This window comes from Triticum urartu, chromosome 4A (assembly GCF_056163025.1).
Source record: "Triticum urartu cultivar PI428250 chromosome 4A, HENAU_Tu73, whole genome shotgun sequence".
Lineage (NCBI taxonomy): Eukaryota > Viridiplantae > Streptophyta > Magnoliopsida > Poales > Poaceae > Triticum > Triticum urartu.
Window position 1 is genome coordinate 481127468 of NC_141876.1, and position 71887 is coordinate 481199354.

The window sequence follows — 71887 nt, forward strand, 5'->3', positions numbered from 1 at the left end:
TCTATGAACAATATTTGAATATTCTCTGAATTCTTTTCTGTATGATTGGTTATCTTTGTAAGTCTCTTCGAATTATCAGTTTGGTTTGGCCTACTAGATTGATCTTTCTTGCAATGGGAGAAGTGCTTAGCTTTGGGTTCAATCTTGCGGTGCTCGATCCCAGTGACAGTAGGGGAAACGACACGTATTGTATTGTTGCCATCGAGGATAAAAAGATGGGGTTTATATCATATTGCATGAGTTTATCCCTCTACATCAGGTCATCTTGCTTAAAGAGTTACTCCGTTCTTATGAACTTAATACTCTAGATGCATGCTGGATAGCAGTCGATGTGTGGAGTAATAGTAGTAGATGCAGACAGGAGTCGGTCTACTTGTCACGGACATGATGCCTATATACATGATCATACCTAGATATTCTCATAACTATGCTCAATTCTATCAATTGCTCGACAGTAATTTGTTCACCCACCGTAATACTTATGCTATCTTGAGAGAAGCCACTAGTGAAACCTACGGCCCCCGGGTCTATTTTCCATCATACAAGTTTCCAATCTATTTTATTGTGCAATCTTTACTTTCAATTTATATCATAAAAATACCAAAAATATTTATCTTATTATTATTATCTCTATCAGATCTCACTCTTGCAAGTGGACGTGAAGGGATTAACAACCCCTTTATCGCATTGGTTGCGAGGTTCTTATTTGTTTGTGTAGGTACAAGGTGACTCGCGCGTGGCCTCCTACTGGATTGATACGTTGGTTCTAAAAACTGAGGGAAATACTTACGCTGCTTTGTTGCATCACCCTTTCCTCTTCAAGGGAAAACCAACACATGCTCAAGAGGTAGCAGATGTCGTTGTTCTTTTTCGTTTGATTACATCCGTGGTCGGATCCCGCTCTTCTGTATGATGATTGCTATGTATGGATGAACTGGGTTATTCATGTTGTATCTTGTGGCGAGTGTAAGCCTTTACCTTGTATTCTCATCTGTTCAGTACATGGTATGTTGTAATAATATTAACCTTGCTATGCGCTCGAAATGCGATTGTGTCCCGATCATGAATTCATCACGCGATTGGGATAGAATCACATCTTGGGCACTACAAGTTGGTATCAGAGCCTTGCCAACCTTAGGAGCCCCCTTGATTGATCGAACCGGTGCCGTTATTGAGTCTAGAAAAAACTATTTTGATTCTTAGCTATTTATATATCGGAGAGTAGGAATTCTTTTTACTCCATATCCCCTTTGTCGCTCTGGTGAGGACCCCTGATGTAGATGTTTTGACTTCACTCTCCTCTTTTTCACTCAAATTTTTTTAGGATCACGCGGGTATCTTGGAATCGTTCCGATATCATTGTGACGGGAATAATTTCTTGGTGCCTCCTGACATTTAGGGGTTGTGGCAGTGTCCCGGGGAGTTGAGATCCAAGGTGTTTTTGTCACAGTGCTTATCATTTTAGTTCCAGAATACCAGAGGTCGCCGACATCAAAAACGCTTCTATACTCTTTGTGGTGAGAGTAGTTTGACTACACCTAGTACTGGGGAGAGCGATCAGATGTATTGCCATATCTAGTATATCGGATGTTTTTGAAGATCTGAGGTACACAATTTCCGAGGTTTTCTTGGTTATGTGTTGACAGATGGATACAGTTGGAGTGTAGGATTTGTTAGTTGTGTGAGATATTTGTGCCTCCCTGTATCCCCAACACCAGATTGCATAACCAGAAAGTTTCGGGAGTTTTTAGGTGGGAATTCAAGTAGTTACCTAGGATATCTTCCCGACAGATGCATGATATGAGATTGGGGTTCGACGTCTAGTGGTCCGCCTGTCCACGGTTGGTTTTACAGTGGTCTCGTTGTGTCTTAAAGAGTCCTTGGCTATGCTGCCTCAGGGACACTCCGTATGTCATGTGCACCGCCTTATACATGATGGTGTTGTACGATCGAGCCCGTGTGGGCCCCACCACAAAATTTCGGATGAAATCTCTATCATATGTTTGTTTCCAGCTTATTCTGTGAGCCAATCCTTTGTTTTCTTTTATTTGTGGTATTCGAGTTGCTTCAAAGTCTAGTGTTGATTCCATACCTTTCCCAAGCGGTGTTCTCATATTTCTATGGGAGTGCTAATCCTTCGTGATCATCGAGATTGTCATGCCAATTCTTTTCTAACCCGTGTGTTTCTCTTCAAGATGATTCTATCCTTTCAATTTTTGCTAGATCAATTATTAGTTCTTCGCAACAGTGCTTGTTTCATCCATCCCAAGTTGCCTTTGTTTTCCCGCCCTCCCACCCTTTTCTTCAAGGACTCAGATTTCTTAATCAAGTATCCATTCTATTCATGTGAAATTTCTTCATTCTTTCCATCAATGTTCATATCCGGTGATTTCTTGTGAAGATGCTAAGTAAGCTTTAAGTTTGTCATTCTTCATTCTCATATTATTTTCCGATGGATTCAATTCAAGCTCTGATGTTGATCATACCCCTTTCCCCGTTTCAAATGTTTTCCCATGCCGGTGCACCTCTTAATCTCTCACCTCTCTCTATTCATATCCAAAGTGCCGAAGATATCTCAGAAGATTTGTGTCTCCATTATCAATCCGTTCAAGCTATTTCGAGGTTGTTATCTCATTCGAGCCCTTTAATTCAACCGGTGTAATCTCTCTTTTCAAGCAATTGTTCAACGGTGTTTTCTTTTGAGTGGGCTCTAACCCACAAGTCTTTTCCCAGGATCTTACCTGACTCTTCTATTTTTTCCGGAGTTATTCTCAAATTCTTTTCAAAGTGTGACATAAGAATGGATTTTCATCAGTCATATACCTTCTCCAAGATCGTTTTCAAATTCTTTTCATCTTTGGCTCAATATTTATATTCTTCATTGTTCCGGAGTGTCTCAATAATTTTGGTGGTGTTCCTCGTCATCATTCTTAGCGTTGAAGACCGAAGAAGAATTTCTCCTAAATCTTGGTCCGTTCTCTTGAAGACATATGGTTCAAGCTTGATGCCATCCTCACAATTGTTTCGATCGTGAGAAATTCTTTTCATACACATCCGATGCATTTCAGGAGTTGCTTTCCTTTCTCGATCATCCAAAGGCCATCATTTCAAAAGATTTCTTCATTCCCATCTTTCAACTTCATTTCCGTAATTCTTCTTAATTCATGCCTCTTCGTTCGTCTCCATATTCTTCTGGTACTTTGCTCAAGTATTCTCTAGTCAGCTCGTGATCTCTTCGTTATCATATATCTAAGTTCCCTCAAGTATCTTCGTTCATTTTTTCTAATTCTTCCTAGTGATTCGTTCCCTTTTCTTCGTTTGTTTTCAATTCTTATGGTGGTTCATTCAACGTTCCAATTCCTTTATTATCATATCATTTCATTCGTTTTTTCCAATCATACCGGTGGTTCGTTGAAGATTTTCCCAAGTTTGCGCTATATCTCTCCTTAATCATTCTCAATGAGAATAAGTAGTATGCCAAATCCGTTCCTTGTCATCAATTTAAGTTGATGAAGGATAAACACACAGTAAATCTTATTCTTGTTTCCTCGAGGTGATTCGATTCTTTTCTTCCGGAGTTCGTTCATGATATCAATTTCTCGGGTCTAAGTTGTTCATCTTTTCTTTCCGGAGTTCCAAGTTCTCTCGGTTATCTCGTCGTGAAGCTCCATCTAAATCATCGCAAGGCTTCACCTTGTGTTTCAACTTGTATTTCTTTCCATCATCCTTTTATTACCGGAGTTCTTCATGGAGGCTCTATATGGTGGTTCATCAAATATTTCATTCATTCTTCAAGTGTTCTTCAAGATTCTTTTTGGACGTGCTCAAGTATTCTTCATCTTGCATAGCAAAGTGCAATTCCTTCTACCTTATCTTTTGAGGTGATGTTATGTCATTCTTAACAATTTCCCTTCGTGTTTCATGATTCACAAGTTGTCAAGAATGAGATATTTTAAAATCATCATTTTCTCCTCGTTCAGGAGATATTTGCAATCCATCAATCTCTTAGTTGGAGTTATCTTGGTATAGATTACACATAAATCCTTCCATTGGGAATGTTGCTAATTGTGGTGCTTATCTATGATCCAAGTTTTCGCCTTCTCACCTCGGTGGAAGAATCTTTCTCTCTTTTGTGGCTCTCAATGAAACCAATTGTTTCTGTTAGTGGCCGGTTGTCACCTCATAGTTTTGAGATGTTTTCCATAAGCCCACAACAAGCTTGTGCTTTTCATTGTTGATAATCCAACAACTCCGTTCCAGCATTTCTTGTAAGCGTGCTCTTTCAAGTTCTTGGTGGTACACTATGTTGTTATTTTCTCCGTTCATTCCATTCCATTCTTTCATTTCTTCCGGGAGCATTGTGATGTTGCTCTCTTCGTTCCATCATCTCGTTTAGCAAGAACATGTGCTTTTCCTTTCTTATCCATTTAACCGGAGTGTTGTGTCCTCTATTCAAGTTCTTTTCATCTTATCAAGTCTTGCCTCTCCTTTCAATCGGAGTGTTGTTCGAATTCTTTCGTTCTTACTATTTTTCTATCTCGATTTTAACCAGAGTGGCTTCAAAATCTATCCTGTCCCCTAAGCTATTGGTTCTCATCATATTCCTTGTTCCTCTTGTAAAATGGAGTGTTCGAAATCTCGTTCAACTCCATTGTATTCTCTCTTTCAATTTGTTCAACCTCTCAAGGTTCGTGGTTTCACTCGTTTGTCAAAGAAGCAACTTAGTTTTACCTCTTCCTTCTTTTGTTTCTCTCCGGTGCCATCCCTAGATCTCGGGACGAGATCTCTTGTAAATGGAGGAGTGTTGTGACGACCCAAGACCGATGCTCCAGAAGCATTCCATGTTCTTTGTTGCCATCATGTGTTTTATTGTTGTTGTTGTTACATTTCATCATGCATATTGCATCTGCATGTTTTCATAAAACTCGTAGTCGTTCATAGTGTCGCTTCTCTTTGTCTTTGTCGACCTCTCTCAAACCCCCCTCGCGTGCGCGTCCGAAAGCTATCCCGAACCCGACCCGGGCAGTTGTGACCGATGGGTCCGGATCATCCCCAAACATCCCTAAAATATCTTCGATTTCCTCTTTGAACTCTCCTTGCCTATTTTCTCGACCGTTCAATTTTAATCGGAGGGTCCGATTAGCCCTTAACCAAAACCCTCATGCTATATATACAGATGAAACCCTAGGCCTAGCATGTCCCATCCACCAAATCCCCTCACCCGCCGCCGCCACTCTCTTCATCGGGGTCCGACCCGCAGCCAGCCTCTCCCTCTCCTCGTTTCTTCCACCAGTCCAACCGCATCCACCCAAATCAAATCTTGTCTTGATTTCTGTGCCAACCCAATCACCCATAGCCTCGCTCGACCCAGATCGAGGGAATCGGCCCCTAGCACCCGATGGCTCCGACCATCTCCCTCGATTTGCGCTGCCGCCCAACCGCTTCCTCCAACCAGCACCTACCTCCCCGTCCCCGTGCCCGTAGCAGCAGAGCAGGAGCCCTCGCGCCCAAGCCTCCCCTCATCTAGGAGCCCGAGCTCCCTCCTCTAGGCGCCTTCCTCCTCCTCCCGTGCACCTCGTCGGACCAACCGCCGCCGGCAGCAACCGAACCAGCAGCAATGTCGTCGCTCCTCCTCTGCAACCCCGAGCACCCCTCGCGAGCCCCTGCTTCCTCGCGCTCTGTCGCCGCCCCGCTTGTCCCAACGGGGCCCTGCCCTCCCCGCACCTGTCACGTGCGTCCGGCGCGACGCCGGCAAGCAGCAGCAGCAACCAGGCCACTGCACCTCGCCTCGGTCCCCTCCTTCCTCTCGATTTCTCCCATCTCTCTCTCTCACCCGGCTTCCTTCCCCTTTGTGTGCCTACAGGAACTTCACCCGCGCTTCCGCCAAGGACTGGATCCTGCCCGAAGCTGCTCATCCGCCTCACCTCCCGCCCATGCTACCGACGAACGCGGCGACCGGCGCCCTCCTTGGCGCGTGGCACCATGCCAAACGCCGCCCGCTCCGCCGCCGCGCCAAGTTTCGCCGTCCCCGTTGCCAAGTCCGGCCGCGTCCATTGCCCCCTGCATCCTCTGCTTCGAGCAGGAGGACGTGCGCTCGCCCGCGTGTGTTAACCGTGCCCCTGCGTCACCAGGCCACCAAGCCAGCCTGCCGGGCCGTTGCTCCAACTGGGCTTGGCCCATGGGTGAGCTCCCCATAGCCCCTCCTCTCTATTCATCCCAGTAGTGCACCAGATTTGGCCCGCCTAATGTTTTTCCCGTCTGGACGAATTTAGCTATTATCCAGAGTTTTCAGTTTTGCAGAATAACCCCTCATGTTCATGCATTTAATAACTAATTAACCATGCATCGGAACTAAACAAATTATATATGTAAAATGCTCAGTTTTTCATGTACTTTCATATTCTGCCACTTTCATCTATGTTTAAAATGTTTAAATGGATGTTTGTATTAAACTTGCTAAATGATTTGCTAAAATGGTGTATTTCATAACTAAATAACCGTAGCTTCGAATTAAATAAATTATATATGTAACTTGCTTAGAAAAGGCATAGTTTAACATGGTGGCATTACTTTGCATGTTTAACAACTCTAAAATATGATCTAGGGCAGAACAGTACCAAATTCAAAATATGCGCATGAGGATTTTCCGGAATTGTTGTTTGTTATTTCCGGCATCATTTAAACTTGCTTAAATAGTTAGTTTACTTATGCTTCACCTCTTGCCATGTCTAACAACATTTAATATTGTTGGGTACATAAACGAGAGCGAACTAAATAATTCGAATGTGGTGTTTCGTCAATATGCAACTCGTTGCATATTGGGCTCCACTTAATTTGTAGTATTATTTGTTGCACTTTGCCATGCCATGCTCATTAACTTGGACATACATCATACTTGATTGTGCATCATGCCATGTTTATGTGATGGTTGTTTACCATGATGTTTGCTTCTTTCCGGATGCGCTTCTCCTTGATAGTTCTGGTTACGTCATGATTGTGAGGATCCGTTCGACTACGTTGGTTCGTCTTCTTCATGGATTCAGTCTTCTTCCTAGCGGGATTTCAGGCGAGATGACCATTACCCTCGATACCACTACTATCTTTGCTATGCTAGTTGTCTCGATGCTATCGATATGTCGTGCTACCTACCACTTGTTTCGCAAGCCTCACAAATTACCATGATAGCCTCTAACCTTTTCCACCATCCTAACAGACCGTTGTTTGGCTATGTTACCGCTTTGCTCAGCCCCTCTTATAGTGTTGCTAGTTGCAGGTTGTTCCATGTTGGGACATGGATTACATGGATATCTTAGGATATCACAACATCTCTTATTTAATAAATGCACATATATACTTGGTAGAGGGTGGAAGGCTCGATCTTTTGCCTGGTGTTTTGTTCCACTCTTGCCGCCCTAGTTTTCATCATATCGGTGTTATGTTCCTTGATTTTGCATTCCTAACATGATGAGGGTTTATGGGCCCCTCTTGACAGTTCGCTTTGAATAAAACTCTTCCAGCAAGGCCCAACATTAGTTTTACCATTTGCCTAATAACAACTAAAATTTGCATAGGGACCTGCCAGCCCCCGAGGTCCCTTAATCAACCCCCGGGACAGTGCTCCTGTAGCGACCAGACCTCAAACAGTCTGATCTCTGTGCTCCGGTGTCATCCCTGGATCAGTAATGCTGACACCACACAGTACTCGGAGGATTTATAGCAGAGTAGCAATCACACACTTATTACATCGAGTGTCTCAAACGATAACTTATTACAATAAATATGGCTTAAGGCCATCTAATAACTATAACAGCGGAAGGCTTGGAAGATAAGTGAGTCCATCAACTCCAACGGCATCACTGAGTATAGAACCACGACCTAAAAACTCCTTAATCATCGTCTGAAAAGTCTGCAACATTAACGTTGCAGCCCGAAACGGGTCAGCACATGGAATATGCTGGCAAGGTAACACATAGAGAGTAATGGAATAAAACAGCTATACTATATGCATATTTGGCTGGTGGAAAGCTCTATGGTTACAGTTTTGCGTAAAGCCAATTTTTCCCTACTTCAAAGGAATAAAATTTAATTACTATCATGGGAGTTGTTAAACATTGAGAATGGTTGACAGCATTCTCAATCCCAATTAAACATCATCATTAAACATAACCCAACAAAATTAATTTAGAGTAACATGTTGAGATTATGATAATCCAAGTACTAGATACTCAAGATGTCCATAACCGGGGACACGGCTAATCATGATTAGTTTATTACACTCTGCAGAGGTTTGCGCACTTTTCCCCACAAGACTCGATCGCCTCCGTTTGGTTTCTCACACTACATGGTGTTTGAGAAGACGGATGACCGAGACATAGTCTTTCAGAAGCGCTAGCACCTTACGATCGGGTAGACCGTACCACCTACAGCCCCTACATCTGCTAGTCTACCACTGTAAGAGTTCGCACAACTTAGTCAACTATGCTAGAGCCCATAATAGCTTGTGGCTGCACACGGAAGTTTCTAGCATGAATAGTCTCATGATCCCTTTGAGCCTGGGTGGCGCTCCAAAAGAAAACAGGCAAGTCCTGGAATACCCAGGTGCCTCAATCCACCCAGATGTGTGTTTAAGTTGCCACCTTAAGTAAACCATTAATTAACAATCTCACATCTGTCATGAATACTCTCAAAACCCAATCCACGTCTACGAGCATAGCATGGCACTATAAGCATAACGTAATAGTAACTCCCAAGGTTTGATAATAAACAGGTAATAGGTAGTACCTCAACTACTTCCCAATACCCACAATTTAATTAGATCCTAATCATGCAATGTTTGAGGTTTGATCTAATGCAATAAAAACTGGGTATGAAAAGGTATGATCAAAGTGTTACTTGCCTTGCTGATGATCCGCGAAACCTAACGATTCGAAGTAACAGGCGGCGCACTCCAGGTATTCTATCGCAGATAAACAAACAAGCATACAATAAGTACTCATCTAATGCACAGGTAAAACTCAAATAAGAGATCTAACCAGAAGGTTCAACTTAAGAACTCCGGTTGGAAAAAAGAATCAAATCGAACGAAACAACGAAAGTCAAACGGCGAAAGAAAACAACTTCGTTCTAGTAATCTGGATCTAGGGCAAATTTTATAGTAGCAAAATCTTGTTTAAGTTGATTAAACGGATAGAGGGTTTGAAGTCGAATCTCTAGGCGCTTGAATCGCCTGATTCCGATAAACGAGCGAAAAGTTATACTAAAACGAAAATCGGATCAGGAATCGCGATCAGAAAAATCGCGGATTTAATCCGAGAAAAAGAAAAACGACGAACGCTCACTAGAACGAACGAACGGACGAACGCTCACTATTTAAATAAACCAGAAAACCGATCTATTTAAAAAACCGAAACTAAAAAAACCGACGAAAACCAATCTAATTTTTTTTAAACGTTGGCACGGAAGTCGAGGCGGCGGCGAACCTCGCCGGCGGGCGGCGACGGCGCGTGGCGGCGGCGCGGGGCTCGAGGGCGGGCGGGGCTGGCGGCTAGGGTTTCTCCCGGGGGGCTGGGACGGCTTATATTGCCTAGTCGGGCCAGAGTCCTAGTCGGACACGGCCCGTTAGGTCGGTTCGTTTTTTTTTTAATTATTCCGCTCGGAAGAAAAATAAAAAGAAATATTAAACGGACTCCAAAAATTCCGAAATAAATTTTCACGGTCTTCTAAAATCAAGCCGCACAAGGTGAACATTTATTTGGGACCTAACTGCAATTTTGAAAAACGCACATTTTTAATAAAACACCGAAAAACTCCGAAATAAAACTTATTTGATTTTATTATTAAATCCTCAATATTTCTTTATTTTGGGAAATTCATTTTATTCCCTCTCTCATATTTTTGTAATAGAAATAATTGATGATAAAATAAATAATATCAAATGATCCTATTCTCAAAATTTGAGAAAACTCAAATTTGAAAATAACGAAATCCCCAACTCTCTCCGTGGGTCATTGAGTTGCGTGAAATTTCTAGGATCAACCAAAATGCAAAATAAAATATGATATGCAATGATGATCTAATGTATAACATTCCAAATTGAAAATTTAGGATGTTACAAACCTACCCCCCCTTAAGATGAATCTCGCCCTCGAGATTCGGGTTGGCTAGAAAATAGGTGAGGGTGGTCTTTGAGCAAGTCTTCCTCTCGCTCCCAGGTGGCTTCATCCTCCGTGTGGTGGCTCCACTAAACTTTGCAAAACTTGATAACCTTGTTGCGCGTAACTCGGCTGGCAAACTCGAGGATCTTAATTGGTTTCTCCTCGTACGTCAAATCGTTATCCAACTAATCGTTTCCAAAGGCACTGCGTCTCTCAACGGTATATCAGCCATCTCCGCATGACATTTCTTTAACTGAGAAACGTGGAACATATCATGAACTCCTAACAATCCTTCGGGCAATTCCAACTTGTAGGCCACTTCTCCCATACGCTCCAGAACTCGATATGGTCCTACAAATCGTGGCGCTAACTTCCCTTTAACTCCAAAACGCTTTGTTCCCCGAAGTGGAGATACTCGGAGATAAGCTCTATCTCCAACTTCGTAAACTATCTCCTTGCGTTTAGAATCTGCATAACTTTTCTGTCTGGACTGGGCTACCTTGAGCCTATCGCGAATCAACTTCACCTTCTGTTCAGACTCTTTAATCATGTCAGGACCAAACAACTGGCGGTCTCCAACTTCATCCCACGACAACGGTGTCCTGCACCTCCTTCCGTACAAAGCTTCGAAAGGGGCCATCTTCAAACTGGTTTGATAACTGTTGTTGTAAGAGAACTCTGCATATGGCAAATTATCGTCCCAACTAGATCCGTAATCTAGCGCACAAGCTCTCAGCATATCCTCCAAAATCTGATTGACTCTCTCGGTCTGTCCATCTGTCTGTGGATGAAAAGTTGTACTGAATTCTAGCCTTGTACCCAAAGTTTCGTGCAACTGTTTCCAGAACTTTGAGGTAAACTGGGTTCCTCTATCTGATATGATACTCCTCGGAACTCCATGCAGACATACGATCTTGGTCATGTATATCTTTGCCAACTTAGCACTGGTGTAAGTGGTCTTTACTGGGATGAAATGAGCTACTTTTGTCAATCGATCAACTACAACCCAAATCGAGTCATAGCCTGAACGAGTCCTGGGCAATCCCGTGATAAAATCCATGCCTAGCTTATCCCACTTCCATTCGGGTATCGGCAATGATTGTAACAATCCTGCTGGCTTCTGATGCTCTGCCTTTACTCTCTGACATACATCACAAAGTGCTACATACTCCACAATATCCTTCTTCATTCCGGTCCACCAGAAAATATCCTTCAAATCCAAATACATCTTGGTATTTCCTGGGTGAATCGAATATGGTGAATCGTGTGCCTCTTGCAATATCAACTTCCTGATCTCCGGGTCATTGGGCACGTAAATGCGGTCTTCAAACCATAGGGTGTCGTGCTCATCCTCACGAAATCCTTTAGCTTTTCCTTTCCTCAGTTTCTCCTTTATAGCGGCAATCTCTTTGTCAATTTTCTGAGCTTCTCTGATTCTATCCATCAAAGTTGACTGAATCTCCAATGCTGCTACATAGCCTCTCGGAACTATTTCCACACATAGTTCACGAAGATTATCCGCTAACTCCTTGGGTATTTCTCCCGTTATTAATGTATTGACATGGCTCTTACGGCTTAATGCGTCAGCTACTACATTAGCCTTTCCAGGGTGATAATGCAATTTCATATCATAATCCTTGATAAGCTCCAACCATCTCCTTTGTCTGAGGTTTAACTCCTTCTGTGTGAAAATGTACTTCAAACTCTTATGATCCGTGTACACCTCACAATGATTTCCAATGAGGAAATGTCTCCATGTTTTCAAAGCATGCACTACAGCTGCTAACTCCAAATCATGCGTGGCATAATTTAACTCATGAGGTTTCAGTTGTCTTGAGGCATATGAAACAACTCTCCCTTCCTGCATAAGCACTGCTCCAAGTCCTCGACGTGAAGCGTCACAATACACCTCATAATCTTTAGTCTGGTCTAGCAAAATCAACACTGGTGAGGTAACCAAACGTTTCTTCTACTCCTGGAAACTAGCCTCACATTCCTCTGTCCATATGAACTTGGTACCCTTCTTTAACAACTCCGTCATAGGCTTCGCAATCTTTGAGAAATTCTCAATAAATCTCCGGTAGTATCCTGCGAGTCCAAGAAAACTCCGGATCTCTCCAACTGTTGTTGGGGCTTCCCACTTGGTCATGGTTTCAACTTTAGCGGGATCTACTGCTATACCTTCTCCAGATATAACATGTCCGAGGAATCCTACTTCCTTCAACCAAAACTCACATTTGCTGAACTTGGCATATAATTGATGTTCTCTGAGCTTTCCAAGTACCAAACGCAAATGCTCCTTATGCTCCTCTTCATTCTTCGAATAAACCAGGATATCATCAATGAACACTACGACGAACTTATCCAAGAACTCCATAAACACTTTGTTCATCATGTTCATAAAATAGGCAGGTGCGTTAGTCAGACCAAATGACATAACGGTATACTCATACAGCCCATACCTGGTGGTAAAAGCTGTCTTAGGAATATCCTGTTCTCGAATCTTCAACTGGTGGTATCCTGATCATAGATCGATCTTGGAGAATACCTTAGCTCCTTGCAATCGATCAAACAGATCATTGATCATTGGTACTGGGTACTTGTTCTTGATCGTTACTTCATTCAATCCTCGATAATCAACAACCATCCTTAACGATCCATCCTTCTTCTCCACTAGTAGTACTGGCGATCCCCAAGGTGAAGAACTTGGGCGAATATATCCCTTATCCAGTAACTCCTTAATCTGCTTCTTAATTTCCACCAAATCCTTTGCTGGCATCCTATATGGTCTCTTTGATATTGGCCCTGTGCCTGGCAATAGCTCAATCAAAACTCAATATCTTTATCCGGTGGCATGCCTGGAAACTCTTCTGGAAATACATCGGGAAAATCCCTTACCACTGGTACTTCCTCTTGCACAACTCCTGTTAAGAAATTTACTTGAGTCCTCTTTGGCACATGTCGGGATACATACTTGATCCTTCTCCCTTCTGGGGTGGTAAGAAAAATTGACTTACTAGCACATTTAATATTCCCTTCATACTTTGATAGCCAATCCATGCCTAATATCACATCCAATCCTTGAGATTCCAATACTATTAGGTCTGAGGGAAAAACATAGTTACCAATCCTTAATGGTAACCGATCACACCATAGACTAGCCACATACTCTGCTCTGGGCGAAGTTACTAACATGGGTGACCTAAGGGCTTGGGTTGGTAGGTTATACTTATCCACAAATCCCCGTGAGATGTATGAATGCGATGCACCAGTATCAAAAAGAATGAATGCAGTAAATGACTTAACCAAAAACTTACCTATTACTGCATCGGGCTGAGCTTCAACCTCCTCCACGCTAATGTGGTTCACCTGTCCCCTGTTAAAAGGGTTCGGCTTCTTCCCAGAACCTCCATTACCATTTTGGCCTTCAGGACATTCATTGGCATAATGTCCGGTCTTCTGACACTTAAAACAAGTGACCTGGCTTAGGTCCTTGGCTGGGGTTGATGGGTTGGTGCGGTTCTGGCCGTTGCTTCCTTCGTTGCCATTTCCATTCTTGGTGCCATTGTGATTGTGCGAGCTACCTCCTCCATGGGTATGCTAAAAATGTCCTCCTGGTCTAGGGGTAAAACGTGGCTTCCGCTGAGCTCCTGAATTGTACTTTCCTTGTCCATACTAACTCTTGCGATTCTCAATCTGCTGTTGCTTCCCTTCAATCATAAGAGCATGATCTACCAACTCCTGGTAGTTGTTGAAGGTGGCTACCATCAACTGCATGCTCAACTCATCATTCAGTCCTTCCAGAAACTTCTCCTGCTTAGCTGCATCCGTAGCGACGTCATCTGGGGCATAACGTGCTAACTTACTAAATTCCTCCACATACTGGCCAACTGTCTGTCCTCCTTGGCGCAAGTTGTGAAACTCACGCTTCTTCATGGCCATAGCTCCTGCTGAAACATGGGCAGTACGAAAAGCCTGCTGAAATTGGTCCCATGTGACAGTGTCAACTGGAAAAGTGGCGGTGAAATTCTCCCACCATGATGTTGCGGGTCCTTCTAGCTGATGTGCGGCAAACTTCACCTTCTCCGCATCTGTGCATCCTGCTGTGGTCAACTCCCTAGCTGTCTTCGGAGCCAATCATCTGCTACTATCGGCTCGGTGCTGCTGGAAAACACCGGCGGATTCAGCCTAAGAAAACGGGCTAAGTGGTCAACAGGTGGTGGTGGTGGTGGTGGGTTGTTGTTGTTGTTCCCCTGATTCTGATTCTGGACTAGCAACTGCATCAATGTGTTTTGTTGTTGGATCAACTGGGTGAGCTCCGGTGGAAAGGCAAATCTGGGGTCATGTCTCGGAGGCATCTGAGGGTTTAGAAAAGATGAGATATAAGAATAGAGGGGGTCTAAAGAGAAAACACTACCCATATGCACATGAGGCAAAACAAACAATTCACTTCAATCAATCAAACAAAGGCATACAATCGATCTAACTATCGCAAAAGTGCTCGGACTACTATATTTACATGGTGGACTACTACTACTAATGAGGTGGTCTACTAGAAATATTCTTCGGTTGTTGACTCCATGATATCTGCTCCAGCTTCATCAACATAATCATCATCGCTACTATCTGGTTCCGAGTCGGTTCCGTCGATGATGATGTAGTCTTCCGGGCTAATCTCCTGGGGTTCTTCGTCTTCATCTACTGGCGTAGGGCCTCCCATAAATATTCCAATCTTCTTGATCAGGTCGTCATTCTTCTCCACCAATACTTCAATTTCCTCTTCATAATCTTCACGTGTAGCCTTGAGTTATTCCTCCAGTTCCTTGATTCTAGTCTTAGCCTTCTTCAGGTCTATCATGTCGGTGCACATCTGGTTCTCCTGTCGTCGAATGTGCTGGTTTAACTCCTGGATAAAAGCTGCGATTGATCTATCCTTCCTGGTGCTGATCATCTCCCGGTGTTCATCTCGGCGCCCACAAATCTGGTAGATAGTATCCTTGAGATCCTTGCGGTAGACTTCTCCAATGCGTCCCATGGCGATGTGAGCTGCCATGCTCTATCCTAGACCCCAAGTTGGTGCATCAAAAGAAAACTCCATAGGCTCAGTGACTGGCATGAACGTCCTTCCAGGAACTTGAACTTGAATCATCCAGCGCTCTTCTTCAAGTAAAGTGGCGTTGTAGGTTCCCGTGAAGCTTGGTACTCCTATGTTCAGGTATCTAGTGACTTCCTTCAAGTGTCGTCCAAAGGGTGTATCTTCATCCGGTTGCGTGAACTTGTTCCTTGCATCCGCCATCCTAAAGAGTAGAAAATATGAGAAGTCAGAAGAGAAGAGAGTGAAAAGTGATCTAGGTCTATTAGCTTAGTGGTCGTGTCCTACAGTCAGCGTGTGCTCTGATACCATCTCTGTAGCGACCAGACCTCAAACAGTCTGATCTCTGTGCTCTGGTGTCATCCCTGGATCAGTAATGCTGACACCACACAATACTCGGAGGATTTATAGCAGAGTAGCAATCACACACTTATTACATCGAGTGTCTCAAATGAGAACTTATTACAATAAATATGGCTTAAGGCCATCTAATAACTATAACAGCGGAAGGCTTGGAAGATAAGTGAGTCCATCAACTCCAACGGCATCACTGAGTATAGAACCACGACCTAAAAACTCCTTAATCATCGTTTGAAAAGTCTGCAACATTAACGTTGCAGCCCGAAACGGGTCAGCACATGGAATATGCTGGCAAGGTAACACATAGAGAGTAATGGAATAAAACAGCTATACTATATGCATATTTGGCTGGTGGAAAGCTCTATGGTTACAGTTTTGCGTAAAGCCAATTTTTCCCTACTTCAAAGGAATAAAATTTAATTACTATCATGGGAGTTGTTAAACATTGAGAATGGTTGACAGCATTCTCAATCCCAATTAAACATCATCATTAAACATAACCCAACAAAATTAATTTAGAGTAACATGTTGAGATTATGATAATCCAAGTACTAGATACTCAAGATGTCCATAACCGGGGACACGGCTAATCATGATTAGTTTATTACACTCTGCAGAGGTTTGCGCACTTTTCCCCACAAGACTCGATCGCCTCCGTTTGGTTTCTCACACTACATGGTGTTTGAGAAGACGGATGACCGAGACATAGTCTTTCAGAAGCGCTAGCACCTTACGATCGGGTAGACCGTACCACCTACATCCCCTACATCTGCTAGTCTACCACTGTAAGAGTTCGCACAACTTAGTCAACTATGCTAGAGCCCATAATAGCTTGTGGCTGCACACGGAAGTTTCTAGCATGAATAGTCTCATGATCCCTTTGAGCCTGGGTGGCGCTCCAAAAGAAAACAGGCAAGTCCTGGAATACCCAGGTGCCTCAATCCACCCAGATGTGTGTTTAAGTTGCCACCTTAAGTAAACCATTAATTAACAATCTCACATCTGTCATGAATACTCTCAAAACCCAATCCACGTCTACGAGCATAGCATGGCACTATAAGCATAACGTAATAGTAACTCCCAAGGTTTGATAATAAACAGGTAATAGGTAGTACCTCAACTACTTCCCAATACCCACAATTTAATTAGATCCTAATCATGCAATGTTTGAGGTTTGATCTAATGCAATAAAAATTGGGTATGAAAAGGTATGATCAAAGTGTTACTTGCCTTGCTGATGATCCGCGAAACCTAACGATTCGAAGTAACAGGCGGTGCACTCCGGGTATTCTATCGTAGATAAACAAACAAGCATACAATAAGTACTCATCTAATGCACAGGTAAAACTCAAATAAGAGATCTAACCAGAAGGTTCAACTTAAGAACTCCGGTTGGCAAAAAGAATCAAATCGAACGAAACAACGAAAGTCAAACGGCGAAAGAAAACAACTTCATTCTAGTAATCTGGATCTAGGGCAAATTTTACAGTAGCAAAATCTTGTTTAAGTTGATTAAACGGATAGAGGGTTTCGAGTCGAATCTCTAGGCGCTTGAATCGCCTGATTCCGATAAACGAGCGAAAAGTTATACTAAAACGAAAATCGGATCAGGAATCGTGATCAGAAAAATCGCGGATTTAGTCCGAGAAAAAGAAAAATGACGAACGCTCGCTAGAACGAACGAACGGACGAACGCTCACTATTTAAATAAACCGGAAAAACGATCTATTTAAAAAACCCGAAACTAAAAAAACCTGACGAAAACCGATCTAATTTTTAAAAAAAACGTTGGCACGGAAGTCGAGGCGGCGGTGAACCTCGGTGGCGGCGGCGGCGGCGGCGGGCAGCGGCGGTGGCGCGGGGCTCGAGGGCGGGCGGGGCTGGCGGCTAGGGTTTCTCCCGGGGGGCTGGGCCGGCTTATATTGCCTAGTCGGGCCAGAGTCCTAGTCGGACACGGCCCGTTAGGTCGGTTCGTTTTTTTAAATTATTCTGCTCGGAAGAAAAATAAAAAGAAATACTAAACAGACTCCAAAAATTCCAAAATAAATTTTCACGGGCTTCTAGAATCAAGCCGCACAAGGTGAACATTTATTTGGGACCTAAATGCAATTTTGAAAAACGCACATTTTTCCTAAATTCAAATAAAACACCGAAAAACTCCGAAATAAAACTTATTTGATTTTATTATTAAATCCTCAATATTTATTTATTTTGGGAAAGTCATTTTATTCCCTCTCTCATATTTTTGTAATAGAATAACTGATGATAAAATAAATAAAATCAAATGATCCTATTCTCAAAATTTGAGAAAACTCAAATATGAAAATAACGAAATCCCCAACTCTCTCCGTGGGTCATTGAGTTGCGTGAAATTTCTAGGATCAACCAAAATGCAAAATAAAATATGATATGCAATGATGATCTAATGTATAACATTCCAAATTGAAAATTTGGGATGTTACAGCTCCACATGAGTGTTGGTCCACCTACCTAGCAGTCGGCGGTGCCACCTCGGGGCAACTCAAGGTATTTGGCTATCGTCCACTTTGCATAGACGGTGTTGTCCTGAGAACGAGATACGCGTGGCTCCTATCGGGGTATCGACACACCGGGTGGTCTTGCTGGTTTTGTTTAACCATTGTCGAAATGTCTTGTGCACCGGGATTCCGAGTCTGATCGGAGGGTCCCGAGATGGAGGATTATCTCCACGGATCGTGAGCTTGTCATGGGCTAAGTTGGGACACCCCTGCAGGGTTTAAACTTTCGAGAGTCGTGCCCGCGGTTATGTGGCAGATGGGAATTTGTTAATATCTGGTTGTAGTGGACTTGAACTAAACTCAACTAAAATACACCAACCACGTGTGTAACCGTGACGGTCTCTTTTCGACGAGGTTCGGGAAGAGAACATGATTTGGGTTATGTTTGAACGTAAGTAGTTCAGGATCACTTCTTGATCATTACTAGTTTGCGACCGTTTGCGTAGTTTCTCATCTTACTCTTGTACTCTAAAGTTAGCCACCATATATTGCTTAGTCGCTTGTTGCAACCTCACCACTTATCCTTTCCATACCCATTCAGCTTTGCTAGTCTTGTTACCCATGGTAATGGGATTGCTGAGTCCTCGTGGCTCACATATTACTACAACAGCAGTTGCAGGTACAGGTTATGTGATGATCTGACGCGAGGGCGATGCTTGCTTGTTTTGGAGTTCTCCTGCTTCTTCTTCTTCTTCGATCAAGGGATAGGTTCCGGGTCGGGGAACCTGGGATTAGCAGGGTGGATGTCGTTCTTCTTTTTCGTTTGATTTCATTCGTAGTCAGATCCTGCTCTTCTATATGATGATTGCTATGTATGGATGGACTATTGTATTCATGTTGTATCTTGTGGCGAGTGTAAGCATTTACCTTGTATTCTCATCTATTCAGTACATGGTATGTCGTAATGATATCCACTTCGCTATGTGCTCGAAATGAGATTGTACCCCGATCATGAATTCATCACGTGATTGGGATAGAATCGCATCTTGGGCGCTACACCCGGTGCACTGAGTTGAGGAGGAGGAGGTCGTACGTTCATGGATGCATTTTTCTTCTTGCCTCCTGTAACCACCACTGCGATCGCATCATCATGGACTTAATTCTTATTGTGCTATTGTATTCTCGTTCTAGTCAATACAGACATGTGTGATCCCTTTGCTTAATTATATGCATCACTGTAACTAGTACTTCATCCGTCAATTTATAAGTTGTGTTGCCAGTGTTTGGGGCCGGCGCACGATCACGCACGTTCATGTGCATGCGGTTGCGCCGGGCGCGGCGCGATGATGCAGTTACCCGCTGCAAAAACTGCCATGCGGGGGACGTGGCATTGACCATTGGGCGGCAACAGTCAGTAATCCGGGTGCCCAATAAAGGATGCAAAGAGGGATCCTACAGCAGCAAGGACCAACTTCCCTACCGATAGCTCATCTAACAGAACTCCCGTTACTTTACAACATGTTTCCAAAACATGGACCTCGAGGTTAATTCAACTAATAGGACGGAGCATTATATACATTCAACTCAATTAAATGTTTTCCAAAAAAAGTGATATGATTTCTGTGAAACTTACAAGTCATGTATGCCAAATTAACCTTTGTGTACTTGTTCTCGAATTAACCTCCAGGCCTTTTTGCTGCGTATCACACATATCTTGTTAAGTTGAACCATTTATGTTCTCTTCCCTAATCGAAAACAGTTCATTCAACTGAAGCGTATGCCGTATATCACACACACCTTGATCTGGCTCGCCGTTTCTGTTGCTTTCCCTAATAGCAAACAGTTCATCGGAGCGAACCGTATGTCGTATATCATACACGCATTAATATGGCTGCCCATTTCTGTTGTTCTGTCTAATCACAAACAGTTCATCTGGATCAACCGTATGCCCTGCTTCGCACACGCAACTAAAATCTGAACCGTGTTTGATGCATCCGTCATCGCAAACACTTTGCACCTTTTTTGACGAGTTTTTTACACCACCATTTGCAATTATGGCATCGCACACAGTTTCATCGAAGGGTCTCTAATCGTAGTGTCGCGTCAGCAGCATCCTGCAGTAGTGGACTAGGCGGCGTTCATTATCTAGGTAGACAGGAACAACACCCCCGGAACTAGGGATGAAAATGGAGTGGAAACGGACGGAACTGGGTGTTACCATATTTGTTTTCATATTTTTTTGCAGAAGCGGAAATGAATATAGAAACCCCGGAAATGAATACGGAAACAAATGCTACCAGAAACACACATGGAGCGAATACAGAGCGGACACGAAAACAGAACGGTGTGTTGACCGGAACTTAAAACCCCCTTGAATCATAGAGAAATACACACAAAAAATGAAGAAATTTAAGAAATTTTTAACATGGCTACATGATAATATGGTTGTGTTGGTGACATAGGGCAGTATTGTAATAGTACATGGCAATTCCGTACTGTGTCTACTTGAGAATGTGTGTGGAAGTAAAAGTTGGTCCTCAAATGATCTAGTCTGCTCATTGTGTCATTGTGTGTTGTTTGGTAATTGGGCTACAAAGAAGCCATGGGCCTATAGTAGAAACGGAAATTCCATATTCACGAAAACGGAAAGTTCCGTTTCCGCGTCTGTTCCACCGGAAAACATCGTTCCATTTTTGTTTCCGTTTCCGCATAAAAAATTCCACTTCCATTTTCATTTTGCAAATTTCCGTTTCCGTTTTCATATTTCCTCTCTGTTTCCATTTTTCCTCTGGAAAAATGGAAACTTTCCACTCCATTTTCATCCCTACCCGGAACATGCCCGTTTGGGGATGCCCGCCGATGACACCCAACCATTGGGTACACATGTCGAGATACAACAGAGGAGTAGACAGGAACAACTACCTAGACCCTACGATGCCCAATAGAGAAACATGGTCGATCAACATCGTTCAGTAGCTCGGTAGACACGAAATGCATGGCCCTAGGAGCACGCACATTCGAGGACACGACGCATGCAACCGTCGGGTAGACCCGCCAGGATCCAACAAAGGAGTAGGCATAAAGGGGGGCCAATCACGACGTTCGACGACCGGTTAGACCCGGTGGGATCCAACAAGCGGGTAGACAACAAGGGAGCCGATCAAGAGGCACTCAACAACCAGGCACAAACCGGTCCCCACTCCTGAACGAGACACAAACGATGATTAAGCCTGACATTGCCCCACCAGCGCAAGACATTTTTAGTGAATTTCATAAACTTTCCTCAATTTCACCATTCTTTTTTCAAATTTTATGAACTTTTCCAAATTCATGATTATCTTTTCAAATTTCATGACATTTTTCATTTTTTATGATTTTCTTATAAATTTGGTGAGGTTTTTTCAAATTTGTGTTTTTTTCATATTCAAATTTTTGTTTTGTATAATTTATGTCTTTTTTATTTTTGATGGTCAATAGTCAACTGAAAAAATACAAACGAGGTAACAATAGATAGCCCTGCCCAGGACGGGGGCGGGTGAGCACCAGATCAGGGAACCGACGCTATAAGCGCTGTATAGGCGCGGCCGCAGATCCTATTCAGCGCTTATAGCGCCCGTTAAGGCCTTGTTTGTTTCGCGTGGATTGGGGGGGTTTCGAGTGGGTATTCCTCGCGTGGCCCAGAATCCTCGCAAATACCCGTTGGCCCATTTGGTACCCGGGGTTTCGACGGCCCAACCCTCTCGATTCCTCGTCGATCCATCAGTTTCCACGCGCTTCAGAACCCTCGAGGCCCCCCTCGAGGATTTGCTCGCCCGACTCGCATCGCCGCCCGATCCGAGACGTCGCCGCCAACTCCTCCCAAGACGTCACCGCCGACTCCTCCCCAAGACGCCGCGCCGCCTCGATGCTGGTGATCTCCTCCGGCATACTGGACTTCTCCCCGGTGGTTAGTAACCGCAGCCCCTCCCCTCCCCTCCCCTCCCCATCCTCTCATGGCTGCCACCTCCCGCACGCCCTCCGCCTGCCTCGTCCTCATCGGCAAGCACGCCAAGAACGACGTCTCCTACCCAGCTAGCTTGCCAAGAACGCCGTCCTCTTCTAGCTCCTCTTCTAGCCTAACCCTAGAGGTCGAGATTTGTCTCAATCTATCGGGGTTTGAGTCGCAGGGCTCGGAGCGATTGCCGTTGTGCTGCTGTTGCTGCTGCGACGAGTGCTGGTGAGACTGGCCGTGGACGCCGTGCTGCTGGCCCTTGTCGTGCGGCGGGTGCTTGTGGACCTGCCTCATCTCCAGGTTGTGGATCTCCTCCATCATTGGCTTCCACAGCCTCACCCTCGCATTGATGAACCAGTTCGACACCTGCACCGCCATTATTAACCCAATATGTCAACCAAGCTCCAGAAACAACATGACATGGTAGCGGCAACAATGACCAGCTTTGTTGCTTACCTGATTCCTTGTTAGGCCCGTCTGCTTGGCCAGCATTTGCTTGTCGCCATCAGTAGGATACCTGCAAAGTTTCAACCCGAATATCAGACCAATGTAGTAGTTCTCTTGATTGCAACACGTTCAAAAGGGAGATGTGTATCTGTTTTTCCTGTTTCCAATCTTTACTCTCAACTCTTGCAATTGTTAGTAAACGATTCTTACTCTCAGATGTACCATGATAACAACTACACTAGTACAAAATGGGATGCAGATAGACAAAAGATGGTTTACAGTATTTGTTCTTATGAAGAAAGAAAGAGTTGCTATAGAAAAGTACATGATCGCAGTCACCACTTAGTAGTGTGAAGTCATCTGCAATTAGAACTCACTGGCTAGTGCACTACTTTTACAAGATTGCAATTTCTTCTCATATTTGATTTTAATCTACTTCGAGACTTTGGAGGTGTCTATACCATTGAAGCCCATGTAATCTTGGTGTGTTGTAGCAACAAACTGCTCAACCCATGTAATCAAAGCCTAGGAATGGAATGAGCGGTGCGGCCCATAAAAGAACTAGCATTCAGTTTAGGCTACAAATGTTTGCAGCAAACATTCAGTTCCATATAGGACGTGTCTCTTTTGTTCCTAGCATTGTTGTATCTTAATATTTCTTTCATTTACTACATCCTTGTAATCTAGGGAACCATATCTGCAAGCTAGAGTTTGGGCTATATATTTTTGCAGAGTTTGTAAATCTATGTAGAATAATTAGGATTCAACAAGCGTAAACCTGTTACTTCCCTTGCCAGTGAATTGACCTGATGAAATGAATGTAGTTTATACCTGATTGTTGTTGTTTATTCAAGGGAAAAGTCTCTTTGATTTTGGTCTTGATTCTAGTTGTCCATCTTCTGCATGTATTCGAACAAACCATCCTACGATGTTTCTATTCAAATGTGTGTGTCGTCAGATTAGAAATAATGATGAAATTCTGGTACTTATAATACTTATGATGAAATGTGTTTGACTCTTATTTTCACAGCCTGCCGCTTGGATCCTTGTTGGGATGGACGAGTTACCTCCTTCTTGGGAACCTGTTGCCACGCCAAACTTCGGTAAGCTACATAAGCTTCTTGGCCTCTTGAGCTTGTTTATTTGCCGAAGTAGTATATCATACTTGATAGCTCTTGGTCATTGCACATCTTGGCACACTGATGATATAATATTCTAGATTATTATGTATGTATTATGAATATAGTTCTTATTTGTTGCTTGTTTACTCTAGTTTTAGTGCCAAGATGAACTCCGAGATTATCGATCGAATTAGGAAGAGGAGAAGTGAGGATGATGAAGATATGATGTCCTTTATTCTGCCTGTATTGCATCGAATGCGTAATAGAGGACCAGTCGAGAGAAAACAACGACATAGCTCTATCCTATATGGAAAGAATCATGTTGACGATATCCTTAGAGGGAATGTTAAGAATTGCCTTGTAGCTTATAGGATGGAGCCACGTATCTTTTAGGCTTTGGCATCTTATCTTAGAAGAGAAAAACTGATATCCGATACAAGAATTAAGGTGGAGGAGAAGTTAGCCTTTTTCCTGTACATGGTGTCTCACAACGCGTCTTATGAAGATCTCCAGCTAGAATTTCAGCATAGTGGACAAACATTTCATGAGTACATCAGAGTTCTTCAACATCGTCCCTGTCTTAGCTAGTCGATTTCTGAAGCCTCTGAACATTGATGAGCCACATCCAAAAATCTCCACCGACACAAGATTTTATCCTTACTTTCAGGTTTCCATTTTTAACGCTTCCACAATTCCTTTTATTATCTAACTTAATAGTTCTTTATTGACCTGCAATCTTTGCTTCCAGAACTGTTTAGGAGCCATTGATGGGTCACATGTTCCTATAACCGCAACACCTGGGATTGCTGCTCCATTTCGGAATAGGAAGGGTACCTTGAGTCATAATATTATGGTTGCATGCGACTTCGATTTAAAAATCACTTTCATATCATGTGGCTAGGAGGGTTCAGCTACGGATGCGAGGGTTCTTCATTGTGCAAACACTCAGTCATTTCTTGCACCTTATCGGGGTGTCCGGTATCATTTGAAAGAATTTGGTCATGGACATCCTCGGCCACAAAACCACAAGGAATTGTTCAATCATCGGCATGCTGTTCTACGAAACCATGTGGAAAGGTCCCTAGGAATTCTTAAAAAGTGCTTCCCAATTCTTCATGTCGGCACACTGCATTCAATCGAGAACCAAGTGAAACTTCCCGCAGCTGCCGCAGTTCTTCACAATATCATCAAAATGGAGAATGGTGACGAGACTTGGCTTGACAACCAGCCCGATAACATAGCGCCAAATGCTTTTGTTGATCTCCCGAATGGCGACGAGAATAACTATGGGAACAAGGACTTAGGGAACACTCTAAGGGATGAAATCGCAATGCAAATGTGGGAAGCATACCATCCTGAATAGCCAACATGATGGTGTGTGTTTTATGATATATATACGTATACTAATTAATTAACTTCTCTTGTCTTCATCATCTAATAATGTAGTGTGTGTTGAAATGCAGATATGTATCCAAAGGGGTCCCCTAACTACAATCTCATGAAAGCAAGTGGGAAAAAGCTTCACACGGTGCCAAGAAGCCATCACCCAAAATTAAAAATACACCTCCAAGAGGTATTTGGTCTACTTAATCTCCATTTCTCAGATCTTGCCAATTAAGTTCTGTGCTTGCTGTTATGTTTGGTGAATGATATCTTTCAATACTACATGTAGTGGTGCATTATAGCAGAAACAAGTCTATAACAGGAGTATATAGACTACTAGAGTATTATTTAGCTGACAGTTTTCCCAAAAGAAGTACTGCTCACTTATTATGTTTCGTCAATGGTATGACATAATCACTAGTAGAGTATAAGTTAGAGAATAAAGTAGCAGATGTAGGTCACACAACTCACTCTACTATAGATAATGAATAACTCACTCTTATCATGTTGTTGGAAGTTTTCACTAGTCCTCCTAAAGTTTATCACTATTTGTTTTCAAATTGAATGATAGTAACTCCTCTTATCATGTTGAGCATTAAGTTTGAATAATGTAAATTTGTGTTGGTGTAGTTAAAAAGCCAAGAACTCAATGGAACCCAGCTTTGGAAAAGGGTTTGGTTGAGATACTTCAGGAGCACAACACTCCGTACCATAGGGGACATAATGGTTGGTCAACTGAAGCGTGGGATAGGATGGCTGGTTTATCTCATGAAAGATATGGCCACACTAATTTTATAACGATACAGATTCAGGAAAAGCAGAAAGACTTGAAAGCTCAATACCGACTTATTAAGGATGCTCGCAAACAGAGCGGTGTCAGCTGGAACTATCATACACACATGATAGATGCTGACGCGCATCTTTGGCAAAACTTGATGACTATGAGTTCTAGTGTAGTGCATTTTGTCTTTGCAAAACTTGATGACTTGTATTCCATTATTTTGTAATCAATCTTGTTTTCGAGCAATCTAAGTTTGATAAATCATTTCTTTTATATATACAGACGTGGCCAGAAATAGCTAAGTTCCAGAATAAGCCCTTTCCCCTCTATGATAAGCTTGGTGATCTGTATGATGGTGAGTTACTGAGTAGAATGGATTTTCATTTCCTCTCTTTTTGTTGACCTTTATAACGAATTTTCATTGTTGTGTGTCCTTTAATGATAACTTGGGTGTTTGTGCAAGGCATGTAGCAGAAGGTAACTTCAATTTCACATCAACTGAGGTTACACAAGTGAGTGATGGTGATCTCGAAGTTGAAAGAGAGAAGATTGCCTTCTCTTTTAACCTGAATCAATACGATGATGATTTACACATGTATGATGATCCAAGAGATGCCGCCCCAAGTGATGGTCCAAGAGATGCTGCCCCAAGTGATGGTCCTAGAGATGCTGCCCCAAGTGATGGTCCAAGAGGTGCTGCCCCAAGTGATGGTTCAAGAGATGCTACACAAAGAGGTGGTGTTGCTGCTTCAAATAACAAGCATGTGAAGGAATCAAAGAAGGGTAAGAAGCGTGATGATCCTATGGTGGAAGTGATGGCACAATATGTGGAGATCAAACCGAAGCAAGCGGAGGAGGAGTCTGCTCTATTGGCCGGGGCAAAAAATGCCCAAGAATTCTCCATCAGCAAGTGCATTGCTGTTTTGCACAAGATGGAAAGTATCCACCGTGATGAAAGAGCCACTGCCTACAAAGTGTTCAAAAGTGTTGAGAACCGTGACATCTTTCTTAATTCTGCCGCGGAAGATGAAGAGAGTGTTGCGGTGCTTCTTCGGAGCGAAATGGCAGAGTTGACTCAACGTATCTAAGGTAACAATCTTCTGCATCCCCTTCTTCTTTGTGCTACCTGTCAAGAACTCAAGATTTAGAGCATGCTGCTGTTATGGGGGGATCAAGATTCAGAGCTGTGTGACAATTCATAGCTACTTTTAATTGTTGTTGGCTGGCTCGTCGTCGAGTACTTATTAGATTGTGCTAGTAGTTACATGATGGAGTCAAGTCAAGTGGCGCTGCATTTTGAACCATTTGTTTTTACCATGGAAATCGTTAGGTTTGTTAGTTCATCTTGGTTCGATTTGTTATGCAACCTTTGCTCTGAATTGTGAATGCGGTCATATGCAAATCACTGCAGCCAATGACACTGAACTTGTTTGGCAATAAAGAAACAGCGATGATGTTTCTAGCAAGTTTCCTTGTTTATCTATAATAGTACTAGAAATCGTCTGTTCATCCATCCAGCCACTAGAAATCGTCTGATTATAAATACAGAGATCTTGTGGTATCTCACCAGCCACCAGGTGACCTGACTGGTCCATCCATCTTCGGCCCATCAAGTTGCATCTTGCGTGCCACATCAGATTCTTCTTGCTTTTGTGTTTATTACAATTTGATTTAATCTAAAAGTAGTTCTGTACCTCTTGATGTAGCTCTAACAAGGCCATGAAATAATTCATACTATTTCTTCATTATAATTTTCCCTTTGCAAAACAGTCTACAGCCTCTGAAGTTGAACAAATCTTGCCTTTGTTCTCTTTTTAATTTTGTATTTTGTGCTCTTAATATTCCTTGAAATATACTTGATCATTGTTGTTTATGCAAGGGAAAAGTCTCTTTGTTTGCTGAGACGAATTTTGGTATCCTCCAGGTCCTACCGAACTAGATTGAGAAGTGGAACAAGCAGAGGGAGGAGACGTTTGCAAGGTCCCTCGAAATCGTCTATTTGAGAGTCTCCTCGGTTGCTTTTGTGTCTGCGCTACTGCTGACTTATAGTTGGAATTTATGCTCCTGTCATGTACTCTCTTCCAACAACCGTTGCGGAACATCAAGTGATGCTTTTCTCTATGTTGCATAAATAGATCAGCATGCTTATGTATTCTCAGCATGTACGCATGTCTTGCCTGGGTCTTGTGAATGCAGAGAACCTATGAGACATTTTTGGTTCTAAGTCATGCTGATGTGAGAGAATATGCTGCTGTTATGTGTATGTGATGATATATTGATTCCAAGTCAATAGAATTATGTTGTTCATGTGAAGAAGTGTTGCAAGATTAGATTTTTAACTGTTTTACACTATTTTAATTCAATATGGCAATCCCTTCCTATCAAACGTTGTTTTTTACATAGTGGGATTTGAAGGATGTGTGGCTAGAGGGTGATTTGAGGTTTCAAGGGGATTGTGTCGAAGAGGGGGATTCACCAAATCCCCTGAAATCCTCTCCTCCCAAAACCTCCGCAATCGCTTGCTGTCAAATAAGGCCTAAAGGGTAAATGGTATGAGACGCACACCCCACGAGTTAACTGGGCTGGCCCATAAATGTTCAACTATCGTTCCTGGTTTGTGTATACTTCTCGGTCGGTCTCAGACTCTTTTCTTTTCTTTTTACACTCTTTTTTTCAATTTAACTTATCTCAATTTCTTTGTCCAAATTTGTGAACACGTTTGAAAATTCATGAACATATTTCGTATTGAAAAACATTGAACATTTCTGAAATTATTGAACATTTTTAAAATTAGCGAAGTTTTTTTATATTTGCAAACATTTTTTGAAAGTTCTTGAACTTTTTTCATATTCGCAAACTTTTTTGAATTTCGTTATCATTTTTTTGAATTCATCAACTTCTTTAATCCATGAACTCTTTTTCAACAATTACGATCCTTTTTCCAATCCAAGATTTGGTTTTCAAAATCATGAACTTTTTTTAGATACGTGAATTTTAAAATATGTGAACTTTTTCAAATGTACGTTTCTTTAATTCGTGAATATTTTTGAAGTTCACAATTTTTTTCATATTCATGAACTTATCCTTTAAAATCCGTGAACTTTTTTTGTATTCATGAACTTTTTTCAAAATTTGTGAATTTTGTTTTTATTTTCTACTTTTTTAGATTCGTGGACCTTTTTCAAATTTGTGGACTTTATGTAAATTCATGGGCATTATTTTCCAAATTTGCAAACTTTTCCTTTCAAATTAGTGAACTTTAGTATATCCGTGAACTATTTAATTAGTGTTTTTTCGTTGTTCATGAACTTTTCTCTAATCCTAGACATTTTTATTTGCATTTTTAGTTCATCATTTTTGGTATTTTGCCAAAAAGAATCAAAATCTTATTTATTTATTTTGTTTATTTTCAAAACGTCAATGGTCAAGGGTCACTAGCAGAATGACCAACCGAGCCAACAAAGAATCGAGCTAGCGAGTGAACCTGCCAGTCGACGGAGGGCTCGAGTGAGTGTTCATGTTAATGGGTCGGCCCAACTCACCAAGCGCCTGAGCGCAAACGGGACAAGTGACGCTTAAGGCGCTATATAAGAGATCTAGGCATGCGCTCCCAGAAATGCACGCTCAAGGACGAGGCAAAAGACGCCAGACCATGGGAAGGGGGGAGGGTAACGCGAATGCGGCCCACTGACCATGGACCAACAGATCCGACACGGTGGTGAGGAATGGACTAACAGGATTGGACGACGCGAAGGCCATCTGGCAGGCGGATAGGGACGACGTGAATCGATCGGATGATGCATGGGTGCGCGAGGCCGTGGATGGCCTCGGGTCGCGGGTACTCCACCATCCTTTAAAGCCCTTTAAAGGGGTAATGAGCATCGATGAGTGCTTGACACATTACGAGAAAAAAATACAAATGAAATTGCTAAATCTCAGTCGACCAAGATTTAACCAAGTATCTGTCGATGCTATATATGTCGGGTCTTACATGGTGATCGGTGCAAAAAAATCTTCAGATTTTCCCTTTTCTTTATTACTACATCCGTTTTTAAATATAAGTTTTTTTAAGGATTTCAATACAAACTACATACAGATGTATGTAGACATAATTTAGAGTGTAGATTCATTCATTTTGCTCCGTATGTAGTCCTTTATTGAAATCTCTAAAATGACTTACATTTAGAAACAGTGGAAGTATAGATTATGTCACTTGACTAATACCTAATTAAGTCTTATTCAATTGAGACCTAGCCACACCAAATACAAATAGATTTAGGTGGATATTTATTTCCCTCTAAACTGTAGTGCAAGAAATCCTCGAAAACGATCATAAAAATGAACTCATAAGAATTCAAATCCTCTCCCTGCAAAAAATAATAATTCAAATCCTCAAAGCATGCCATAAAACGGGCAAGGAAGACATGGATTCGTGCACACAAACTACTAGCTCACAACAAAAAGAGCGTGAGCCGGAAAAACGTGGCGAAGGCTAGACAAACAAACTAGTCACACCGTTGTTGAGGACATGAATCGTTTTCACATGTTAAGAAATGAACTAACTTCTAGAGACAAATCAGTGGCAGGTAGACTACAACTACTAAAAACTTGTCAAAACTCCAAATGGACGTTCATGAAAAAAAGGGAAATCTAGTGTAAAAAAAGAGACAAAAACAACGTTTGACACTATTCATATTTGAAATTATCTTTTTTGTTTCTCAATATACATTCGAGTTTGGACCTGAAATTTTTAGAGGTTGAAGTCTCATTCCTTGTGAACATTTTTTCAGAATTTTGAAACTTTTAAATCAATATTTTAAAATTAAGCATGAAGAGAACCATAAGGATGGGAGCACGTGATATTTCCCCGCATGTATGCATTTGGACATAAGTTCGTTTTTTCTTTTAGGGGAACATAGGTTCGCGTACAAGCCAAGGAGGGGTGGCAAAAGCGGAACAAACCATCAGCCCAAACATTCTTTGGAGAGGTGTCAGGAGGCACGAGGCCTCCCATCAATTCAAGACTGATCCTAAAAAAAATCAATTCAAGACTGGAGTCTTAATTAGTCCAGGAGGAGCCCTAGTTAAATCACAAATACTCGTACGACCGGACACTTAAATAAACAAAAGACAACGAAATTCTAGGGTGAGCAGAGGCAGAAGCAGAGACAGAGACGTCAGAGTCCAGAGATCCCACACCCCGCCCGCCGTCGTCCCTCACGCGCATCGTCCTGCTGCCCTCCTGCCTTGCTCGTGCCCGCCTCCTCCCACCTGCACCGCGGCTGCGCGAGCAGCAGCAGTAGAAATACAGAGGGAAGGAGCAGTGCGTGCCCGTCCGTCCGTCCGCCTGGGCCTCTCGCTCCCCCCTCAACCGCCTGCTCCCTAACCCAGTCCACCCCCTTCACATTATCCGCGTGCGCGGACTGCCCGGCCGGGGGCGCCGCCGTGCGGTGCTGCTGCTACCTGCTGCCGCTGTTGCTGGTGGTGGCGCCGTCGAGGCCGGCGATGGCGATCCGCGGCCCGGACGCCGCGTCCGTCCTCCCCATGACGCTGCTCTTCTCCCTCGGCTTCTTCTGCGCCCGCTTCGTCCTCGACCGCCTACTGTACAAGGTACGGAACCAGCTCCTCCGCCGCCGCCCCTTCCCGCCAGATTCGCGCTGGGTTCCGCGAGATCTCTCGCCCCACGTCTGCACTTCGTGCTGCCGCTCAATGCTCGCTGGTGTTGCTGCCGAATTCGTAACCGATCAATGTGATCCGGCTAATCTGACTAACCGTCCGTGCGCATGTGATGCAACGCCCCGCCGACTGTGCCCCGAGTGGAAACTGCTCATTAACTGCCTTACTGATGGATGCTGTCTAGGACTCCTGTGTCTGTACTACTACTGCAGTTATTAAGCTGAGCTTGCTTGTCTGTTCTCATGCCTTCTGGTGTTCCATGTACTCTGTACTGTAGTGAGCATTATCATGTCGTGTACCAACAATTCCTACATGATACACCACTGCACTTGATTATTATCTTCGATTTCGAAGCCACTGTAAAATCCATATACAGTCTGAAATTATTTACATGATGCTTCAGATTACTGAATAATATAATTGTTCTATTTGTTCTATAAATCTGTCTCAGTAGGCCCCTAGGTTACCTCTGCTTTAATTATGTACAGTATATGTTCATTCGCTTCTGTCCAAATTTTCTGAAATTTTACCATGAACTATATTTTACATCACTGAATATTCGTCAGTTTAACCTGCACATCTGATGTTTGGCTGTTCGTATATGTCATTTCAGCCGTTGGCAGTTTACCTTTTCACTAGCAAGGCTTCTAAGTTGATGAATGATGAGGCCAGGCAAGCAAAGATTGTCAAGTTCTCAGAGTCTACTTGGAAGCTGACATACTATGCTTCTGTTCAGGCATGGGTCCTATTGATAATAAAGCAGGAACCATGGTCGTTGGATACATTGCAATACTTCGATGGCTGGCCAAATCAACCCATCCCGTGAGTGCCAAGTATACTTCTATAATTTTCTTAAATATAGGGTATACTGGTGTTGCATGAGCTTTCTGCCCTGATACATGGTCTCTTCAATTTCTTTAAAGTTGAAGAGAGAGAGCTTATTGTTATTGCAATACATTAACCTCTAAATGTACTCAAAAGTATGAATTTCAGAATATTTCAGATCATTTAAGATCATGAAATATTTAATTATCTCGTAATTTGATATATGTAAAAAAATCATAAACTCGCTTACCTTGCTATTAAGCTAACATGATAAGGTTGCCTATGTTCAAAACATTTTTATGTATCCTCTCCTTCACGAGTATTAACACACTGTTTCGTACACCCTTCAGGGTGTTGCTACTGTACCATTATCTTGTACTGGCACTTAGAGGAAATATTTATGCACATTTCTTACTTTATATACATTGACATTATTTATTTATTGTTGAAGAAAGTTAGGTAGATTCGCACACCATTTGTTGCATATGGTCTCTTACTGTCTTATAGAGAGTCCCTAAACTCTATCTGCAATAACTTTAAATAACTGACGTTTGGAGGCATGCATAGAAGTTGCAAAGATCTATTATCCAGCGACCACATACTTTACTGTACCCATTTTCACTTTAAACTTTTACATGTGATCTTGTAATAGCTTTATTACCTTGATAAAGGAATCCTGCTTCATTTAACCTTTACCAACTATAACCATGGTAAATTATTGTTCTCCCATCCTTCTACTTAGTCTTAGCTTTTCTAGGAAATGTGAGGGGTAAGGTTTACCTCGCATGACCTTCCATTTAGAAGGGAAGATGCATACTCATGATGCCGTTCTTTGTTTGATGTTTGATGACATGATGCTCAGAACACCTTGCCGTGCTCATTATCACACAAAACAAATGGCTCAGGTTTTATAGATTTTAGATATGTTAATAGGAACTTTGAAACACTCCCGGGCATATTTGTTTGGAACCATTTAACCTATTCTTTGAGTGAAGTGATATTTTGTTCTTTTCTCTAATATATATGTTGACCTCTGTATCTCAGGTCCTCATTGAGACTTTTCTACATGTGCCAGTGTGGATTTTATATCTACAGCATTTTTGCTCTCATTGCCTGGGAAACCCGCAGAAAAGATTTTGCTGTGATGATGTCTCATCATGTAGTAACATCTGTTCTTATTGGATATTCATTTCTGACTGGGTAAATATTTCTTGAGCCTCTTTAATTGTGTATTTTCTGGATTGCAAATTGTATGGGAACGGACTTCTGTTATATTCTGATGTGTCCTATTTATGGTCAGTTGGTCATTATGCATCAAAAAACCATCAATTACCAATCACTTACGCTGGAATCCAATGACTTTGCAGTGTGCACTGAAGCTTGGCAATTCTCTAGATCTTTCTAGTTACCTACTGGTTTGATTTGATAAACAAATATTATCATGTACTCCCTCCGTCCGGAAATACTTGCCATCAAAATGGATAAAAGGGGATGTATCTAGACGTATTTTAGTTCTAGATACATCTTTTTTTATCCATTTTGATGACAAGTATTTTCGGACGGAGGGAGTATGAAAATCTATAAATTGGAAAGCAGAATTTATAATGGCAATAATAGATCGATTTAACTCTTGCTGTTGATTGATCTGAATGTTCTAGTAAGCAGTGCTTAATTTGGTCTTTTGTCCCTGCAGCATGGCCATGTCATGTAACAGTACATAGATATTTCTGAAAATCATTGTGCTTCATTAGAACAAAGGGTACTGCACTCCCTTGTAATTTCGCTTTTTTTCATGCAGCATAGCTATGTAATCTCACAATACATATATATTTCTGAAATCATTGTACTATAGAGGCATTCATTTCTTTTTACTTCTTTCTGTTGATTATGATCATTCATAGGATATAGTAGACTTTTACAGCTAAGATCAAAATTCCAACACAGCTCTAAGGCAACTAAAGTTACATTTCTGCAGATTTTTTCGAATTGGGACAATTATTCTTGCGTTGCATGACGCGAGTGACGTGTTCCTTGAAACTGCCAAATTGTGCAAGTACACTGAAAAAGAACTAGGGGCTAGCTTATTTTTTGGGCTTTTTGCTCTCTCTTGGCTCCTGCTACGTCTGATTTACTTCCCATTTTGGATAATCAAAACCTCAAGGTTTGTTTGCTACTTTGATACATAATTTCTTGTATTCCTTTTACTTCCAAAGGTTGAAACTCACTGTTCTTGTTCTTGCAATGCCAGCTACCAGTCTATCATATCCTTGAGGAAGCTGGATAGGTTCCCAACGACCTTGTACTACGTTTTCAACACAATGCTTCTCACATTACTTGTGTTTCATGTATATTGGGGGAAACTCATATTTTTAATGATAATGAAACAATTGAATAATAAAGGAAAAGTCGGAGAGGATGTTCGATCTGGTAAGGTTTTATTTCTTTGCTGCAATCACTTGTTGTTTGATTTGCATTCATCCTTTTTCAGCCTGTCTGGTTTTTTTTTACGAACTCACAGATGGTATTATGATATCTACATACTTTTTTTGTGTGAAATTTGGATTCCCCCCTTCTCTTCTAGATAATACAGGCTTAACTTTGTCGGCAAATTCCTACATGAAACAGGAAAACTGTGCATTTCGAAATGAAAGGAGAGGGGAATCAGTAGGGGAGACCCATATGACATACATAATGAAATAATGAACCACACATTTCAATTTTGACTAGTTGCATGAATAGTGCAGTCATAATATCACACATTGATCAGATTGGCTAATGGTAACCGGCTCCGATGCATTGCTTGGGAGACCCCCTTCCATCATTATCAGTTATAAAGATTTGAATCGCACCAGAAACTGTATTAACCCAGGTTTTTGTTAGCTGTAATCATTTAAGTTGATGAATTTCTTCACAATGCAGATTCGGATGATGATTGATGGGGGTGGTTCTTTGACAATTGTGATGGGCCATTTCTTTGCTGGTACCTTGCCCTGTACTTACAACAGTAGATTGTGTTGGTCGGCAAGCTTGTGCTAAGAAAGTTTCATCTCTGTATATTACCTTATGATATCAAAGATTGCTAGACCAAGAAACAGAGCAGGTCTATATATACTGGGTATAGCTAGCAACCTTACTTGAAGGTCCCTTCATAAGTTTTGGTTCATCTTTCCTTGTTCGTAGAAAAGGCTTCAGAGGTCGTTTTCTGTGGCTTTTCCACAGAGCTTAGAAACTCCTCTCTACCATGTCTTGTATACTGTGACTATGAGTAGGTTTAGTTCTAATTCATGGGAATAAGTTGATTTTTTTATCAGGAGCTTAGAAAATCTCACATGTATCTTCTCATCTGATGTGCCAAGTGTCTCATGCTGCTAGTTATAACTTTTTGACGGCATTGGTTTCTTTATCTATGTGTGACTACGATCGCATCTGCATTGGTTTATAATGTACATGGCCGTGTTGTTAAGATAGTTCTGAGATTTACATTAGAAATACTAGGGAGTTAGGGATCCGGATAGACATGTCAAGCTTTGTTCTGGTGACTGCAATTTCAGATGCTGACAGGGCAGGATGTCTAGATGAGCAAAAGTCTACGGGTGGGTTTGCTATATTTCTTCACTCTAACTTGATTTCGTCAAGTGCTTGTAAGACGGATCCCCTTGTAAGAAGGCTATAATTATCTAGGTCTAAACTGTGTTGAAGGAGCTTGGAGTACAGCAACCAAGAGCAGTTTGTCTCTTGTGTGACAACTAGGGCATTTTGGAGACCGGACTCCATAGAGGCCTTAATTTTGGAAGTTTTAAAATTCAAACTTTGCAGTTTCAAAACATTCTGGAAAAAAATACACATGTATACAAGGATGTAATGTGTATGTGCGTAAAATTTTGGGATGAGATACCTTGAATTGCGGGTTGCAAATAAAAATTCATGGACTTTAAGGATGAATATTACATATTCTAAGAAGCCACATACTTTTTTTGTACCTCTCATTTTAAGGTATTTTGGCCTGGAAATTTACACACATGTATATTATGTCTCTAGGTAAAATTTTTGAAACTAAAAAGTTTGAATTTTGAAGTTTCCGAATTAAGGCCTCCATGGAGCTTGGTCTCCATTTGGCATTTTTGGACAACTTGGTGCTACATATATGTTACCAAACCTGATATTTCATGGTCGGTTGTGTCTTAAATATCATGTTATTTTTGCCAAAGTTTAATAGTAGAGGCATCTTTATTTTCTTCTCTTGCTCTTTTCTAGAGCAACTTCAGCAGAGTCACCATAGTCGGGTCGCCGCTCTATACGGATTTGGAGGCTATTGGACTTGTAAGCAAACATGAAATTGCCAAAACGGCTGCCTCTGTAAATAACTTTTCTTGACATCTTCAATTTTGTAGGGGCAATTTAAGCTCAATTTAATTTAACCAAACACATGTATCAGCACAATAACTTAATAACAACTATATTTAGTGGGCAAAATGTGTAGCATTACATATAATTAGCCATTGGAATGTCATTCGACGACATCTTCATAATATGCAATCTCACTATTCGACATTGCCATCGACCTCCCCCGAGAGATTGTCAAGGTAGGCATAGGGGTCAGACTCACGAGCGGCAGTCGCGAGTTGTTGTTGCTCCTTATCGATGGTTGTAGGGTAGAATTGTGCTCTCGTTGCGAGCTTTGAGGGCACAGAGCCACAACACGATGGCGACCGGGGACTCGGAGGCGACAGGGCAGCGGTGTTGATGGGAACGACCTCGTTGACGTGTATGATGGCATCCAAGGCACCAGATCAATGCCTTCCATTGCCATGGGAGACAATATATTTGTCACGGGAGGATGAATCGCCACGCGTGTCGTCGTTGGAGGAGGAATCATCGGTTGCCGCAGCTAGTGCGCCCTAGGGGAGTTTGCACTGTCGGTGTGCCACAACTGGGACAAGCGGTTTAGCCAATGGGTTGCGCCCCTCCGGTGCGTCCGCATTATGTCGGAGAGGGGAGGAGATGGCTAGGGAAGGAGACGGCGAGGAAAGGGAGGTGGCAGCTAGGGTTTTGATGATGGGGACGTGTTGGCACCGGTATTTTATAGCTAGTCCGCATGGCGACCATCCAAACGGGTGCCTCGGGAATTCAAGGTGAACGGGTACACCATCAATGGGCGGGTGGTTAGCTATCTCATCAACCCACTTGCCAGTGATTATCTTTTCGCGGTGGTGTGTTTGTTTGCCGGGCGCTCTATAAAATCCCGGCGTTGGCCAAAGAACGTTGTAATGAAAGTTTCCTCCCAAGCTGGTGGTTGGATATGGAGCGAGCTTCAAACGGGGCCTCCACAATCTTCTTATTTGAGCGAACTCCATAAATTATAGCGATCATGGTGTGCCATTTTATGTCAAAATCACCGTATTGGCAATTATTATAGTCGTCGGGGCATACAACAACTCCGCTAGAGTTGCTCTTAGTTCGTTCCAAGATGATCTCTCATCAGCACGATGAGACGAAAATTGGGTGAAAGAGACATGTGGCGCTCAGAGAACAGTTTGCCACGACAAATTGGCAATAGGATTTACGTACTATTTAGGGCCATTTGGCCAATTCAAGTGGACAAAGGATCGATTTGTAAATTTTAAAAGGTAAAACACGCATTCCTTCCCGCCAGCCGAGCGCGTCATGCTGCCGCACCGTGTTGCTTTGCCAATGGTCACAGGGAAAAAATAAGCCACAAAAAGAAAATGCCGACAAAGAAAAAGAGCGGAAAAAGTCCCTGGAGTGGGTCGCACATGCTGGATTTCATGGACCTGCACAGCATCGGCATGGGACGGCGAAAACTAAACAAAGCATAAAGAGCAAGAATCTTTAGTTGAGCAACAGCCACTACAGACTGAAGAAGGGAGCAACTGAACACCAGCGATAAATCCACGTTCTGGAAAAAAGATAGTCGCATAGTACCACGAAACAAGAGCATTGAGTTATTCAGCACTAAGCAATAACTGAAAATAGCTGGAGGGAACATTGAAAGAAGTAAAGAAACACGACGGAGATAGATACAGGGGCCCTAGATCTATCTAGGGGTGAGAGTATGCCGAACATTTGAACGGAAGCAATCTCCAGAGCAGGAGAACAGCCTTCAAGGCCACAACATTGGCAAATGTGGTTTGCATATTTTGGTACCGTGGAATAACCTGCATGAGCAAGATAATCCAACCATTTGATTAAAACATGTCAACCACAGTTAGAGCGCCAGAAAACTGCAACAGCCATCCGAGGATTCAGAAATTTGGGCCACTGAGTGGACTCGCCTGTCATGCGAATGATTTGGACAAATGATGGGAGCAACCACTGTGACCAAGATTAGAGAAGAAGCTTCTATTTAAGATCGGCCAAGAAAAGCAGTTGAAAAGAAACAACATAGATATTGGTGTTCCGTTATGCCCCTGGAACCATACCTTAAACCTAAAATGCACAAAAATACTGCATACCTGAAACCTAAAATACACAAAAATACTCCCTCCTTCCCATAATGTAAGACGTTTTTTGACACTAGTGTTAGAGGGAGTAGTACGCAGCGCAACCAAAACTGTTGGTCTGAACAACACATCCGGCTCAGAAACACTTCAAAGCCTTGGTAGCATTGATTTGGGATGTGGTTACAGGGAGTGTATTTGGAGTTCACATGCTCTTGCTCCCATACACTTGGAACCAACAATAGCTAACAGCTTAGGGTCGGAACACATTTGGCGAACTCCAAAAAGAACAGGACCTTAGTTTACAAGAGGGCGGGCAGGAGAGCTAACTAGGCATCTTCACAACTACAAAGGGCATACACAGATTCGTCCTCAACAACTCGACGCCGATGCTCCAACAATCAAGCATCAGCTTCCAGCTTCTTAGAATTCAAATTAAAGCACATGCACTTGTCTATAAGAGCCTCCGACTCGTTGCTGTATTCTTTGAACCTGTACTCCTCCAACTTGAAGGCTGATGGAACCTTCCCTTCACTGTAGCACCGGTTACACAAGCTAAACGAGTGTTTTGTTTCCATGAACCGTGAACCGATGATAGGATATCTGCATATGGAGCAGGTGTGGCTGCCGTGGCGAACATGATCACTGTCTTCAAGCTTCACCAGTGTGGTTAGAATTCCAAACCCCCAATCAGGATCATTGAACATCTCGAGGAACTCTGTGTACGATACCATGGTAGGGTCGGACTCTCCATGCATTTCAAGCATGTCGCTAGCCCCATTGGTTGGTATGTAAACGGCACGGAGAAGTTTAATGTAACTTAGCGCGTCACTCCTCCTGATCTGGCCCCTGCCACCTTCGCTTGCAGGACGCCAAAGGAGTGCATCGAAGACGACACGCTTGCGCCTATCCACAGGACCAGAACAGATTGGAGCAATGATAGCAAAGAACATCCCAAGATCAACGCGGCCAGAGCCAGACGCATCAAGGACCGAGAGAATTCTTTCATTCATTGCCTTGACAGCACCCTGGAAGGTATCTGGCTTGAGGAAAGATAGGAGCCTGCGAAGAATAACCTCAAGAGCTGCTTTCCTGATCGACTTCTCTGGGATGCCAGTGCCTGAGTAGGATACGGGGACATCAGTCTCATTCATCTCTTTCCTCAGAAGCTCAGCATCACAGTGGCCAAGCTTTGTCGTCCTCTCGAAGGCCCTTATATCAAGGGCATTGGCCAAATCCTGCCGCAATGTGGTCTTGCTTCCAACCCTCTTGAACTTGGATGCTTCTACAATAACAAAGGCTTCCTCTCCTTGAGCATCATGTTTTCCTTTTGAAGGCTTTAGCTTCTTTTTCTGCAGTGTCTTCAGATGTGAGATGGCATCATACACCTCCACCCTTTGTGTCATCTTAAATGCCTCCTTGAGTGCCTTCTTGGCCTCCTCGGACTCTCCCTGCCCAAGCAAAGCGACTGCCTTGTTTAGCTGAGCACGCCAATGGTTTGGTCGGATGCTCAGCACACGAGTATACATCTCCGCAGCTCGCACAAATCGGCATGCGTCCATGTTCAATCCACCAAGATTGTATAAGGCATCAACATGCCCAGGTTTAAGATCAATTGCTTTCTGGAACTCCTGAACTGCACGGTCATCATCCCCTACTGCATGCAAGGCTGACCCAAGATCACAGTGCGCATCAGCATAGTCTGGCTTCAGGAAGATGGCCTCCTCCAGTGCCTTCTCGGCTGCACGGTATTCCCCAACACCAAAGAGTGCACTCCCAAGGAGCTTCAGCGCGCGGGCATGGGATGGGCACAGTATGGCAGCCTCTCGATAGTGCTCGCAGGCACCAAGCACCATCCCCTCAGCCTCCATTGCAATACCAAGGTTGACATGGATCTGTGGGAGAATGTCCGCGGACTGGGAGTTACCTGCCTCTGCCGCCTCGAGGGCAAGGAGGAACTCCTCCTTGGCCTCGGCGTGGCGGCCCAGGGCGTAGAGGCAGTTACCAGCGCGGAAGTGCGGGCGGACGTCGGTGGGCTGAAGCTCGCAGGCACGGCGGAAGCTGGCAAGGGCGTCTCGGAAGAGGCGGTGCTCGGAGAGCGCCCGGCCGATGACCATGTGGTTGTCGAAGGCCTCCTCGCGAGAGCGGGAGGCGTCCGCGCGCGTGCGGAGAACAGCGAGCTCCTTGACGAAGGTGAGGTAGTCCCGGCTGGTCTCGTCCCACGGCGCGGACGCCAAACCCGAATCGGCGGAGGCGGAGATCTCCCTGGACCAGCCGGCCTCGGAGAAGGAGTCGAGATTGCTGCCGCCCCCGCTGGTGTCGACCGAGGAGGTCTTCCGCAGCTGCTTGGAGCGGAGGCGCTTGACGAGTATCTCCAGGTCGTCGAGGAGCGCCCAGGAGGAATCGAAGGCAATCCCGTGGCTGGGCGAGGTCGCCCAGGCCGGCGCGGCGACGGCGGCGCGGGAGCTGGACGAGGGGCCCGTGCCGCCGATGCCGAGCGGCTTGAGGTGGTCGTCGAGCAGCGAGGCGGCGACGGCGGCGCCGGAGGTCGGGGAGGAGGAGGCGGCGGCGTCCCCGGGGCCGATCTCGGGGGAGGAAGCGTCGGAGTCGACGGCGGGAAGGGAGAGCGCGAGGAAGTCGCGGTCGACGTCCCCGGCGCCGTCGTCGTAGGTGCGGAGCAGGCCGGTGAGAGACAGGCCCTGCCCCCCCGGGAGGATGAACTCGGCGTAGGTGCGGAAGACCTCGTCGAGGATGGCGGAGATCTGGTCGTCGCTGAACTTGACCCGTGGGTTGACGGCGACGACGAGCTTGGCCATCTCGGCCCGGTCGAGCCCGCCGTCCCCGTTGGCGTCGAAGCGCTCGAAGATCCTGCGCACCTTCTCGGCCCGCGCGCCCCTCCCCGCCGACGCCGCCGACGCCGCCGACGCGGACAGCGCCATCGCGGGAAGCCGCGCGCTGGGTGGGGGGGCGGAGCGGCGATCGACGGCGGATTCGGCACGCGCGGGGGCGGGGGATTTGAGGGGAGGGGGGAGGCGGGGGGCGGGGTGGGACCAGGGTGGAGCGGCGGTTGTGGTGCGGCGTGGGCGTGGGCGTGGTGTGGTGGAGGTGGAAGGGAGGGAGACGATGGTTGGAGGGGGGGAGGTGGCAGCCTGGCTTGTGGCTGGGCTAGCTGGATGGAGGGCTGAATTCGCGAGGGGAGGGCGCGTGCTGGTTCCCTCGCCATCACATGGACATGGTGGGATAGGGCGCTCCGCCAGCCCCGCTCCGTCCGTCCGGCCGGCACTGGTCAAGATTGCAAGGCTTTGGAGCCGCATGTATGTGTGGGCGCGCACGTTGAGGCGTTGGAGACCCCGTCACGCTCGGTCGCGCGCGCGCTCTCGCTGTCCCGCACCGTTATGTTTTGCGGTTGCAGTGGCCTGCTGCTGCTGGTGGCGGTCCTCGGCCGGTCGTGCTGCTGTTACCGCGGTCAGCAGGAGTGAACTGGTTGGTAGGTCCGCCCCCCGGCAGCCTTCTTGTCGTCGGGGACCGTCAATTTGGGTTTTGGTCCGTCAAAACAAGATCGCCAATGTTTTTTTTTCGGGATAAACGAAGATTTCATTAACTCAATGAAGCTTCCTGGCCTCTGAAAGGTTTACAATGCAGTGTAATCCCGATCGCAACCAAACAGCCGTGCGCGGGGTACTACGCCCATACGCGGCGAGCGCGTGACTGACATTATTTTATGATCTACTAATATGAGAAAAGGAAATCTCCCTTGATTCAACAGCTACTATTCCACGTATTTCCTCAACTAACGCTCGGACTTGTGAGTGATTCGCCGACTGTGCTGACAGCACCGAGACCGCTTCAGTACTGTCCAACTCCATCAAGATGGGCATGTTTGTACGGTGCAAGGCCAGCTGCAGTCCCTCCCTGCATGCTTCCAACTCCGCTTGGAGGCTATTATTACATGTAAACAACTGCCTGCATGCTGTGAAGATGAGCTCTCCTTTTTCATTTCTCAGGACCATACCACCACCTGCTGCACCTGTGGCCTGGACAAAACTTCCGTCGGTGTTGAGTTTTGTCCAGCCGGGTGGAGGGGGTACCCATTGAAGCGTTGGCTCCTTCACACTGCTTGCGTGTATAGGCCGGCCAACTTCATGCACAACCATTTTGCCTTTCACCAAGTCTGCATGTGGGAATTGGTGGATGCTCAGCAAAGACGTGATGTACCCGTGAAGAAAACGCCTGGATGCTTCTGTGGGCGGAGGAGCCTTGTCGTGGGTAATTTCATTGCGGATGTACCACGCCCGCCACATGATCATGAGGACGACCATACGCGTCGTGTCCGACAGAGGGTTCAGAAGCGTGAAGAGCCACTCTGGTCCATCATTCTCTATGGTGTCCACCTTGGGGATCGGCCAATCTTTCTCCATGGCTCGCCAAAGGTCCCTGGCAAGTGGGCACCTGCACATCGCGTGGAAGCCGTCCTCTCGTTCCACACCACAGAGGGGACATATGTCAGTAAGCTCAAGGTGGCGAGAAAACTTGTTAGCCCAGGTAGCCAGCGAGTTGGTTACAATTCTCCGTGCGAACACACGTACCTTTGGGGGAGCAGGGCACCCTCATATGATCTTCCAGATGGCGCGATGACCATCCGGTGCCCTGCTCGTAGCAGTTGCCAATGGACGTTCGCGCTCGTCCATGGCTAGGCGGTAGGCGGATCGAACGGTGAGGATACCGTTCCTCTCAGGAGCCCATGCGATGATGTCGTCGGTGGCGCGAGGCGATGTGCGGATGCTGCTAATAGAGTCAATGTCCGGAGGGAGGAAGTGGCGACGAAGAAGGTCCATACGCCAGTTGCCTGCCTCGTCAAGGAGCTCGGCAACTCTCCTAAGCCGGCAGGTTCCTTGCTGGGTAATGGGCTGGCGCGATGGCTCGGTAGGCAGCCAGCGATCACGCCAAATGCGGATGTTATGTCCATCACCGACACGACACACGATGCCCTTCTTCAAGAGCTCAAGGCCGTGTTGGATGCCCTGCCATGTAGGGGAGGCGTTCCCCGAGAAGACAGTATCTTCAAGGCGACCCTCCGGATAGTAGCGAGCCTTAAGCACCTGTGCACATAAGCTATTAGGATTAGTGAGTAAACGCCACGCCTGCCTGGCAAGCAGGGCCTGGTTGAACAGGCGGAAATCTCTGAAGCCCAGACCGCCGTTCATCTTATGCGCCAAAATTTTGGGCCAAGCCAGCCAATGCGTTTTCCTCTTCCCTTTCGAAGAGCCCCACCAAAAGTTCTGCACCATCCTATTCAGATCATCACATACGGACATAGGAAGCTTGAAAACACCCATGATATAAGTTGGGATGGCCTGTGCAACAGCTTTTATCATCGTTTCCTTACCAACAAGAGAAAGGGTATCCCCCCATGCGATGATTCTTTTCAGTAGCCTGGATTGCAAATTCTGAAATTTACCTCGCGACATACGGCCATCAGGTGTTGGAAGGCCCAAATACTTGTCCTCAAAGTCCAGAACATTCACATGCAGTACAAAGCGGACCCTTTCCTGGTCCTCCATGGTACACGAATTGCCAAAAAGTATACTGCATTTAGCTGGGTTAATGCATTGTCCTGTTGCCCATTCATACATAGTGAGAACCTCATGTACCTTTTTTGCTTGCTCCTCTTTTGCATTAAAAAATAACAGGGTATCATCTGCAAAAAGTATGTGTGACACGCCTGGAGCTCGTCGACACACTTTCAAAGGTGTATATTCCCCCTTTTCTTCAGCATCTTTCAACAAAGCAGACAAACCATCAGCCACCAGTAGGAACAAAAAAGGGGAGAGTGGATCACCTTGCCGTAGCCCTCGCGGCGGTGCAAACGAATCCAAGAGGGTTCCATTAAATTTAACAGTGTATCTCATCGAGGTGACGCACGTCATAATCCAGTCCACCCACCGGCGAGCGAACCCCATCTTTTGCATCACTCGCTCCAAGAAGATCCAGTCCACTCTGTCATACGCTTTAGACATATCCAACTTGTAAGCACAAAAACTTTTGTTAGGGTCTTTTTCATGTTGAATAGAGTGAAAGCACTCAAATGCTATCAGGGCATTATCAGTGATCATCCGCCCGGGGACAAAGGCGCTTTGCTCCGGTGAAATTATCCCATCCAAAATGGGCCGCAGGCGGTTAACCAGGCACTTAGATACTACCTTATAGATAACATTGCAAAGACTGATAGGCCTAAACTCCGTGAGCCTCTCTGGATTCTCAACCTTGGGGATGAGAACAATGGAGGTGTTGTTCACCCCTTCCGGCATTATTCCCGATCGAAAGAATTCCTTGACCCCGGCGATCACCTGTGTCCGCATGCAAGACCAGTTTCTTTGAAAGAACCTGGCAGGAAAACCATCCGGACCTGGCGCCTTCAACGGTCCAATCTGAAAGAGCGCATCCGCAATCTCCTTATCCGAGAACTCTGCACACAGACCATCATTCATTTGATCAGTAACGCGTGTGTTAATTAAATTAATCACTGGATCCACACAAAGGGTACTATCTGCCTTGAACAGATTAGAAAAGTAGGACGTGACCAACTCGGCCATAGCTGCATGGCTCCGATGTGTTGTGCCTGTATCATCCACAAGTGATTTTATGCGGTTTTTTCGAGCGCGCCATACTGCTTTCCGGTGGAAGAATTTTGTGTTCCGGTCCCCTTCACGTAACCAGGCAACACGAGACCACTGCATCCAGAGCATCTCCTCCCGGTACAACAGTTCGTTCATCTTATCAGTAGCCTCTCGGATCTCCTTCCTATCTGCATTCATCGACAAAAGCTCTTCCAGACGTGAGCGGGACTTATTTATTTCTTTAATGACATTTCCAAATTTTTTGCGGCTCCAATCTTGCAGTTTCTTCATCATAGTGCCCAAACCAGATGCTATATCCCCCAGGTTCAACATAGACCCCAAGTCAACCCAAGTATTCATTATTACCTCCGGGAGGGTCGGGTCTCACTCCCACATTACCTCATACTAACGGCACCTCCTACCTGACACAGGTGGCTGGTCCTCCATGACACACCGAAGCAAAATAGCTAGGTGGTCCGAACTAGGCATCACGAAGTGTTCCACCTTGGCATGTGTAAAGATGTCACGCCAAGAATTATTTGCAACAGCTCGGTCCAGTCTGACTTTGACATTCGCCCCTCCTCCACGACGATTGTCATAAGTGAAAGGCAGCCCTGCAAAACCAAGATCACCCAATCCACAAACTTCCAGAGCATCACGAAAATCAATCATCTGACCTGCCGGCCGCGGTGATTCGGAGAAGTGTTCGAAGCTCCACATAGCCTCGTTGAAGTCTCCGACCACCACCCACGGCATGTCGGCTTGGCGGTGGAGATCCCGGAGGATGGACCACATGCGATGTCGGTCCTCCGTCCACGGTTCTCCATAGACGCAGGTAAGCCACCAAGGTGGCTCCCCCGTCGCAGCACTCACATAGGCATCAATATATCGTTCATTCATATCTTTTACATCCAGTTGTACCGATTCATGCCAGAAAAGAGCTAAGCCACCACTAAGACCATTGCTATTGACTGCTTCGAAACCACTTAGACCTAAGCGGGATCGATATCTTTTCATCTTATCTTTCCTTTGCCTAGTTTCACAAAGAAAGACGATAGTAGGAGAATGAACCTGCACCAAGCTCACAAGATCCCGTATTGTACGAGAATTTCCACACCCTCGGCAATTCCAGCTCAGAAGATTCAAGTTGCTAACATGGTTTTCCAAAATTTCTGTTCGAGGCACTTGTGTCGCCGGCGGCGCCGGCATCGGAGATCGTCGGATGTCTCTCGTGACTGCAATAGTCGAGGCCCTCAATGGTGACTCCTGCCCCATCGTCTCCCCGGCATACAGGCTGGACGGCTTCGGGCGGGTGGCTTCCTCAACGGATGCCCCTTGTTCACCCCCACCGCCAGCAAGGATCACCGGGATAGTCGATGGGCCAGCCCTCATGTGAATTGAAGGATGCGATATTGCAGCCAGACTATCGCGTGCGTCGCTGCTCCAAACCCGACGAGTAGGCGAAACACCCCTAGGGTTCCTGATTTCACTGGGATCAAACTGCATGCCTGCCGGCCGGGGCCTACTGCGTCGGTTCCCTCCGAGGTTCAGGTCATCAGCACGGCGGCCTCCCTCCATGGGCACGCCAGGCACAAACGCTGGGATGTCCATGACCAGAAGGTCTGACGAAGCATCAAGAATGGCGGACGGGGCCGCACGGGCGGACGGGGCCGCACGGGCGGACAGAGCCGCAACATATACGCGCCGTGGACGGCGTCCACGCACGGAGCAAAGGCCAGCCTCGTTGGCGATGGTAGCCAGTGGCGGCGGCGGTGGTGGAGGCGTGGTGTCGCCCCGCCTCCTCCAAACCCTATTTTCCATCGACGAAATTAGAGAAGATCGCCAATGTTTATAGGTTTATTAGAGCAACTCCAACACAATGACCCAAACGGACATGGATTTTGTCCGCTAGGCGGACGTGAGGCGGACATGGGCTGCCGGTGGATGAACCCAACGCTAAGACAAAAAGCGGACACGCAAGGTTGCCGGCCCGATCTCGCCGCGCTGCGCCCGGCCCCTCGCTCGCCGTGCCCCCCCGCTCGCTGTGCCCGGCCCCGACTTCGCCGCCCCGCTTCCTCCCCGACCTCGCCGCGCCGCGCCTGCCCCCTGCTCGCCGCGCCCAGGCCCCCGCTCGCCGCGCCCGTCCCCCCGCTCGCCGCGCTCAGCCCCCCGCTCGCCGCGCCCGTCCCCCCGCTCGCCGCGCTCAGCCCCCCGCTCGCCGCTCCGCGCCCGTCCCCCCGCTTGCCGCGCCAGCCCCCTGCTTGTGCGCGCCTGCCCCCTGCTCGCCGCACCCAGCCCCGAGCTCGTCGCCACCGCTACGCAGCCATCTTCGTCGCCCGCCGCGGAGCCGAAGGCGCCCACGGCCTGCAGCACATCCGTCTTCGTCGTCCGCCGCGGAGCCGAAGGCGCCCACGGCCTGCACCATCGCTTCAAGGCCACCGGCACCTTCAACGGCGAGACCTTCCACGGGCCCATCCCCATGGACGAGATCTGCAGTTCCCCGGGTCTTGCCGCACCGCGCCGCCCGCCATGGATTCCATCTCTTCTGGCCGAGAGAGAGAAGAAAAGGGGAAAGTGCGGGGCCGCTGATTTGTGGGGCCAGGGCAGACACGACAGGGCACCAGCGGATGGGGAGCGGACGACGGGAGCGCTCGCTTTCGTCCGTCGCGGACGCATTTCGTCGCTTATTTGCGTTCAGTTTGGGTCGGGGACGGACAGTAAGCGGACAGCGGGCGGACGCCTTGTCCGTTTGGGTCGCCCCGTTGGGCTAACTTTTTTGTCCGGATGAGCCAAACGGATGAAATGGGTCGCCCCATTGGAGTTGCTCTATCGCCCCATTGGAGTTGCTCTACCCAAACAGACGTTGATTTTGTCCGTTTTTTGTCCGTTTGGGTCGCCCGTCCGCCTGTCCGCATCCGCTTTTTCATTTGGGTCGGCCGGTGCGCCCAACAGAAGCCAGGCCCATTTTGTGCATATCCGCGTCGGCATTCAGTCAAACACCTGGTGGGCGAGCTCCCGCGCAACCTTATCCTGCGCCCGCGAGCTCCCGTCCGCAGCTCGCCGGGCCCGTCGCGCGCGCCCCGCCCCGCAGCTCGCCGCGCCCGCCCTGCAACTTGGTCATGCCCCCGCGAGGTCGCCTCCGCCGACGCCCGTGCTCTGGTCGCGCGCTCGCACCAGCACATGCATGCAAGCAGCCACCCCCCATGTAGACATCACACGCAGAGCACGAGCAGCTTCATGTCAAGAGGCTTCGTGCATAGCTTGATGCCAACATCCAATGATTGTCTGACTAGCATCCGACGAGTATCTGACCTGCATCCGACGAGCTTCCAACCAACAACCATGCAGCCTCGCCCCGCGCCCCGCCCCGCAGCTCCCGAACCGCCGCGCCCGCGCCCCGTCGCATGCGCCTCGCCGACTTTGCAGCAACTCTCGCCCCGGCCGCACACCGCACGCCACCCGCGTTGCGTGCCCCTCCCCGTAGCTCCAGCCCGTGCTACTCGTGCCCGAGCTCCTCCCGCAGCAGCTCGCCGGGGCTGCAGTAGCTCTCGCCCCGGCAGCGCACCGCACGCCACCCGCGCTGTATGCCAGCAGCAGCTCGCGGCTCGCCCACGCCCCGGCGAGGTCGTCGAGAGCATGGGGTCGCGCGTGTTCTCGCTGTGGAGGTGCGCCGCCTGCGCGGCGAGGTCGTCGAGAGCATCCGCTTGGCCCGGCGTTGCCCCGGCTCCGGTGCTTCTCCGGCGATGCCCCTTTGCTCCCTGCTAGCTTGCGACGGAGGCCGAAGCGGCCGGTGGTGGGGCACTGTGGGGTGGATGGGAGAAAGAGAAAAAGAGGAGAGAGAGAGACGGGGTTGGGATGGGTGGCTGGCTGACAGATGGGCCAGTGCTCGCATGCAGCGAACGAAGGTGGACGAGGAAGCCACAGAAAGCGTTCGCTTTGTGTCCGCCGCGGACCCAAATGTGTCCCAAATTTGGGATGAAAATGGGTCTGAGCGGACACGAAACGGACAGCAGGCGGACGCTATGTCCGTTTGGGTCGCCCCGTTGGGCCAACTTTTGTGTCCGGATGACCCAAACGGACAAAATGGGTCGCCTCATTGGAGTTGCTCTTATATGCATTGTTTCAGTTTTTGCTAAAGTGTATCTAGATGTACCATTGCACAATCAAGTCTTGTATCATTGATCTTATGCGAAGATTCATGTGAATATTTCCTTTTTTCCCCTTTTTCTTTTTATGCTTGCTTGTGTCATTTAGACATGCAATAATTAAGGCACATCTAGATGTGCCCTAGACAAATCTTGTTTCCACTAATTTTCGTTGCATTTTCAGGAAGATATTAGGCCATGTGAGCCAACAGTGTACCACCTTAGAGCATCTCTATCGTGCCGCCAACCCTTATATCTCCAGCGTTATAGCATATTCGGGCTTTTACGGGCTGGAATATGTCTGACAAATTTGCAGCAGACTGTAAAATTTATACGGCGGCCCGCAAACCGCCCCTCCAGCCGCTATATGTACGGGGAGGGAGCGATTTAAGTCTACCGTCTCGTAATAGATCCGCCATGTTCCTCTTCCCCTCCGCCGCTTTCTTTTTCACCTTGGACACCGTTTTTTTGCAGCTCAAGCGAGCGCACCCATGTCGAGAGAAGGCTGTGGACATGGGCTCCCCGTCGCGCAAGCGTGGCCAACACGACGCGGAGGCCGGCAGCTCGCAGTCGAGCCGTGGCGCTCGGCCCAGGTGTGCAACCGCAGCGGGAGCCACGGGTGGCGGCGCTTCCGCTGTATGAGGCGTTGTGGTCGTCGACGGAGGCTCTCCGCAAGGCGGAAATCATGCGCTTCGCCACGAAGGAGGCGCTGGACGCCGGTGAAGAGGGCGTCGCCGGACGCTTTCGAGGCGGTGCACACGGAGTACGAGCTCGCCTACACCATCTACCGCTTCGCCTGCGAGTTCTACCTCGGCGTGAAGCCATAAGCTGCGGCCGACCCTCCGTAGTTTCTAGTTTAAGTTTGTTTAGTTTGTTTGTGATGAATTCCAGCAAGCTCCGGACTATCTACTATGTAGCGGTAACTTGTTTTGTTGAAGTTTTTAAATTATCCTGTATCAGATCCGGTGTTTGTTCCATGCAGGGAATAAACTGCATGCAAAATTGATTTAGGGCGAATCCTAAATTGATTTTGCGAGGAGGGAATTCAGCTCACCTACTAGATGCTTTTAGGGCATTTCCAACGTTGACCCCTAATTGGGACACCGAATCCGACCACGGACCAGTGGCGACCAGTCCGCGAATATTGATGCAAAAACTGGTCATTCAACCGTACACACATACATTTCAAAGTGGATTTCAATAAACTGGACAAAATTCGTGTAAACCAGATGATTTTCATATAAACCGAAGCACATTCATTACATTTTCAATAATTCTTTTTAAGGCTGGACCTGAACCTAGCCCGCGACAGTGCCCGTCCTCCACGTCCTTGTTCTTCCCTTCCAGCGGTGCCAGGTCCATCTCGTGGTCTCCATGAGGGACCTGAATGAGACTTGTGAAGTGAAGGTGCGGTCCTCGGCGCGAATGAGTAGAACATGCGAGACGGACCGCCCACTTGGGACTCGAGGCAACAGTTGCTCCGGACCGGAAAGGCCACGAGCAAAGAAGAGGTTTTGGGTGTGGTCAAGTTGTCGGAGGCGTGCGTGACAGTGGTATGAATGCCCGCAAAGCCCCACACCCCTCTAAATCAAGAAAGTCTAATTAATCGGCCAATTTGTTAGCATACCACTGAACCACTTTTTATTAACATAATGACAATGAGCCAATTCATTAACATACCATTGAACCATTTTTTATTAACATAATGACAATAAGCCCTTGTTGCAACTGATGCTACAAAATCTTTTAGCTCTTTTTTTTGGTACCAACGGTTAAGAAACCTTTCCCCTTAACTTGCTAAACTAAATCACAAGCTTCTGATAAAAATGAGCCGTTTTAGCAAGATTTATAATATGAGTACCTTTACGCTTTGCCGAAATGTAAGGGCCATTTTAGGATTCTATTTTTAATACCATGACCAAAATGAAGGCATGCTTCTATCATCTCTTTCAAATTAATGTTCCAATATCTTTTTGTCATTTTTTCCACACTTCCTTCTTTTTCACCATACCATTTCATTAAGGAATTTATTTCTTTTTAAAGACCACCCCGAAAGATCATGGATGTCGCCTAGAGGGGGAGGCGTTTTAAAATAATTACGGTTTAAGCTTGAATAAATGCGGAATAAAACTAGCATTTAATCTGTCAAGCACAAAACCTAAAACAACTAGGCTCACTTATGTGCACCAACAACTTATGCTAACCAATATAAACAACTAGGTGATAGCAAGATATATAACATGTAACACTATGGCTATCACAAAGTAAAGTGTATAAGTAAAGGGCTCGCGTAAGAGATAACCGAGGCACGTGGAGACGATAATGTATCCCGAAGTTCACACCCTTGCGGATCATAATCTCCGTTTGGAGCAGTGTGGAGGCACAATGCTCTCCAAGAAGCTACTAGACACACCGTAATCTCCTCACGCCCTCGCACAATGCAAGATGTTGTGATTCCACTAAGGGACCCTTAAGGACGGTCACCGAACCCGTATAAATGGCAACCCTTGAGGGCAGTCACTGAACCCGTACACTTTGGCAACCCTTGGGGGTGGTTACCAGAATCCGTACAAATTGCTCGGGGCAATCTCCACAACCTAATTGGAGACCTCGATACTTGTCCCAGAGCTTTTCACCACAATGATTGAGCTCCGCGGCACCACCAACTATCTAGGGCGCCCAAGCATCCAAGAGGCACAAGCTCTAGAGTGCCTAAACACCCAAGAGTAACAAGCTTCTCAACTTTCACTTTCACATATCACCGTGGAGAACTCAAATCGATGCAAACTAATGCAATGGCAAGAACACACGAAGTGGTCAAGTCCCTCACTTCCAAATCCCACCACAACAACAAAAGCTATGGAGGAATATGAGAGGAAGAACAAGGAGAACACCAAGAACTCCAAGATCTAGATCCAAGGGGTTCCCCTCACATAGAGGACAAAGTGATTGGTGGAAATGTGGATCTAGACATCCTCTCTCTTTCCCCCCAAAACTAGCAAGAATCCATGGAGGGATTGAAAGAAAGTGTTGGAAATATGCCCTAGAGGCAATAATAAAAGCATTATTATTATATTTCTTTGTTCATGATAATTGTCTTTATTCATGCTATAACTGTATTATCCGGAAATCGTAATACACGTGTGAATACATAGACCATAATATGTCCCTAGTAAGCCTCTAGTTGACTAGCTCGTTGATCAACAAATAGTCATGGTTTCCTGGCTATGGACATTGGATGTCATTGATAACGGGATCACATCATTAGGAGAATGATGTGATGGACAAGACCCAATCCTAAGCATAGCACAAAGATCGTGTAGTTCGTTTGCTAGAGCTTTTCCAATGTCAAGTATCTTTTCCTTTGACCATGAGATCGTGTAACTCCCGGATACCGTAGGAGTGCTTTGGGTGTATCAAACGTCACAACGTAACTCGGTGACTATAAAGGTGCATTACAGGTATCTCCGAAAGTGTCTGTTGGGTTGACACGGATCGAGACTGGGATTTGTCACTCCATATAACGGAGAGGTATCACTGGGCCCACTCGGTAATGCATCATCATTATGAGCTCAAGGTGACCAAGTGGTTGATCACGGGATCATGCATTACGGTACGAGTAAAGTGACTTGCCGGTAACGAGATTGAACAAGGTATTGGGATACCGACGATCGAGTCTCGGGCAAGTAACATACCGATTGACAAAGGGAATTGTATACGGGGTTGATTAATCCTCGACATCATGGTTCATCCGATGAGATCATCGTGGAGCATGTGGGAGCCATCATGGGTATCCAGATCCCACTGTTGGTTATTGACCGGAGAGTCGTCTCGGTCATGTCTGCTTGTCTCCCGAACCCGTAGGGTCTACACACTTAAGGTTTGGTGACGCTAGGGTTATGAAGATATGTATATGCAGTAATCCGAATGTTGTTCGGAGTCCCGGATGAGATCCTGGACGTCACGAGGAGTTACGGAATGGTCCGGAGGTAAAGAATTATATATAGGAAGTGCTGTTTCGGCCATCGGGACAAGTTTCGGGGTTATCGGTATTGTAACGGGACCACCGGAGGGGTCCCGTGGGCCCACCGGGTGGGGCCACCTGTCCCGGGGGGCCACATGGGCTGTAGGGGGTGCGCCTTGGCCTACATGGGCCAAGGGCACCAGCCCTACTAGGCCCATGCGCCTAGGGTTTCCACCAAGGAGGAGTCCAAGTGGTGGAAGGCACCCCGAGGTGCCTTGGGGGGGAGGGAAACCTTCCCTTGGCAGCCGCACCTAGGAGATTAGATCTCCTAGGCTGCGCACCACCCCCCCTTGGCCCTCCTATATATAGTTGAGGAGAGGGAGGACTTCATACCTCAGCCTTTGGTGCTTCCTCTCTCCCCGTTACGTCTCTCTCTCTCGTAGTATAGGCGAAGCCCTGCTACTGTGACGCCCTGCATCCACCACCACGCCGTCGTGCTGCTGGATCTTCATCAACCTCTCTTTCCCCCTTGCTGGATCAAGAAAGGAGGAGACGTCATCCGTTCCGTACGTGTGTTGAACGCGGAGGCATCGTCCGTTCGGTGCTAAGATCATCGGTGATTTGAATCACGTCGTGTTCGACTACATCATCCCCGTTCTTTGAACGCTTCCGCTCGCGATCTACAAGGTACGTAGATGCATCTAATCACTCGTTGCTAGATGAACTCCTAGATGGATCTTGGTGAAACCGTAGGAAATTTTTTGTTTTCTGCAACGTTCCCCAACAGTGGCATCATGAGCTAGGTCTATGCGTGGTTCTCTTGCACGAGTAGAACACAAAGTAGTTGTAGGCGTGGATTTTGTTCAATATGCTTGCGTTACTAGTCTTATCTTGATTCGGCGGCATCGTGGGATGAAGCGGCCCGGACCGACCTTACACGTACTCTTACGTGAGACAGGTTCCACCGACTGACATGCACTAGTTGCATAAGGTGGCTAGCGGGTGTCTGTCTCTCCTACTTTAGTCAGATCGGATTTGATGAAAAGGGTCCTTATGAAGGGTAAATAGCAATTGGCATATCACGTTGTGGTCTTTGCGTAGGTAAGAAACGTTCTTGCTAGAAACCCATAGCAGCCACGTAAAACATGCAAACAACAATTAGAGAACGTCTAACTTGTTTTTGCAGGGTATGCTATGTGATGTGATATGGCCAAAGTTGTGATGAATGATGAATGATCTATATGTGATGTATGAGATGTTCATGCTATTGTAATAGGAATCACAACTTACATGTCGATGAGTATGACGGTGACAGGATGATCATGGAGCCCCAAGATGGAGATCAAAGGAGCTATGTGATATTGGCCATATCATGTCACTATTATTATTTGATTGCATGTGATGTTTATCATGTTTTGCATCTTGTTTGCTTAGAATGACGGTAGTAAATAAGATGATCCCTCATAATAATTTCAAGAAAGTGTTCCCCCTAACTGTGCACCGTTGCTACAGTTCGTCATTTCGAAGCACCACGTGATGATCGGGTGTGATAGATCCTTACGTTCACATACAACGGGTGTAAGACAGATTTACACACGCAATACACTTAGGTTGACTTGACGAGCCTAGCATGTGCATAGACATGGCCTCGGAACACAGAAGACCGAAAGGTCGAGCATGAGTCGTATAGAAGATACGATCAACATGAAGATGTTCACCGACGTTGACTAGTCCGTGTCACGTGATGATCGGACACGGCCTAGCCAACTTGGATCATGTTATACTTAGATGACTAGAAGAGGGATGTCTATCTAAGTGGGAGTTCATTAATAATTTGATTAGATGAACTTAATTATCATGAACTTAGTCTAAAATCTTTACAATATGTCTTGTAGATCAAATGGCCAATGTTGTATTCAATTTCAACGCGTTCCTAGAGAAAACCAAGCTGAAAGACGATGGCAGCAACTATACGGACTGGGTCCGGAACCTGAGGATCATCCTCATAGCCGCCAAGAAAGATTATGTCCTACAAGCACCGCTAGGTGATCCACCCGTCCCACAGAACCAAGACGCTATGAACGCTTGGCAGACACGTACTGATGACTACTCCCTCGTTCAGTGCGGCATGCTTTACAGCTTAGAACCGGGGCTCCAAAAGCGTTTTGAGAGACATGGAGCATATGAGATGTTCGAAGAGCTGAAAATGGTTTTCCAAGCTCATGCCCGGGTCGAGAGATATGAAGTCTCCGACAAATTCTTCAGCTGTAAGATGGAGGAAAATAGTTCTGTCAGTGAGCACATACTCACTATGTCTGGGTTACATAACCGCTTGACTCAGCTGGGAGTTAATCTCCCGGATGACGCGGTCATTGACAGAATCCTCCAGTCGCTTCCACCAAGCTACAAGAGCTTTGTGATGAACTTCAATATGCAGGGGATGGAAAAGACCATTCCTGAAGTATTTGCAATGCTGAAATCAGCAGAGGTAGAAGTCAAGAAGGAACATCAAGTGTTGATGGTCAATAAAACCACCAAGTTCAAGAAGGGCAAGGGTAAAAAGAACTTTGAGAAGGACGGCAAGGAAGTTGCCGCGCCCGGCAAGCAAGCTGCTGGGAAGAAGAAGTCAAAGTATGGACCCAATCCTGAGACAGAGTGCTTTTATTGCAAAGGGAAGGGTCACTGGAAGCGGAACTGCCCCAAATACTTAGCGGACAAGAAGGCCGGCAAAACAAAAGGTATATGTGATATACATGTAATTGATGTGTACCTTACCAGTACTCGAAGTAACTCCTGGGTATTTGATACCGGTGCCGTTGCTCATATTTGTAACTCACAGCAGGAGCTGCAGAATAAACAGAGACTGGGGAGGGACGAGGTGACGATGCGCGTCGGGAATGGTTCCAAGGTCGATGTGATCGCCGTCGGCACGCTACCTCTACATTTACCTACGGGATTAGTTATAAACCTCAATAATTGTTATTTCGTGCCAAGTTTGAGCATGAACATTGTATCAGGATCTCGTTTAATACGAGATGGCTACTCATTTAAATCTGAGAATAATGGTTGTTCTATTTATATGAGAGATATGTTTTATGGTCATGCTCCGATGGTCAATGGTTTATTCTTAATGAATCTCGAACGTAATATTACACATATTCATAGTGTGGATACCAAAAGATGTAAGGTTGATAATGATAGTCCTACATACTTGTGGCACTGCCGCCTTGGTCACATAGGTGTCAAACGCATGAAGAAGCTCCATGCAGATGGACTTTTGGAGTCTCTTGATTATGAATCATTTGACACGTGCGAACCATGCCTCATGGGTAAAATGACCAAGACTCCGTTCTCAGGAACAATGGAGCGAGCAACCAACTTATTGGAAATCATACATACTGATGTGTGCGGTCCAATGAGTGTTGAGGCTCGCGGTGGCTATCGTTATGTTCTCACCCTCACTGATGACTTAAGTAGATATGGGTATGTCTACTTAATGAAACACAAGTCTGAAACCTTTGAAAAGTTCAAGGAATTTCAGAGTGAAGTTGAGAATCAACGTGACAGGAAAATCAAGTTTCTACGATCAGATCGTGGAGGAGAATACTTGAGTCACGAATTTGGCACACACTTAAGAAAATGTGGAATAGTTTCACAACTCACGCCGCCTGGAACACCTCAGCGTAATGGTGTGTCCGAACGTCGTAATCGCACTCTATTAGATATGGTGCGATCTATGATGTCTCTTACCGACTTACCGCTGTCTTTTTGGGGCTGTTTTAGAGACTGCCGCATTCACTTTAAATAGGGCTCCGTCGAAATCCGTTGAGACGACACCGTTTGAATTATGGTTTGGGAAGAAACCTAAGCTGTCGTTTCTAAAAGTTTGGGGATGCGATGCTTATGTCAGGAAACTTCAACCTGAAAAGCTCGAACCCAAATCGGAAAAATGCGTCTTCATAGGATACCCTAAAGAAACCATTGGGTATATCTTCTACCTCAGATCCGAAGGCAAGATCTTTGTTGCCAAGAATGGATCCTTTCTGGAGAAAGAGTTTCTCTCGAAAGAAGTAAGTGGGAGGAAAGTAGAACTTGATGAAGTACTGCCTCTTGAACCGGAAAATGGCGCAACTCAAGAAAATGTTCCTGAGGCGCCTGCACCGACTAGAGAGGAAGTTATTGATGATGATCAAGATACTTCTGATCAAGCTCCTACTGAAATTCGAAGGTCCACAAGGACACGTTCCGCACCAGAGTGGTACGGCAACCCTGTCTTGGAAATCATGTTGTTAGACAACAGTGAACCTTCGAACTATGAAGAAGCGATGGAAGGCCCGGATTCCGACAAATGGCTAGAAGCCATGAAATCCGAGATAAGATCCATGTATGAAAACGAAGTATGGACTTTGACTGACTTGCCCGTTGAACGGTGAGCCATAGAAAATAAATGGATCTTCAAGAAGAAGACAGACGCGGATGGTAATGTGACCATCTATAAAGCTCGGCTTGTCGCTAAGGGTTATCGACAAGTTCAAGGAATTGACTACGATGAGACTTTCTCACCGGTAGCGAAGCTAAAGTCCGTCCGAATCATGTTAGCAATTGCCGCATTCTACGATTATGAGATATGGCAAATGGACGTCAAAACGGCATTCCTTAATGGTTTCCTTAAGGAAGAGTTGTATATGATGCAGCCGGAAGGTTTTGTCGATCCTAAGAATGCTGACAAGGTGTGCAAGCTCCAACGCTCGATTTATGGGCTGGTGCAAGCATCTCAGAGTTGGAACATTCGTTTTGATGAGATGATCAAAGCGTTTGGGTTTACGCAGACTTATGGAGAAGCCTGCATTTACAAGAAAGTGAGTGGGAGCTCTGTAGCATTTCTCATATTATATGTAGATGACATACTTTTGATGGGAAATGATGTAGAACTCTTGGACAACATCAAGGCCTACTTGAATAAGAGTTTTTCAATGAAGGACCTTGGAGAAGCTGCTTATATATTAGGCATCAAGATCTATAGAGATAGATCAAGACGCCTCATAGGTCTTTCACAAAGCACATACCTTGATAAGATTTTGAAGAAGTTCAAAATGGATCAGTCCAAGAAGGGGTTCTTGCCTGTGTTACAAGGTGTGAGATTGAGCTTAGCTCAATGCCCGACCACGGCAGAAGAGATAGAAGAGATGAGTATCATCCCCTATGCCTCAGCCATAGGTTCTATTATGTATGCCATGCTGTGTACCAGACCTGATGTAAACCTTGCCGTAAGTTTGGTAGGAAGGTACCAAAGTAATCCCGGCAAGGAACACTGGACAGCGGTCAAGAATATCCTGAAGTACCTGAAAAGGACAAAGGACATGTTTCTCGTTTATGGAGGTGACGAAGAGCTCGTCGTAAAGGGTTACGTCGACGCTAGCTTCGACACAGATCTGGATGACTCTAAGTCACAAACCGGATACGTGTATATGTTGAATGGTGGAGCAGTGAGCTGGTGCAGCTGCAAACAGAGCGTCGTGGCGGGATCTACATGTGAAGCGGAGTACATGGCAGCCTCGGAGGCAGCACATGAAGCAATATGGGTGAAGGAGTTCATCACCGACCTAGGAGTCATACCCAATGCGTCGGGGCCAATCAAACTCTTTTGTGACAACACTGGAGCTATTGCACTTGCCAAGGAGCCCAGGTTTCACAAGAAGACAAGGCACATCAAGCGTCGCTTCAACTCCATTCGTGAAAATGTTCAAAATGGAGACATAGAGATTTGTAAAGTACATACGGACCTGAATGTAGCAGATCCGTTGACTAAACCTCTCCCTAGGGCAAAACATGATCAACACCAGAATTCCATGGGTGTTCGATTCATCACAATGTAACTAGATTATTGACTCTAGTGCAAGTGGGAGACTGTTGGAAATATGCCCTAGAGGCAATAATAAAAGCATTATTATTATATTTCTTTGTTCATGATAATTGTCTTTATTCATGCTATAACTGTATTATCCGGAAATCGTAATACACGTGTGAATACATAGACCATAATATGTCCCTAGTAAGCCTCTAGTTGACTAGCTCGTTGATCAACAGATAGTCATGGTTTCCTGGCTATGGACATTGGATGTCATTGATAACGGGATCACATCATTAGGAGAATGATGTGATGGACAAGACCCAATCCTAAGCATAGCACAAAGATCGTGTAGTTCGTTTGCTAGAGCTTTTCCAATGTCAAGTATCTTTTCCTTTGACCATGAGATCGTGTAACTCCCGGATACCGTAGGAGTGCTTTGGGTGTATCAAACGTCACAATGTAAATGGGTGACTATAAAGGTGCATTACAGGTATCTCCGAAAGTGTCTGTTGGGTTGACACGGATCGAGACTGGGATTTGTCACTCCATATAACGGAGAGGTATCACTGGGCCCACTCGGTAATGCATCATCATTATGAGCTCAAGGTGACCAAGTGGTTGATCACGGGATCATGCATTACGGTACGAGTAAAGTGACTTGCCGGTAACGAGATTGAACAAGGTATTGGGATACCGACGATCGAGTCTCGGGCAAGTAACATACCGATTGACAAAGGGAATTGTATACGAGGTTGATTAATCCTCGACATCATGGTTCATCCGATGAGATCATCATGGAGCATGTGGGAGCCATCATGGGTATCCAGATCCCGCTGTTGGTTATTGACCGGAGAGTCGTCTCGGTCATGTCTGCTTGTCTCCCGAACCCGTAGGGTCTACACACTTAAGGTTCGGTGACGCTAGGGTTATGAAGATATGTATATGCAGTAATCCGAATGTTGTTCGGAGTCCCGGATGAGATCCTGGACGTCACGAGGAGTTCCGGAATGGTCCGGAGGTAAAGAATTATATATAGGAAGTGCTGTTTCGGCCATCGGGACAAGTTTCGGGGTTATCGGTATTGTACCGGGACCACCGGAGGGGTCCCGTGGGCCCACCGGGTGGGGCCACCTGTCCCGGGGGGCCACATGGGCTGTAGGGGGTGCGCCTTGGCCTACATGGGCCAAGGGCACCAGCCCTACTAGGCCCATGCGCCTAGGGTTTCCACCAAGGAGGAGTCCAAGTGGTGGAAGGCACCCTGAGGTGCCTTGGGGGGGAGGGAAACCTTCCCTTGGCAGCCGCACCTAGGAGATTAGATCTCCTAGGCTGCGCACCACCCCCCCCCCCTTGGCCCTCCTATATATAGTTGAGGAGAGGGAGGACTTCATACCTCAGCCTTTGGTGCTTCCTCTCTCCCCGTTACGTCTCTCTCTCGTAGTATAGGCGAAGCCCTGCTACTGTGACGCCCTGCATCCACCACCACGCCGTCGTGCTGCTGGATCTTCATCAACCTCTCTTTCCCCCTTGCTGGATCAAGAAAGGAGGAGACGTCATCCGTTCCGTACGTGTGTTGAACGCGGAGGCATCGTCCGTTCGGTGCTAAGATCATCGGTGATTTGAATCACGTCGTGTTCGACTACATCATCCCCGTTCTTTGAACGCTTCCGCTCGCGATCTACAAGGTACGTAGATGCATCTAATCACTCGTTGCTAGATGAACTCCTAGATGGATCTTGGTGAAACCGTAGGAAAATTTTTGTTTTCTGCAACGTTCCCCAACAGAAAGCAAGATCGAAGAAGGTCAACAATGGGGGAAGAACACGAGCTAGAAAGATAGGGACCATTGGGGACCTTGGGCAGTTTTTCAGCTTGAGAGGTAGTACCGCTCGGGGGAGCAGTACTATCGCTTAGAGAGGTACTACCGCTCTACTACTGCTCAAGCGGATTGGGTAATAGAAGCATAAAAATAAGTGAAGTGGAAGCGGAGCTGGTCAGCGGAAGTACCGCCTAAGAGGTACTACGCTCGGGGAAGAGTTACTACCGCTCTACTACCGCTCAAGCTGGAAAACATCCCAAGCAAAACAGAAGGAGCAAGAAAACCAGAACTGCCATAACTTCTGCATATGAGCTCAGAATTGAGCAAACTCAAGCTTTTGTTGGATAGATGGCAACGAGTACTATCCGAACAATGACCTGGTTAAAGTGAGAAGAGGCAGTAGAAAAATGTCAATGATATAGAGATGTGAACCCTCTATGAATAAAGAACCGGCAAAAACTCCAACATCGAAAACATCATAGAAGATGCATATGAACTCCATTTTCGATGAACTCGAGCTTGTCATGAAGATGACCATAAGAACTAAAACTCACAAAGAGAAGCACCAAACAAGAACCAAGAAATATGATGCAAGGATACAATAGTTTGAGCTCTCTACTAATGATACTATCAAGCTACTTACTTGAGAGCCCCCTTGATAGTACGCCACCCGATCCTATAACCCGGTCTCCCAACTACCACCATGAGACCGGTAAAATAGAAAACCCATCAAGGGCAAACCTTTGCGTTGCACATAGTCCACTTGAGCTAGATGATGACAATCTTGAGTTCCTCAAGTTGGACCACATTTCTTGATTGCATTGGCTTGATGAAGACAAGTAGATTGCTCCCCCATACTCCCCTATCACTACTGCAGGATGCTGCTAACGCAGCACTACAATCAGAGACCCTTCAATGAAACTGTATGCGATGCATTAATCGCAAACGGTGATGTAAAAAACCTGTTAGATGGAGCGCTGGAGCTTGCATACTTTGTCAGCATTCTGAGGGTCGACAAAACCTTCCGGCTGCATCATATACAATTCTTCCTTAAGGAAACCGTTAAGGAATGCCGTTTTGACGTCCATTTGCTAGATCTCATAATCATAGAATGCGGCAATTGCTAACATGACTCAGACGGACTTCAGCTTCGCTACGTGTGAGAAGGTCTCATCGTAGTCAACCCTTTGAACTTGTCGCTACCCTTAGCGACAAGACGAGCCTTATAGACGGTCACATTACCATCTGTGTCAGTCTTCTTCTTAAAGATCCACTTATTATCTATGGCTTGCCGATCAACGGGCAAGTCCGTCAAAGCCATACTTTGTTTCCATACATGGATCCTATCTCAGATTTCATGGCTTCAAGCCATTTGTTGGAATCCGGGCCCGCCATCGCTTCTTCATAGTTCGAAGGTTCACCATTGTCTAACAACATGATTTCCAGGACAGGGTTGTCGTACCACTCTGGTGCGGAACGTGTCCTTGTGGACCTATGAAGTTAAGTAGCAACTTGATCCAAAGTTTCATGATCATCATCATTAACTTCCTCTCTAGTCGGTGCAGGCACCACAGAAACATCTTTTTTGTGCTGCTCTACTCTCCGGTTCAAGAGGGGGTACCTCATCAAGCTCTACTTTCCTCCCACTTACTTCTTTCGAGAGAAACTCTTTCTCTAGAAAGGATCCATTCTTGGCAACAAAGATCTTGCCTTTGGATCTGAGGCATAAGGTATACCCAATAGTTTCCTTAGGGTATCCTATGAAGACACATTTCTCCGATTTGGGTTCGAGCTTTTCAGGTTGAAGTTTCTTAACATAAGCATCACATCCCCAAACTTTCAGAAACGACAGCTTAGGTTTCTTCCCAAACCATAATTAATACGGTGTCATCTCAACGGATTTCGACGGTGCCCTATTTAAAGTGAATGCGGCAGTCTCTAAAGCATAACCGCAAAATGATAGCGGTAGATCGGTAAGAGACATCATAGATCACAATCATATCCAATAGAGTGTGATTACGACGTTCGGACACACCATTACACTGAGGTGTTCCAGGCGGCATGAGTTGTGAAACAATTCCACATTTCCTTAAGTGCGTGCCAAATTCATGACTCAAGTATTCTCCTCCATGATCTGATTGTAAGAACTTTATTTTCTTGTCACGTTGATTCTCTACCTTGTTCTGAAATTCCTTGAACTTTTCAAAGGTTTCAGACTTGTGTTTCATTAAGTAGACATACCGATATCTACTCAAGTCATAAGTGAGGGTGAGAACATAATGATAGCCACCGCGAGCCTCAACGCTCATTGTACTGCATACATAGTATGTATTATTTCCAACAAGTTGGTTGCTCGCTCCATTGTTCCGGAGAATGGAGTCTTGGTTATTTTTCCCATGAGACATGGTTCGCACATGTCAAATGATTCATAATCAAGAGACTCCAAAAGTCCATCTGCATGGAGCTTCTTCATGCGTTTGACACCTATGTGACCAAGGCGGCAGTGCCACAAGTATGTAGGACTATCATTATCAACCTTACATCTTTTGGTATCCACACTATGAATATGTGTAATATTACGTTCGAGATTCATTAAGAATAAACCATTGACCATCGGAGCATGACCATAAAACATATCTCTCATATAAATAGAACAACCATTATTCTCAGATTTAAATGATTAGCCATCTCGTATTAAACGAGATCCATATACAATGTTCATGCTCAAAGCTGGCACTAAATAACAATTATTGAGGTTTAAAACTAATTCCGAAGGTAGATGTAGAGGTAGTGTGCCGACAACGATCACATCGACCTTGGAACCATTCCCAACACGCATCGTCACCTTGTCCTTCGCCAGTCTCTGCTTATTCCGCAGCTCCTGTTCTGAGTTACAAATGTGAGCAACCGCATCGGTATCAAATACCCAGGAGCTACTACGAGCGCTGGTAAGGTACACATCAATAATATGTATATCATATATACCTTTGGCGTTGCCGGCCTTCTTATCCGCTAAGTACTTGGGGTCGTTCCGCTTCCAGTGACCATTTCCCTTGCAATAAAAGCACTCAGTCTCAGGCTTGGGTCCATTCTTTGGCTTCTTCCCGGCAAATGACTTACCGGGCGCGGCAACTCCCTTGTCGTCCTTCTTGAAATTATTCTTACCTTTGCCTTTCTTGAAACTAGTGGTCTTATTCACCATCAACACTTGATGTTCCTTTTTGATCTCCACTTCCGCTGATTTTAGCATTGAATATAACTTAGGAATGGACTTCTCCATCCCTTGCATATTATAGTTCATCACAAACCTCTTGTAGCTAGGTGCAAGCGACTGGAGGATCCTGTCAATGATCGAGTCATCTGGAAGATTAACTCTCAGCTGAGACAAGCAGTTGTGCAACCGAGACATTTTGAGTATATGCTCGCTGACAGAACCGTTTTCCTCCATCTTACAATTGTAGAACTTGTCGGAGACTTCATATCTCTCGACCCGGGCATGAGCTTGGAAAACCATTTTCAGCTCTTGGAACATCTCATGTGCTCCATGTTGCTCAAAACGCTTTTGGATCGCCGGTTCTAAGCTGTAAAACATGCCGCACTGAACCGGGGAGTAATCATCACTACGCGACTGCCAGGCGTTCATAACGTCTTGAGTTGCTGGGATAATGGGTGCGTCACCTAGCGGTGCTTCAAGGACATATGCTTTCTTGGCAGCTATGAGGATGATCCTCAAGTTACGGACCTGGTCCGTATAGTTGCTACCATCGTCTTTTAGCTTGGTTTTCTGTAGGAACACGTTGAAGTTGAGGGCAACATTAGCGTGGGCCATTGGTGATCTACAAGATAGATTATAAAGACAATTTTAGACTAAGTTCATGATAATTAAGTTCATCTAATCAAATTATTTAATGAACTCCCACTCAGATAGACATCCCTCTAGTCATCTAAGTGATACATAATCCGAATCGACTAGGCCGTGTCCGATCATCACGTGAGATGGACTAGTCATCAACGGTGAACATCTCCATGTTGATCATATCTACTATATGACTCATGTTCGACCTTTCAGTCTCTCGTGTTCCGAGGGCATGTCTGTACATGCTAGGCTCATCAAGTCAACCTAAGTGTTTCGCATGTGTAAATCTAGCTTACATCCGTTGTATCCGAACGTTAGAATCTATCACGCCCAATCATCACGTGGTGCTTCGAAACAACGAACCTTCACAATGGTGCGCAGTTAGGGGGAACACATTTCTTGAAATTTTAGTGAGGGATCATCTTATTTATGCTAACATCGTTCTAAGAAAATAAGATGTAAACATGACAAACATCACATGCAAATCATAAAGTGACATGATATGGCCAATATCATCTTGCGCCTTTGATCTCCATCTTCGAGGCGCGACATGATCTCCATCGTCACCGACATGAAACCACGATCTCCATCATCGTGTCTTCATGAAGTTGTCTCGCCAACTATTACTTCTACTACTATGGCTAACGGTTAGCAATAAAGTAAAGTAATCACATGGCGTTTATATTGACTCGTAGGTCATACGATAAATTAAGACAACTCCTATGGCTCCTGACATTGTCATACTCATCGACATGCAAGTCGTGATTCCTATTACAAGAACATGATCAATCTCATACATCACATATATAATTCATCACATCCTTTTGGCCATATCACATCACATAGCATACCCTGCAAAAACAAGTTAGACGTCCTCTAATTGTTGTTGCATGTTTTATGTGGCTATTATGGGTTTCTAGCAAGAACGTTTCTTACCTACGGAAAAGCCACAACGGTGATATGCCCATTGCTATTTACCCTTCATAAGGACCCTCTTCATCGAATCCGATCCGACTAAAGTGGGAGAGATAGACACCCTCTAGCCACCTTATGCATCAAGTGCATGTCAGTCGCTCGAACCATTCTCACGTAAGCGTACGTGTAAGGTCGGTCCGGGCCGCTTCATCCCACAATGCCGCTGAATCAAGATAATACTAGTAACAGTAAGAAAATTGACCAAATCATCGCCCACAACTACTTTGTGTTCTACTCGTGCATAGAATCTACACATAGACTTAGCTCACGATGACACTGTTGGGTAACGTAGTAATAATTCAAAAAAATTCCTACGTGTCACCAAGATCAATCTAGGAGATGCTAGCAACGAGTGAGAGGGAGTGCATCTTCATACCCTTGAAGATAGCTAAGCGGAAGTGTTACAAGAACGCGGTTGATGGAGTCGTACTCACGGCGATTCAAATCGCGGAAGATCTGATCAAAGCACCGAACGGAAGGCACCTACGCATTCAACACACGTACAGCCCGAGGACATCTCCTCCTTCTTGATCCAGCAAGGGGAGAGGAGAAGTTGAGGGAGATCTCCGGCAGCACGACGGCGTGGTGGTGGTGGAGGAGCTCGTGGTTCTCCGGCAGGGCTTCGTCAAGCACTACGGAGAAGGAGGAGGAGTTGGAGGGGGAGGGCTACGCCAGGAGAAGGGTGCGGCTGCCCTCCCACCCCCACTATTTATAGGGTGAAGGGAGAGGGGGGAGGCCCCCCTAGATGCATCTAGAGGGGAGGGGGTGGCCAAGGGGGAGACTTGCCCCCTAAGCATGTGGGAGGCGCCCCACCCCTTAGGGTTTTCAACCCTGGGCACCTTGGGCCCTTGGGGGGGGGGCGCACCAGCCCACTAGGGGGCTGGTTCCCAACCATGTTCATCCCACTAAGCCCTCCGAGGTAGGTGGCCCCACCCGGTGGACCCCGGACACCTTTCGGTGGTCCCGGTACAATACCGATGACCCCCGAAACTATTCCGGCGACTGAAACTGGACTTCCCATATATAAATCTTCACCTCCGGGCGCAGCAACTCCCTTGTCGTCCTTCTTGAAGTTATTCTTACCTTTGCCTTTCTTGAAACTAGTGGTCTTATTCACCATCAACACTTGATGTTCCTTTTTGATCTCCACTTCTGCTGATTTCAGCATTGAATATAACTTAGGAATGGACTTCTCCATCCCTTGCATATTATAGTTCATCACAAACCTCTTGTAGCTAGGTGCAAGCGACTGGAGGATCCTGTCAATGATCGAGTCATCTGGAAGATTAACTCTCAGCTGAGACAAGCGGTTGTGCAACCGAGACATTTTGAGTATATGCTCGCTGACAGAACCGTTTTCCTCCATCTTACAATTATAGAACTTGTCGGAGACTTCATATCTCTCGACCCAGGCATGAGCTTGGAAAACCTTTTTCAGCTCTTGGAACATCTCATGTGCTCCATGTTGCTCAAAACGCTTTTGGATCCCCGGTTCTAAGCTGTAAAACATGCCGCACTGAACCGGGGAGTAATCATCACTACGCGACTGCCAGGCGTTCATAACGTCTTGAGTTGCTAGGATAATGGGTGTGTCACCTAGCGGTGCTTCAAGGACATATGCTTTCTTGGTAGCTATGAGTATGATCCTCAAGTTACGGACCTGGTCCGTATAGTTGCTACCATCGTCTTTTAGCTTGGTTTTCTCTAGGAACACGTTGAAGTTGAGGGCAACATTAGCGTGGGCCATTGGTGATCTACAAGATAGATTATAAAGACAATTTTAGACTAAGTTCATGATAATTAAGTTCATCTAATCAAATTATTTAATGAACTCCCACTCAGATAGACATCCCTCTAGTCATCTAAGTGATACATAATCCAAATCGACTAGGCCGTGTCCGATCATCACGTGAGATGGACTAGTCATCAACGGTGAACATCTCCATGTTGATCATATCTACTATATGACTCATGTTCGACCTTTCAGTCTCTCGTGTTCCGAGGGCATGTCTGTACATGCTAGGCTCATCAAGTCAACCTAAGTGTTTCGCATGTGTAAATCTAGCTTACATCCGTTGTATGCGAACGTTAGAATCTATCACACCCAATCATCATGTGGTGCTTCGAAACAACGAACCTTCACAATGGTGCGCAGTTAGGGGGAACACATTTCTTGAAATTTTAGTGAGGGATCATCTTATTTATGCTAACATCGTTCTAAGAAAATAAGATGTAAACATGACAAACATCACATGCAAATCATAAAGTGACATGATATGGCCAATATCATCTTGCGCCTTTGATCTCCATCTTCGAGGCGCGACATGATCTCCATCGTCACCGGCATGACACCACGATCTCCAGCATCGTGTCTTCATGAAGTTGTCTTGCCAACTATTACTTCTACTACTATGGCTAACGGTTAGCAATAAAGTAAAGTAATCACATGGCGTTTATATTGACTCGTAGGTCATACGATAAATTAAGACAACTCCTATGGCTCCTGACATTGTCATACTCATCGACATGCAAGTCGTGATTCCTATTACAAGAACATGATCAATCTCATACATCACATATATAATTCATCACATCCTTTTGGCCATATCACATCACATAGCATACCCTGCAAAAACAAGTTAGACGTCCTCTAATTGTTGTTGCATGTTTTATGTGGCTATTATGGGTTTCTAGCAAGAACGTTTCTTACCTACGGAAAAGCCACAATGGTGATATGCCCATTGCTATTTACCCTTCATAAGGACCCTCTTCATCGAATCTGATCCGACTAAAGTGGGAGAGACAGACACCCTCTAGCCACCTTATGCATCAAGTGCATGTCAGTCGCTCGAACCATTCTCACGTAAGCGTACGTGTAAGGTCGGTCCGGGCCGCTTCATCCCACAATGCTGCTGAATCAAGATAATACTAGTAACAGTAAGAAAATTGACCAAATCATCGCCCACAACTACTTTGTGTTCTACTCGTGCATAGAATCTACACATAGACTTAGCTCACGATGACACTGTTGGGTAACGTAGTAATAATTCAAAAAAATTCCTACGTGTCACCAAGATCAATCTAGGAGATGCTAGCAATGAGTGCGAGGGAGTGCATCTTCATACCCTTGAAGATAGCTAAGCGGAAGTGTTACAAGAACGCGGTTGATGGAGTCGTACTCACGGCGATTCAAATCGCGGAAGATCTGATCAAAGCATCGAACGGACGGCGCCTACGCGTTCAACACACGTACAGCCCGGGGACATCTCCTCCTTCTTGATCCAGCAAGGGGAGAGGAGAAGTTGAGGGAGATCTCCGGCAGCACGACGGCGTGGTGGTGGTGGTGGAGCTCGTGGTTCTCCGGCAGGGCTTCGTCAAGCACTACGGAGAAGGAGGAGGAGTTGGAGGGGGAGGGCTACGCCAGGGGAAGGGTGCGGCTGCCCTCCCACCCCCACTATTTATAGGGTGAAGGGAGAGGGGAGAGGCCCCCCTAGATGCATCTAGAGGGGAGGGGGTGGCCAAGGGGGAGACTTGCCCCCTAAGCATGTGGGAGGCGCCCCACCCCTTAGGGTTTTCAACCCTGGGCACCTTGGGCCCTTGGGGGGGCCGCACCAGCCCACTAGGGGGCTGGTTCCCAACCATGTTCATCCCACTAAGCCCTCCGAGGTAGGTGGCCCCACCCGGTGGACCCCGGACACCTTTCGGTGGTCCCGGTACAATACCGATGACCCCCAAAACTATTCCGGCGACTGAAACTGGACTTCCCATATATAAATCTTCACCTCCGGACTATTCCAGAACTCCTCGTGATGTCCGGGATCTCATCTGGGACTCCGAACAACCTTAGGTAACCACATACAATTTCCCATAACAACTCTAGAGTCACCGAACCTTAAGTGTGTAGACCCTACGGGTTCGGGAACCATGCAGACATGACCGAGACACCTCTCCGGCCGATAACCAATAGCGGGATCTGGATACCCATATTGGCTCCCACATATTCCACGATGATCTCATTGGATGAACCACGATGTCGGGGATTTAATCAATCCCGTATACAATTCCCTTTGTCCATCAGTATGTTACTTGCATGAGATTCGATCGTTGGTATCCCCATACCTTGTTCAATCTCATTACCGGCAAGTCTCTTTACTCGTTCCGTAACGCATGATCCCGTGGCTAACTCCTTAGTCATATTGAGCTCATTATGATTATGCATTACTGAGTGGGCCCCGAGATACCTCTCTATCATACAGAGTGACATATCCCAGTCTCGATTCGTGCCAACCCAACAGACACTTTCAGAGATACCTGTAGTGCACCTTTATAGCCACCCAGTTACGTTGTGACGTTTGATACACCAAAAGCATTCCTACGGCATCCAGGAGTTGCATAATCTCATGGTCTAAGGAAATGATACTTGACATTAGAAAAGCTCTAGCAAACGAACTACACGATCTTGTGCTATTCTTAGGATTGGGTCTTGTCCATCACGTGATCCCGTTATCAACGACATCCAATGCCATGGTCAGGAAACCATAACCATCTATTGATCAACGAGCTAGTCAACTAGAGGCTCGCTAGGGACATGTTGTGGTATATGTATTCACACATGTATTACAGTTTCCGGTTAATACAGTTATAGCATGAACAATAGACAATTATCATGAACAAGGAAAATATAATAATAACTATTTTATTATTGCCTCTAGGGAATATTTCCAACACCCTCGTAGACCATAAATAGGAAGTGTTTAATAACACGGTTGATGTAGTCGAACACCTTCGCGATCCAACCGATGAAGTATCAAACGTACGACACCTCAGCGTTCAGCACACGTTCAGCTCGATGGCGTCCTCGTCTTCTTGATCCAGCAAGATGGGCGAAGTAGTAGATGAGTTCCGGCAACACGACGGCATGTGACAATGATGGTGAACTTATTCCTGCAGGGCTTCGCCGTGCACTATGGAAAAACTGGATGGAGGACTAAACTGTGGAGAGGGGCACCGCACACGGCTAAGAGATTGTCGTGGTCTTTGTGTGGCCCCCCTCCCTCATGTATATAGGTGGGGGAGGGGAGGGAGCCATGAGATGCCCCAAGGGTGGTCAGCCGGACCCCTTGGGCTCCTGCCCTCTAGCGCCCCCTCCTTGTATGCCTGCGGGGGGAAGGCAGGAGGAGGTGCCCCCCTTTCCTTCCTCCTAGGTGGAGGGAAGGAAAGAGGGGCTAGCCCCCCCTTTCCATCCCTAGGGTCGGGGGCCAAGGGAAGGGGCGCGCCAGCCCCTTGTGGGCTGATGTGTTCCCCCTCTTGGCCCATAAGGCCCATTAACCTCTCGGGGCTTCCAGGAACCCCTTCCGGTGACCCGATGACTACCCGATACACTGTGAAACCTTTCTGTTGACCAAATAGCATCGTCACGTATATCAATCTTTACCTCTAGACCATTTCAGAGCTCCTCGTCATGTCCATGATCTCATTCGGGGCTCCGAACAACATTCGGCCATCAAATCACATAACTCATATAATATTATATCGTCAACGAACGTTAAGCGTGCGGACACTACGGGTTCGAGAATAATATAAACATGACCGAGACACCTATTCGGTCAATAACCAATAGCGGAACCTGGATGCCCATATTGGTTTCTACATATTTTACAAAGATCTTTATAAGTCGAACCTTATGACAACATACGTAATTCCCTCTGTTTGTTGGTATGTTACTTGCCCGAGATTCGATCATCGGTATCTTCATACCTAGTTCAATCTCATTACTGACAAGTCTTTTTACTCGTTCCATAATACATCATCTCATAACTAACTCCTTATTCACTTTTCTTGCAAGCTTCTTGTGATGTGTATTACTGAGAGGGCCCAGAGATACCTCTCCAATACACG

The 71887-nt window shown here is 45.8% G+C and overlaps 4 protein-coding genes and 2 pseudogenes across 5 annotated transcripts; 3 read left to right on the forward strand and 3 right to left on the reverse strand.

Moving 5' to 3' along the window:
* The first annotated feature begins 24014 nt into the window (after positions 1-24014).
* LOC147976233 (uncharacterized) lies at positions 24015-25005 on the forward strand (annotated as a pseudogene).
* A 772-nt stretch (positions 25006-25777) lies between these two features.
* Positions 25778-26894, forward strand: LOC125554816 (uncharacterized). Its single transcript, XM_087520786.1, has 4 exons — positions 25778-25900; positions 26050-26165; positions 26270-26707; positions 26813-26894. Exons 1-4 carry the CDS (start codon positions 25778-25780, stop codon positions 26892-26894), a joined length of 759 nt encoding a protein of 252 aa, XP_087376912.1.
* Positions 26895-30932: 4038 nt separating this feature from the next.
* On the forward strand, positions 30933-35614 carry LOH2 (LAG1 homolog 2). Of its 2 annotated transcripts, XM_048715691.2 has the most exons (6): positions 30942-31416; positions 32096-32304; positions 33352-33507; positions 34283-34468; positions 34556-34734; positions 35227-35614. In XM_048715691.2, the coding sequence occupies exons 1-6, from the start codon at positions 31312-31314 to the stop codon at positions 35241-35243; spliced, it is 852 nt and encodes a 283-aa protein (XP_048571648.1). In that variant the 5' UTR covers positions 30942-31311; the 3' UTR covers positions 35244-35614. The 2 variants fall into 2 exon arrangements, with proteins under 2 accessions (XP_087374763.1, XP_048571648.1); XM_087518637.1 differs by lacking the exons at positions 34283-34468; positions 34556-34734; positions 35227-35614 and adding an exon at positions 34001-34275 and having other exon boundaries at positions 30933-31416.
* A 3293-nt stretch (positions 35615-38907) lies between these two features.
* Positions 38908-42061, reverse strand: LOC125552204 (putative TPR repeat-containing protein At1g05150). The gene has a single exon (XM_048715690.2). It carries the CDS (start codon positions 41702-41704, stop codon positions 39167-39169), a length of 2538 nt encoding a protein of 845 aa, XP_048571647.2. The 5' UTR covers positions 41705-42061; the 3' UTR covers positions 38908-39166.
* A 423-nt stretch (positions 42062-42484) lies between these two features.
* On the reverse strand, positions 42485-43183 carry LOC147976234 (uncharacterized). The gene has a single exon (XM_087520787.1). The coding sequence runs from the start codon at positions 43181-43183 to the stop codon at positions 42485-42487; it is 699 nt and encodes a 232-aa protein (XP_087376913.1).
* Positions 43184-48622: 5439 nt separating this feature from the next.
* On the reverse strand, positions 48623-49274 carry LOC147976235 (uncharacterized; annotated as a pseudogene).
* Positions 49275-71887: the final 22613 nt, after the last annotated feature.

Excerpts from the sequence above, each read along its gene's own strand:
- LOC125554816 (XM_087520786.1), top strand. The coding sequence starts at position 25,778 with ATGGCTGGTTTATCTCATGAAAGATATGGCCACACTAATTTTATAACG. Across the intron at positions 25,901-26,049 it reads ATGCTCGCAAACAGAGCGGT|CAATCTAAGTTTGATAAATC; the intron begins GTCAGCTGGAAC and ends CTTGTTTTCGAG. Across the intron at positions 26,708-26,812 it reads AAAAATGCCCAAGAATTCTC|TCTTAATTCTGCCGCGGAAG; the intron begins CATCAGCAAGTG and ends CCGTGACATCTT.
- LOH2 (XM_048715691.2), top strand. The coding sequence starts at position 31,312 with ATGGCGATCCGCGGCCCGGACGCCGCGTCCGTCCTCCCCATGACGCTG. Across the intron at positions 31,417-32,095 it reads TCGACCGCCTACTGTACAAG|CCGTTGGCAGTTTACCTTTT; the intron begins GTACGGAACCAG and ends ATGTCATTTCAG. Across the intron at positions 33,508-34,282 it reads GGATATTCATTTCTGACTGG|ATTTTTTCGAATTGGGACAA; the intron begins GTAAATATTTCT and ends ACATTTCTGCAG.
- LOC125552204 (XM_048715690.2), bottom strand. The coding sequence starts at position 41,704 with ATGGCGCTGTCCGCGTCGGCGGCGTCGGCGGCGTCGGCGGGGAGGGGC.
- LOC147976234 (XM_087520787.1), bottom strand. The coding sequence starts at position 43,183 with ATGGAGAAAGATTGGCCGATCCCCAAGGTGGACACCATAGAGAATGAT.